This window comes from Engystomops pustulosus, chromosome 11, assembly GCF_040894005.1.
Source record: "Engystomops pustulosus chromosome 11, aEngPut4.maternal, whole genome shotgun sequence".
NCBI lineage: Eukaryota > Metazoa > Chordata > Amphibia > Anura > Leptodactylidae > Engystomops > Engystomops pustulosus.
In genome coordinates this window covers 7614414-7675361 of record NC_092421.1, presented here as the reverse complement: position 1 = coordinate 7675361, position 60948 = coordinate 7614414, and the positions used below count along the sequence as shown (strand labels likewise).

Genomic DNA, 60948 nt, shown 5'->3' with positions numbered 1-60948 from the left:
ACCCCTCACACCCCTAGACCAGCAGGGATACTGACAGTTTCCCCTTACAGCCCTAGACCAGCAGGGATACTGACAGTCACCCCTCACAGCCCTAGACCAGCAGGGATAATAACAGTCACCCCTCACAGCCCTAGACCAGCAGGGATACTGAGAATCACCCCTCTCAGATCTAGACCAGCAGGGATACTCACAGTCACCCCTCACAGCCCTAGACCAGCAGGGATACTGAGAATCACCCCTCACAGCTCTAGACCAGCAGGGATACTGAGAATCACCCCTCACAGCTCTAGACCAGCAGGGATACTCACAGTCACCCCTCACAGCCCTAGACCAGCAGGGATACTGACAGTCACCCCTAACAGCCCTAGACCAGCAGGGATACTATCAGTTACCCCTCACAGCCCTAGACCAGCAGGGATACTGAGAGTCACCCCTCACAGCCCTAGACCAGCAGGGATACTGACAGTTACCCCTCACAACCCTAGACCAGCAGGGATACTGACAGTCACCCCTCACAGCCCTAGACCAGCAGGGATACTGACAGTCACCCCTCACAGCTCTAGACCAGCAGGGATACTAACAGTCACCCCTCACAGCTCTAGACCAGCAGGGATAATAACAGTCACCCCTCACAGCTCTAGACCAGCAGGGATACTGAGAATCACCCCTCACAGCTCTAGACCAGCAGGGATACTCACAGTCACCCCTCACAGCCCTAGACCAGCAGGGATACTGACAGTCACCCCTCACAGCCCTAGACCAGCAGGGATATGGACAGTCACCCCTCACAGCCCTAGACCAGCAGGGATACTGACAGTCACCCCTCACAGCCCTAGGCCAGCAGGGATACTGACAGTCACTCCTCACAGCCCTAGGCCAGCAGGGATACTGACAGCCACCCCTCACAGCCCTAGACCAGCAGGGATACTGACAGCCACCCCTCACAGCCCTAGACCAGCAGGATACTGACAGTCACCCCTCACAACCCTAGACCAGCAGGGATACTGAGAGTCACCCCTCACAGCTCTAGACCAGCAGGGATACTGACAGTTACCCCTCACAGCCCTAGACCAGCAGGGATACTGACAGTCATCCCTCACAGCTCTAGACCAGCAGGGATATGGACAGTCACCCCTCACATCCCTAGATCAGCAGGGATACTGACAGTCACCCCTCACAGCCCTAGACCAGCAGGGATACTGACAGTCGCCCCTCACAGCCCTAGACCAGCAGGGATACTGATAGTCGCCCCTCACAGCCCTAGACCAGCAGGGATACTGACAGTCACCCCTCACAGCCCTAGACCAGCAGGGATACTGACAGTCACCCCTCACAGCCCTAGACCAGCAGGGATACTGATAGTCGCCCCTCACAGCCCTAGACCAGCAGGGATACTGACAGTCACCCCTCACAGCCCTAGACCAGCAGGGATACTGACAGTCACCCCTCACAGCCCTAGACCAGCAGGGATACTGACAGTCGCCCCTCACAGCCCTAGACCAGCAGGGATACTGACAGTCACCCGTCACAGCCCTAGACCAGCAGGGATACTGCCATTACCCGTCACAGCCCTAGACCAGCAGGGATACTGACAGTCACCCCTCACAGCCCTAGACCAGCAGGGATACTGACAGTCACCCCTCACAGCCCTAGACCAGCAGGAATACTGACAGTCACCCGTCACAGCCCTAGACCAGCAGGGATACTGACAGTCACCCCTCACAGCCCTAGACCAGCAGGGATACTAATAGTCACCAGTCACAGCCCTAGACCAGCAGGGATACTGACAGTCACCCGTCACAGCCCTAGACCAGCAGGGATACTGACAGTCACCCCTCACAGCTCTAGACCAGCAGGGATACTAACAGTCACCCCTCACATCCCTAGACCAGCAGGGATACTGAGAGTCACCCCTCACAGCCCTAGACCAGCAGGGATACTGACAGTCACCCCTCACAGCTCTAGACCAGCAGGGATACTAACAGTCACCCGTCACAGCCCTAGATCAGCAGGGATACTGACAGTTTCCCCTTACAGCCCTAGACCAGCAGGGATACTGACAGTCACCCCTCACAGCTCTAGGCCAGCAGGGATACTGACAGTTACCCCTCACAGCCCTAGACCAGCAGGAATACTGACAGTCACCCCTCACAGCCCTAGACCAGCAGGGATACTGACAGACACCCCTCACAGCCCTAGACCAGCAGGGATACTGACAGTCACCCCTCACACCCCTAGACCAGCAGGGATACTGACAGTCACCCCTCACACCCCTAGACCAGCAGGGATACTGACAGTCACCCCTCACACCCCTAGACCAGCAGGGATACTGACAGTCACCCCTCACACCCCTAGACCAGCAGGGATACTGACAGTCACCCGTCACAGCACTAGACCAGCAGGGATACTGACAGTCACCCCTCACAGCTCTAGACCAGCAGGGATACTAACAGTCACCCCTCACAGCCCTAGACCAGCAGGGATACTGACAGTCACCCCTCACAGCCCTAGACCAGCAGGGATACTGACAGTCACCCCTCACATCCCTAGACCAGCAGGGATACTGAGAGTCACCCCTCACAGCCCTAGACCAGCAGGGATACTGACAGTCACCCCTCACAGCCCTAGACCAGCAGGGATACTGACAGTAACCCCTCACAGCCCTAGACCAGCAGGGATACTAACAGTCATCCCTCACAGTCCTAGATCAGCAGGGATACTGACAGTTTCCCCTCACAGCCCTAGACCAGCAGGGATACTGACAGTCGCCCCTCACAGCCCTAGACCAGCAGGGATACTGACAGTCACCCCTCACAGCCCTAGACCAGCAGGGATACTGACAGTCGCCCCTCACAGCCCTAGACCAGCAGGGATACTGACAGTCACCCGTCACAGCCCTAGACCAGCAGGGATACTAATAGTCACCCCTCACAGCTCTAGACCAGCAGGGATACTGACAGTCACCCCTCACAGCCCTAGACCAGCAGGGATACTGACAGTCACCCCTCACAGCTCTAGACCAGCAGGGATACTAATAGTCACCAGTCACAGCCCTAGACCAGCAGGGATACTGACAGTCACCCGTCACAGCCCTAGACCAGCAGGGATACTGACAGTCACCCCTCACAGCTCTAGACCAGCAGGGATACTAACAGTCACCCCTCACAGCCCTAGACCAGCAGGGATACTGAGAGTCACCCCTCACAGCCCTAGACCAGCAGGGATACTGAGAGTCACCCCTCACAGCCCTAGACCAGCAGGGATACTGAGAGTCACCCCTCACAGCCCTAGACCAGCAGGGATACTGACAGTCACCCCTCACAGCCCTAGACCAGCAGGGATACTGACAGTCACCCCTCACAGCCCTAGACCAGCAGGGATACTGACAGTCACCCCTCACAGCTCTAGACCAGCAGGGATACTGACAGTCACCCCTCACAGCCCTATACCAGCAGGGATACTGACAGTCACACCTCACAGCCCTAGACCAGCAGGGATACTAACAGTCACCCGTCACAGCCCTAGACCAGCAGGGATACTGACAGTTTCCCCTTACAGCCCTAGACCAGCAGGGATACTGACAGTTACCCCTCACAGCCCTAGACCAGCAGGGATACTGACAGTCACCCCTCACAGCCCTAGACCAGCAGGGATACTGACAGTCACCCCTCACAGCTCTAGACCAGCAGGGATACTGACAGTCACCCCTCACAGCCCTATACCAGCAGGGATACTGACAGTCACACCTCACAGCCCTAGACCAGCAGGGATACTAACAGTCACCCGTCACAGCCCTAGACCAGCAGGGATACTGACAGTTTCCCCTTACAGCCCTAGACCAGCAGGGATACTGACAGTCACCCCTCACAGCTCTAGGCCAGCAGGGATACTGACAGTTACCCCTCACAGCCCTAGACCAGCAGGAATACTGACAGTCACCCCTCACAGCCCTAGACCAGCAGGGATACTGAGAGTCACCCCTCACAGCCCTAGACCAGCAGGGATACTGACAGTCACCCCTCAGAGCCCTAGACCAGCAGGGATACTGACAGTCACCCCTCACAGCCCTAGACCAGCAGGGATACTGACAGTTTCCCCTCACAGCCCTAGACCAGCAGGGATACTGACAGTCACCCCTCACAGCCCTAGACCAGCAGGGATACTGACAGTCATACCTCACAGCCCTAGACCAGCAGGGATACTGACAGTCCCCCCTCACAGCCCTAGACCAGCAGGGATACTGACAGTCCCCCCTCACAGCCCTAGACCAGCAGGGATACTGACAGTCACCGGTCACAGCCCTAGGCCAGCAGGGATACTGACAGTCACCCCTCACACCCCTAGACCAGCAGGGATACTGACAGTCACCCCTCACAGCCCTAGACCAGCAGGGATACTGACAGTCATCCCTCACAGCCCTAGACCAGCAGGGATACTGACAGTCCCCCCTCACAGCTCTAGACCAGCAGGGATACTGACAGTCACCCCTCACAGCCCTAGACCAGCAGGGATACTGACAGTCACCCCTCACAGCCCTAGACCAGCAGGGATACTGACAGCCACCCCTCACAGCCCTAGACCAGCAGGGATACTGACAGCCACCCCTCACAGCCCTAGACCAGCAGGGATACTGACAGTCACCCCTCACAGCTCTAGACCAGCAGGGATAATAACAGTCACCCCTCACAGCTCTAGACCAGCAGGGATACTGAGAATCACCCCTCACAGCTCTAGACCAGCAGGGATACTCACAGTCACCCCTCACAGCCCTAGACCAGCAGGGATACTGACAGTCATCCCTCACAGCCCTAGACCAGCAGGGATGCTGACAGCCACCCCTCACAGCTCTAGACCAGCAGGGATACTGACAGCCACCCCTCACAGCCCTAGACCAGCAGGGATACTCACAGTCACCCCTCACAGCCCTAGACCAGCAGGGATACTGACAGTTACCCCTCACAACCCTAGACCAGCAGGGATATAGACAGTCACCCCTCACAGCCCTAGACCCGCAGGGATACTGAGAGTCACCCCTCACAGCTCTAGACCAGCAGGGATATGGACAGTCACCCCTTAAGAGCCCTAGACCAGCAGGGATACTGACAGTCATCCCTCACAGCTCTAGACCAGCAGGAATACTGACAGTCACCCCTCACAGCCCTAGACCAGCAGGGATACTGACAGTCACCCCTCACAGCCCTAGACCAGCAGGGATATGGACAGTCACCCCTCACATCCCTAGATCAGCAGGGATACTGACAGTCACCCCTCACAGCCCTAGACCAGCAGGGATACTGACAGTCGCCCCTCACAGCCCTAGACCAGCAGGGATACTGACAGTCGCCCCTCACAGCCCTAGACCAGCAGGGATACTGACAGTCGCCCCTCACAGCCCTAGACCAGCAGGGATACTGACAGTCACCCCTCACAGCCCTAGACCAGCAGGGATACTGACAGTCACCCCTCACAGCCCTAGACCAGCAGGGATACTGACAGTCACCCCTCACAGCCCTAGACCAGCAGGGATACTGACAGTCACCCCTCACAGCTCTAGACCAGCAGGGATACTAATAGTCACCAGTCACAGCCCTAGACCAGCAGGGATACTGACAGTCACCCGTCACAGCCCTAGACCAGCAGGGATACTAACAGTCACCCCTCACATCCCTAGACCAGCAGGGATACTGAGAGTCACCCCTCACAGCCCTAGACCAGCAGGGATACTGACAGTCACCCCTCACAGCCCTAGACCAGCAGGGATACTAACAGTCACCCGTCACAGCCCTAGACCAGCAGGGATACTGACAGTTTCCCCTTACAGCCCTAGACCAGCAGGGATACTAACAGTCACCCCTCACAGCTCTAGGCCAGCAGGGATACTGACAGTTACCCCTCACAGCCCTAGACCAGCAGGGATACTAACAGTCATCCCTCACAGTCCTAGATCAGCAGGGATACTGACAGTTTCCCCTCACAGCCCTAGACCAGCAGGGATACTGACAGTCACCCCTCACAGCCCTAGACCAGCAGGGATACTGACAGTCATCCCTCACAGCCCTAGACCAGCAGGGATACTGACAGTCATCCCTCACAGCCCTAGACCAGCAGGGATACTGACAGTTACCCCTCACAGCCCTAGACCAGCAGGGATACTGACAGTCCCCCCTCACAGCCCTAGACCAGCAGGGATACTGACAGTCCCCCCTCACAGCTCTAGACCAGCAGGGATACTGACAGTCACCCCTCACAGCCCTAGACCAGCAGGGATACTGACAGTCACCCCTCACAGCCCTAGACCAGCAGGGATACTGACAGTCACCCCTCACAGCCCTAGACCAGCAGGGATACTGACAGTCACCCCTCACAGCTCTAGACCAGCAGGGATACTGACAGTCACCCCTCACAGCCCTAGACCAGCAGGGATACTGACAGTCACCCCTCACAGCCCTAGACCAGCAGGGATACTGACAGTCACCCCTCACAGCCCTAGACCAGCAGGGATACTGACAGTCACCCCTCACAGTCCTAGACCAGCAGGGATACTGACAGTCCCCCCTCACAGCTCTAGACCAGCAGGGATACTGACAGTCACCCCTCACAGCCCTAGACCAGCAGGGATACTGACAGTCACCCCTCACAGCCCTAGACCAGCAGGGATACTGACAGTCACCCCTCACAGCTCTAGACCAGCAGGGATACTGAGAATCACCCCTCACAGCTCTAGACCAGCAGGGATACTGACAGTCACCCCTCACAGCACTAGACCAGCAGGGATACTGAGAGTCACCCCTCACAGCCCTAGACCAGCAGGGATACTGACAGTTACCCCTCACAACCCTAGACCAGCAGGGATATTGACAGTCACCCCTCACATCCCTAGACCAGCAGGGATATAGACAGTCACCCCTCACAGCCCTAGACCCGCAGGGATACTGAGAGTCACCCCTCACAGCTCTAGACCAGCAGGGATACTGACAGTCACCCCTCACAGCCCTAGACCAGCAGGGATACTGACAGTCGCCCCTCACAGCCCTAGACCAGCAGGGTTACTGACAGTCGCCCCTCACAGCCCTAGACCAGCAGGGATACTGACAGTCACCCCTCACAGCCCTAGACCAGCAGGGATACTGACAGTCGCCCCTCACAGCCCTAGACCAGCAGGGATACTGACAGTCACCCTTCACAGCCCTAGACCAGCAGGGATACTGCCATCACCCGTCACAGCCCTAGACCAGCAGGGATACTGACAGTCACCCCTCACAGCCCTAGACCAGCAGGGATACTGACAGTCACCCCTCACAGCCCTAGACCAGCAGGGATACTGACAGTCACCCCTCACAGCTCTAGACCAGCAGGGATACTAATAGTCACCAGTCACAGCCCTAGACCAGCAGGGATACTGACAGTCACCCGTCACAGCCCTAGACCAGCAGGGATACTGACAGTCACCCGTCACAGCCCTAGACCAGCAGGGATACTAACAGTCACCCCTCACATCCCTAGACCAGCAGGGATACTGAGAGTCACCCCTCACAGCCCTAGACCAGCAGGGATACTGACAGTCACCCCTCACAGCCCTAGACCAGCAGGGATACTAACAGTCACCCCTCACAGCCCTAGACCAGCAGGGATACTGACAGTCACCCCTCACAGCTCTAGGCCAGCAGGGATACTGACAGTTACCCCTCACAGCCCTAGACCAGCAGGGATACTGACAGTTACCCCTCACAGCCCTAGACCAGCAGGGATACTGACAGTCACCCCTCACAGCCCTAGACCAGCAGGGATACTGACAGTCACCCCTCACACCCCTAGACCAGCAGGGATACTGACAGTCACCCCTCACACCCCTAGACCAGCAGGGATACTGACAGTCACCCCTCACAGCCCTAGACCAGCAGGGATACTGACAGTTTCCCCTCACAGCCCTAGACCAGCAGGGATACTGACAGTCACCCCTCACAGCCCTAGACCAGCAGGAATACTGACAGTCACCCCTCACAGCCCTAGACCAGCAGGGATACTGACAGTCATACCTCACAGCCCTAGACCAGCAGGGATACTGACAGTCCCCCCTCACAGCCCTAGACCAGCAGGGATACTGACAGTCCCCCCTCACAGCCCTAGACCAGCAGGGATACTGACAGTCACCGGTCACAGCCCTAGGCCAGCAGGGATACTGACAGTCACCCCTCACAGCCCTAGACCAGCAGGGATACTGACAGTCACCCCTCACAGCCCTAGGCCAGCAGGGATACTGACAGTCACCCCTCACAGCCCTAGACCAGCAGGGATACTGACAGTCACCCCTCACAGCCCTAGACCAGCAGGGATACTAACAGTAACCCCTCACAGCCCTAGACCAGCAGGGATACTGACAGTCACCCCTCACAGCCCTAGACCAGCAGGGATATGTCTTCACACTATCCGGTTATCCGGCCATGGTTGGTGGAATGGGCTGCGAGGGTCAAACCTCCTCGGGCCAATGACGTCAGTGCAGACAGGTCCTGATCCATCATCCTTCTCCTCATCACCCGATTTATCAGATTTAGTTAAAATAAAACCAGATACTATAATATTATTTTCTAATCTTTTTTATTATCAATATACAAAAATTTAAAAAAACTAAATACGGTGATAGAGTCCTAAGCGGAGTAGTAATAGTGGTGGAGAGGATATTGGGGGTTATCAGTGAAATATTAGACCTCACCCTGGTGACTGTCTCAATCAGGACCCTTGGGGACACAACCCTGGTGACTGTCTCAATCAGGACCCTCGGGCTCGGGGACACAATCCTGGTGACTGTCTCAATCAGGACCCTCAGGGACACAACCCTGGTGACTGTCTCAATCAGGACCCTCAGGGACACAACCCTGGTGACTGTCTCAATCAGGACCCTCGGGGACACAACCCTGGTGACTGTCTCAATCAGGACCCTCAGGGACACAACCCTGGTGACTGTCTCAATCAGGACCCTCGGGGACACAACCCTGGTGACTGTTCCTAATGAGGACCCACGGGGCGGCCATGGAGACAGAGAGGGATAAGGCACCTGGTTTTATACATTCAGTAGGTTCCCCTTGTAGTGACTTCTGGGGCTCAATATAGAAAATGGGTTCTAACGACCATTGACGTCTCACTGTGGTAATCACCTTATATTTCTTATCCATCGCCCCCTTTCTTCTCAAAGAATCTTTTAGAATTATGCTAATGAGTCTGAAGTCCTAAGTAGAAGTTGTTAGCAGAGCCCCGCCATGCTGTAGCTTCACAGGCTGTTACACTGTCTACCCCTCTGCTCCCTCAGCACTTTCCCCTTCCTCCTACCGGACGTAATCTTACTGCAGCACAGGAAGTTTCAGCACACAGTGGGAAAGGGGGAGGTGCTCCTGCACAGTGTTAAAGCCGGTGAAGCTACAGCACGGAGGGGTCCTGGAAACCTTTCATGCTCATTAGCATAATTATATAACGTTTATTATAGAAGGAGGAGGCCAGGGATAAGAAATATAAGAAGATTGTCACAGTGCCTGGAGCATGAGTGGTGTCCCTGGTTTATCAGGAGAGATTTCCTATAAGAACGGACTTTAAGGACAGTAAGAAAGTCATAACCGGAAGAATAAATGCCGTTCTGTCTCGTGTACTTGTCAGGCACCCCCTCACCCCTGGAGGCGCTCGCCATGATCATGTTAATGTTCACTATCAGAGTCTCCATTTAGTAGTCGTTTGCACAATTTTCTCTTTCTGTAAATGAATTTTGGTGACTTTTAGTACCTTTTACACAGGCTCCCAGTAACCAGAACCAGAAACTGGTACCGGATCCAAAACAGCAGACTTTGTCCTTCCTTCCCTTGTATCCGTCTCATCAGAGCAAGTCCTCATTCTCACTAAGTAACTTTTTGGAGAGCGCCATCTATGGGGTCATCAGAGTAGTTTAGGCTCTTCTCCTTCATACCACCCTCTAAGAGACGAGAACATCCCCACGTGTTTCACCATGTTCGGCTCCAGTGCCCACGCTCGCTCCTTCCTTTTCCCCAGCTCTTTATACAGAGCGATATCCTTGGCATAGCCCGGCTCACACTGTAATTCCTTAAAATATTCCAGGGTCCTCCGGGCAGAGGCTTGGGAGAAGAGCATGGCGGGGGTGCAGCATTCTGTGGCGGGCACCACATTGTAAAGAGTGGGCGACATCCGGCGCACCTCCAAGAGGTAATGTCTTCCTGCCAGCTCTGCCATCAGCATGGCGTATAAAGTCAGCGCCACGAATACCCACCAGCTGAACCGCGGCCGCTGACAGATCACGGTGTACAGCCACGTCAGAACCAACCCCACCGTCCCTCCTAGGCCTATCCATTCCAAAATCCGCATCGGCTCGGGGTTCACGTAGCCCTGCAATCGTTCTGGATGGTAAAATTTGGTGTACAAACCTCCCCCTAGAGGCTCCTCGGGGAAGCGCACCTGCACTAGCTGAAAAAAGGCGCTGAAAATGCCATGGAGTGGGACAGCGTCGTCCTCCACCAGCAGCACATACTCCGGAGAGTAAAGCTCCAGTGACTGAGACAGGCAGTAAGTATAGTCCTGCTTCTCCTGCTCAAAACGATTGGGGGCCTCGGCTACCTCCTCACTCAGGTGTCGTGCCACCGATGGCAAGAGCTGGGACAGGAGACAGGCGTCAGTGTGAGAATTGGGCTGAGGGTCCACGTTGCAAACTAGAAGCTTAAAATCGGAACAATCAGCGCCGCAGTCATCCAGCCGATTCAGGAATCCGAGAGCCACCTGCAGGAGGTAATGATACTCGGGCCGGCGTCTTGTCGTGATGATGGTGATGACCAAGGGGGTGGAGGTATCCGCAGCTGATGCCTCCATCCTGGGTCTGTGGTTACAGGGGACAGATATGTTATCAGATCCTCCGGATACAAGATCCCGGAAATGCTGCAGGGCGTCAGTCCCATCCTTCAAGTTCTGCTGCAAGAAATCCCGACTCTTCTGCTGGAGGTAGAGTCTGCGGGAGAACATGGGAGAATACAGGAGGCCGCGGAAGCAGAAGGAGGCCAGGACTAGAGAAATGAGGAGGAGGGCCGACAGGTGGAAGCAAGGAGACTTTACCAGTAGCCTCAACCGCATGATGGGGGTTGTAGGTCACTCACAGTCCCTGTGTGTCGTCACCTTCTCCAGGGGATCTGTTGCCCCCATACAATGATCATGTCTAGAAGCTTTATATCATCCCTGTAAAAGAAGAAGAGGGGAAGATCTCATTACAGGAGCCATCGCTCCTTCCTGCCCAGTATGGACCTTCTTATTACACAAGTCATTATATGCCATAGATTGCACTGGGAGATCCCATGACCTGGACCACATTGTTCTACACTCTCCGAGGGCCCTCATTATACAAGTGCATCCAAGATGCCCCCATGGCCACAATGTGTAGAGCAGGGATGTAACCATCAGAGGAAGGTCTGCGGCAGCTCACTATGGTGAGAGCATGGCATGAGTTTTATTGTTGGGCTGGACCCTTTGGTAGTGTTTACTTAGTTCTCATGAACATTTGTGTGTGTCTGTCTGGAATACTGTATAAATAGCGAGTCTCAGTACTAGAGATGAGCAGATGCACACAGAATAACGCGATACTCTAGCGGTCGGCTTACTGCTCTGTACTCAGAATACCTGTGCACACAGAATTATGAGATACTCTAGCGGTCGGCTTTCTCATCTGCACTCAGTAGCCCTGTGCACACAGAATTACGCGATACTCTAGCGGTCGGCTTTCTCATCTGCACTCAGTAGCCCTGTGCACACAGAATTACGCGATACTCTAGCGGTCGGCTTTCTCATCTGCACTCAGTAGCCCTGTGCACACAGAATTACGCGATACTCTAGCGGTCGGCTTTCTCATCTGCACTCAGTAGCCCTGTGCACACAGAATTACGCGATACTCTAGCGGTCGGCTTTCTCATCTGCACTCAGTAGCCCTGTGCACACAGAATTACGCGATACTCTAGCGGTCGGCTTTCTCATCTGCACTCAGTAGCCCTGTGCACACAGAATTACGCGATACTCTAGCGGTCCAGAGGGCTAAGGGCTTGTTGTGTTTGCATTTGTCACAGGGTTCATCAAGGACACGGGTTTAACTTCATTCACCTACAATGAGATCCCTGCCCAGGCCTGAAGGGCTCCTTCCCGGCAGCTCGGCCTGATGGAGAGTGCTGGGCATTCAGGGTACAGAGTTTGCGGGTGCATTTCTCCTCCCACCTGGCACTTGTGGCGCAGTTTATAAGGAGTGATGAGTATAAGGGAGTCCAGGGGGCGGTGCTGTTAGTAACTGATGGACAATCATACAGCATAGACCCCGCCCACTGGACTCTTAATACCGCACTACTAGAAAAAAATCAGTTGCTCATCTCCCCTTGTATCTAACAACATAAGAGTAGTTATACTCCACTACAAACAGTAATGAAAGGTTATAGAATCAGCTATAATGACCGAGCGTTACCTCTGATGTGCCAGGCTCCGGTGCCCGCCTTACCTGACTGCACTTCCTCTCCTGCACTCACTGATTACTTAAACACATCACTCCATAACAACCCGGCCGGCTGTCAGATACTTCCTGCCACCACCAAGATGGCCGCCGCCTATTACTGACAGGACGTTACGTCACTGCGAACCACAGTCCTCAACCAACATGTCCGACAGACGCTCTCGTCATACTGCGCGAGTGCCTTTACCAAGATGGCGGCTGTAGCCACGCCCCGGTGCCGTCTTCATGGCAGCTCAGTGCGTCACTTCCGGTTCCGGTGGCAGGATCTGGGTTGAGAAGTGTCTAAAGGTAAATAGAATAAAAGAGAAGTAAGCCCGGGCAGCGCCTGCACACCCGGCGAGGGGCGGGGCTGGCGGCACCGGGGATGTGGGGTGTCCGGGGAGGCGGGCGTGTGCCGTGCGGTATCAGCAGAGACCTCAGTGATGTCTGACATGTAACGTCTATACAGATATCTGCTGCCCGGCCGGAGGGTGGGCGCCCGACATCCCGAAATCTCTGCGACCTAGGCCTCAGTAACAGGGGAGGATCCCGGTAACGGGTGTAGGATCCCGGTAACACACCTTCCAAGTAACGGGGCAGGATCCCGGTAACGCACCATCCCGGTAATGGGGGCGGGATCCCGGTAACACACCATCCAAATAACTGGGCGGGATCCTGGTAACACACCATCCCGGTAACGGGGGCGGGATCCCGGTAACGCACCATCCCAGTAACGGGGGCAGGATCCCGGGAACCTGAGGGGGATACCGGTAACACACCATCCCAGTAACGGGGGCGGGATCCCGGTAACACACCATTCCGGTAACGGGGGCAGGATCCCGGTAACACACCATCCCAGTAACGGGGGCAGGATCCTGGTAACACACCATCCCGGTAACGGGGCAGGATCCCGGTAACGCACCATCCCAGTAACGGCTCAGGCAGTATAGGGGCGGGGGGGTCATGCTATGCTGTGGATGGTATGTTATAGAGCACCAGTCACACTGTACAGTACAGGCTCAGGCAGTATATGGGCAGTGGGTAACAGTATGCTGTGGATGGTATGTTATAGAGCACCAGTCACACTGTACAGTACAGGCTCAGGCAGTATATGGGCAGTGGGTCACACTATGCTGTGGATGGTATGTTATAGAGCACCAGTCACACTGTATAGTATAGGGGCAGTGGGTCACACTATGCTGTGGATGGTATGTTATAGAGCACCAGTCACACTGTATAGTACAGGCTCAGGCAGTATAGGGGCGGTGGGTCACACTATGCTGTGGATGGTATGTTATAGAGCACCAGTCATACTGCACAGTACAGGCTCAGGCAGTATAGGGGCAGTGGGTCACACTATGCTGTGGATGGTATGTTATAGAGCACCAGTCACACTGTACAGTACAGGCTCAGGCAGTATAGGGGCGGGGGGGGTCATGCTATGCTGTGGATGGTATGTTATAGAGCACCAGTCACACTGTACAGTACAGGCTCAGGCAGTATAGGGGCAGTAGGTCACACTATGCTGTGGATGGTATGTTATAGAGCACCAGTCACACTGTACAGTACAGGCTCAGGCAGTATAGGGGCAGTGGATCACACTATGCTGTGGATGGTATGTTATAGAGCACCAGTCACACTGTACAGTACAGGCTCAGGCAGTATAGGGGCAGTGGGTCACACTATGCTGTGGATGGTATGTTATAGAGCACCAGTCACACTGTACAGTACAGGCTCAGGCAGTATAGGGGCAGTGGGTCACACTATGCTGTGGATGGTATGTTATAGAGCATCAGTCACACTGTACAGTACAGGCTCAGGCAGTATAGGGGCAGTGGGTCACACTATGCTGTGGATGGTATGTTATAGAGCATCAGTCACACTGTACAGTACAGGCTCAGGCAGTATAGGGGCAGTGGGTTACACTATGCTGGGGATGGTATGTTATAGAGCACCAGTCACACTGTACAGTACAGGCTCAGGCAGTATAGGGGCAGTGGGTCATGCTATGCTGTGGATGGTATGTTATAGAGCATCAGTCACACTGTATAGTGCAGGCTCAGGCAGTATAGGGGCAGTGGGTCACACTATGCTGTGGATGGTATGTTATAGAGCACCAGTCACACTGTATAGTACAGGCTCAGGCAGTATAGGGGCAGTGGGTCATGCTATGCTGTGGATGGTATGTTATAGAGCACCAGTCACACTGTACAGTACAGGCTCAGGCAGTATAGGGGCAGTGGGTCACACTATGCTGTGGATGGTATGTTATAGAGCACCAGTCACACTGTACAGTACAGGCTCAGGCAGTATAGGGGCAGTGGGTCACGCTATGCTGTGGATGGTATGTTATAGAGCACCAGTCACACTGTACAGTACAGGCTCAGGCAGTATAGGGGCAGTGGATCACACTATGCTGTAGATGGTATGTTATAGAGCACCAGTCACACTGTACAGTACAGGCTCAGGCAGTATAGGGGCAGCGGATCACACTATGCTGTAGATGGTATGTTATAGAGCACCAGTCACACTGTACAGTACAGGCTCAGGTCAGGCAGTATAGGGGCAGTGGGTCACACTATGCTGTGGATGGTATGTTATAGAGCACCAGTCACACTGTACAGTACAGGCTCAGGCAGTATAGGGGCGGTGGGGCACACTATGCTGTGGATGGTATGTTATAGAGCGCCAGTCGCACTGTACAGTACAGGCTCAGGCAGTATAGGGGCAGTGGGTCACACTATGCTGTGGATGGTATGTTATAGAGCACCAGTCACACTGTACAGTACAGGCTCAGGCAGTGTAGGGGCGGTGGGTCACACTATGCTGTGGATGGTATGTTATAGAGCACCAGTCATACTGCACAGTACAGGCTCAGGCAGTATAGGGGCAGTGGATCACACTATGCTATGGATGGTATGTTATAGAGCACCAGTCACACTGTACAGTACAGGCTCGGGCAGTGGGTCACACTATGCTGTGGATGGTATGTTATAGAGCACCAGTCACACTGTACAGTACAGGCTCAGGCAGTGTAGGGGCGGTGGGTCACACTATGCTGTGGATGGTATGTTATAGAGCACCAGTCATACTGCACAGTACAGGCTCAGGCAGTATAGGGGCAGTGGATCACACTATGCTATGGATGGTATGTTATAGAGCACCAGTCACACTGTACAGTACAGGCTCGGGCAGTGGGTCACACTATGCTGTGGATGGTATGTTATAGAGCACCAGTCACACTGTATAGTACAGGCTCAGGCAGTATAGGGGCAGTGGGTAACACTATGCTGTGGATGGTATGTTATAGAGCACCAGTCACACTGTACAGTACAGGCTCAGGCAGTATAGGGGCAGTGGGTCATGCTATGCTGTGGATGTTATGTTATAGAGCACCAGTCACACTGTACAGTACAGGCTCGGGCAGTGGGTCACACTATGCTGTGGATGGTATGTTATAGAGCACCAGTCACACTGTATAGTACAGGCTCAGGCAGTATAGGGGCAGTGGGTAACACTATGCTGTGGATGGTATGTTATAGAGCACCAGTCACACTGTACAGTACAGGCTCAGGCAGTATAGGGGCAGTGGGTCATGCTATGCTGTGGATGTTATGTTATAGAGCACCAGTCACACTGTACAGTACAGGCTCAGGCAGTATAGGGGCGGTGGGGCACACTATGCTGTGGATGGTATGTTATAGAGCACCAGTCACACTGTATAGTACAGGCTCAGGCAGTATAGGGGCAGTGGGTCACACTATGCTGTGGATGGTATGTTATAGAGCACCAGTCACACTGTACAGTACAGGCTCAGGCAGTATAGGGGCAGTGGGTCACACTATGCTGTGGATGGTATGTTATAGAGCACCAGTCACACTGTACAGTACAGGCTCAGGCAGTATATGAGCGGTGGGTAACTCTATGCTGTGGATGGTATGTTATAGAGCACCAGTCACACAGTACAGTACAGGCTCAGGCAGTATAGGGGCAGTGGGTAACAGTATGCTGTGGATGGTATGTTATAGAGCACCAGTCACACTGTATAGTACAGGCTCAGGCAGTATATGGGCAGTGGATCACACTATGCTGTGGATGGTATGTTATAGAGCACCAGTCACACTGTACAGTACAGGCTCAGGCAGTACAGGGGCGGGGGGGTCATGCTATGCTGTGGATGGTATGTTATAGAGCACCAGTCACACTGTATAGTACAGGCTCAGGCAGTATAGGGGCAGAGGGTCACACTATGCTGTGGATGGTATGTTATAGAGCACCAGTCACACTGTATAGTACAGACTCAGGCAGTATAGGGGCGGTGGGGCACACTATGCTGTGGATGGTATGTTATAGAGCACCAGTCACACTGTATAGTACAGACTCAGGCAGTATAGGGGCGGTGGGGCACACTATGCTGTGGATGGTATGTTATAGAGCACCAGTCACACTGTATAGTACAGGCTCAGGCAGTATAGGGGCGGTGGGTAACACTATGCTGTGGATGGTATGTTATAGAGCACCAGTCACACTGTATAGTACAGGCTCAGGCAGTATAGGGGCAGAGGGTCACACTATGCTGTGGATGGTATGTTATAGAGCACCAGTCACACTGTATAGTACAGACTCAGGCAGTATAGGGGCGGTGGGGCACACTATGCTGTGGATGGTATGTTATAGAGCACCAGTCACACTGTATAGTACAGGCTCAGGCAGTATAGGGGCGGTGGGTAACACTATGCTGTGGATGGTATGTTATAGAGCACCAGTCACACTGTACAGTACAGGCTCAGGCAGTATATGGGCGGTGGGTAACTCTATGCTGTGGATGGTATGTTATAGAGCACCAGTCACACTGTATAGTACAGGCTCAGGCAGTATAGGGCAGTGGGTCACACTATGCTGTGGATGGTATGTTATAGAGCACCAGTCATACTGCACAGTACAGGCTCAGGCAGTATAGGGGCAGTGGGTCACACTATGCTGTGGATGGTATGTTATAGAGCACCAGTCACACTGTACAGTACAGGCTCAGGCAGTACAGGGGCGGTGGGGCACACTATGCTGTGGATGGTATGTTATAGAGCACCAGTCACACTGTATAGTACAGGCTCAGGCAGTATAGGGGCGGGGGGTCATGCTATGCTGTGGATGGTATGTTATAGAGCACCAGTCACACTGTACAGTACAGGCTCAGGCAGTATAGGGGCAGTGGGTAACACTATGCTGTGGATGGTATGTTATAGAGCACCAGTCACACTGTACAGTACAGGCTCAGGCAGTATAGGGGCAGTGGGTAACAGTATGCTGTGGATGGTATGTTATAGAGCACTAGTCACACTGTATAGTACAGACTCAGGCAGTATAGGGGCAGTGGGTCACACTATGCTGTGGATGGTATGTTATAGAGCACCAGTCACACTGTACAGTACAGGCTCAGGCAGTATAGGGGCAGTGGGTCACACTATGCTGTGGATGGTATGTTATAGAGCACCAGTCACACTGTACAGTACAGGCTCAGGCAGTATAGGGGCGGTGCATCACACTATGCTGTGGATGGTATGTTATAGAGCACCAGTCACACTGTATAGTACAGGCTCAGGCAGTATAGGGGCAGTGGGTCACACTATGCTGTGGATGGTATGTTATAGAGCACCAGTCACACTGTATAGTATAGGGGCAGTGGGTCACACGATGCTGTGGATGGTATGTTATAGAGCACCAGTCACACTGTACAGTACAGGCTCAGGCAGTATAGGGGCAGTGGGTAACAGTATGCTGTGGATGGTATGTTATAGAGCACTAGTCACACTGTATAGTACAGGCTCAGGCAGTATAGGGGCAGTGGATCACACTATGCTGTGGATGGTATGTTATAGAGCACCAGTCACACTGTATAGTACAGGCTCAGGCAGTATAGGGGAGGTGGGTCACACTATGCTGTGGATGGTATGTTATAGAGCACCAGTCACACTGTACAGTACAGGCTCAGGCAGTATAGGGGCGGTGGGTAACACTATGCTGTGGATGGTATGTTATAGAGCACCAGTCACACTGTACAGTACAGGCTCAGGCAGTATAGGGGCAGTGGGTCACACTATGCTGTGGATGGTATGTTATAGAGCACCAGTCACACTGTATAGTACAGGCTCAGGCAGTATAGGGGCGGTGGGTCACACTATGCTGTGGATGGTATGTTATAGAGCACCAGTCACACTGTATAGTACAGGCTCAGGCAGTATAGGGGCAGTGGATCACACTATGCTGTGGATGTTATGTTATAGAGCACCAGTCACACTGTACAGTACAGGCTTAGGCAGTATAGGGGCAGTGGGTCATGCTATGCTGTGGATGGTATGTTATAGAGCACCAGTCACACTGTACAGTACAGGCTCAGGCAGTATAGGGGCGGTGGGTCATGCTATGCTGTGGATGGTATGTTATAGAGCACCAGTCACACTGTACAGTACAGGCTCAGGCAGTATAGGGGCGGTGGGTCATGCTATGCTGTGGATGGTATGTTATAGAGCACCAGTATGGATGATTTGCCACTACATCTTTGCTTTTCCTCGCTCCAGGACCCGGTGCGGGTTCTTCTGGATCTTCCATGATGTCAGGTGCTGGTAGCAAGAGAATGGCGGGGGAAGCCGGCCCCTCCGGCCCCCCAGAGAAGAAGGCCGCAGTGGAGGATTCTGGGACCACAGTGGAGACTATAAAGCTTGGGGGCGTCTCCTCTACGGTAGGTCTTACCCTTCTCTGTGATATCTGGGGCTCCGCTCGTCGTTCTCCTACTGATTTATGGGGTCTTCCAGGAGGAGCAGGACCTGCGCACCCTACAGGTGAAGAACAAGAAGCTGGCGGGCATGCTGGACCAGCGGCAGGCCATCGAGGACGAGCTGCGGGACCACATCGAGACCCTGGAGAAGCGGCAGGCCACGGACGACGCATCGCTGCTCATCATCAACCGATACTGGATCCAGGTGTGTAAGGGGCGACCCCTGACCTCCACACGGCGTCAGCCAACTCTTAAAGGGCTGCTCTAGGATATAGTCAGTGTCACCGAATGTGCAGAGACAACAGCGCTGCACGTTGTATAGTGGCTGCACTTGGTATAAGACTCTTCTCACCTCATTTCACATGAGACGAGTCAAGTTTAGAGGCTGCAGGGGCAGTGTTATTTAGAAGCTCCTATCTATGGTTCTATAGCATTCTTCAGACTTATCGCTTTGTGAGCTACAGAGATCTAGACATAGTTGGAAATGTAAGTAGCAGATAAATCCAATACCTGGCTATATTTAACTGCTCACAGAACCGTAAATATATGAGATTCTTATCTTTAATATGACTCCAGCGATATGTCTGTAGGTGCTACAGAACCAGAGATAGAAGCTTCTGAAGTAACACTAACTCTGCCATTACTAAACTTGCCTCATCTCATGTGAAAATGAGGTGAGTAGAGTCATATTTGTCTTCTTTATTTTCACACCCTCCGCTCTCCCCCCCATTCCAGTTTGATGAAAATATCCGGATCCTCCTCGGCCGATACGACTTGGACCAGGATTTGGGGGAGTTTCTCAGTGAACGGAAAGCATTGGTCATTCCAGAACCAGAGCCGGACTCTGACAGTAATTCAGAGCGTAAGGACAGTGAAAGAGGTGAGAGAAGTCATCACTGTGATATGCACGTGTCATATAGTCTGGGGTACAGGCACAAAGCCCCCCCACCCCCCCGCTGTGGGTACCAAGCGCAAGTTCTGGGGGCGGAAATGACATATAGAGTCCATAGAGAGATGGTGTGTGCAACCATGGCACAGGACCTACAGCTCAGCATTATCCAGATGCAAGTCTGGTAATTGATCTGCATTATCACCATTTTTTACCCCACAAAACTCCCAGCCCCCCCTCAGGTAAGGGATGAAATGTCCTTTCTATGATTCCTTCTTTTATGTGAATTCTCACCGTTGCCTATTAAAAAAAAAAAAAAACACTCCCCTAAAATCATGTGACAATGAGCTAAGACGAGTCATATTTTACCTGAGATGAGTCAAGTTTATAGGCTGTAGTGGGAGGGTCATTTCAGACACCCCTATAGCACCTGAGCATGCTCTTTGTATCATATTCTAGTGAAGGACCTAGTCTTTCAGATCACAATCTCATCTTTTAGATCCCATCATACTTCTGGTTCTGTGAGCTGAGATATAGGCAGGAATTGGATCTTTATCTGCAACTTGCATTTTCAACTATGTCTTTAGCTGCTTTTATCTCTGGTTCCGTGGCTCACAAAGCCATAAGCCTTAGTTTGTGGTTGGTAAGATAAGATTCCTATCTTTAGTATGACACCAGTAGCATATTTCTTGGTGCTCATCTTCCAGAACATATCAGACAGAACGGGAGATACAGGAAGTGATGTAGCTGCAGATGAAGATCCTGTTTGGGCCGAACTGCATGTAGCTGTGGTTCTGATCATTAACCCCTGATGGGATCTGTAAGATGAGACTCTTGTCATTTATTATGACCTCAAGGATGTTTTTAGGTCTGTAGTGCTGAAGACAGGAGCATTTGAAGTGACAATCCCCCTGCAGCCTATAAACTTCACACATCTCAGGGAAATCTGACTCTTCTCTGCTCATCCTCACATGACTATGGAGGAGATTATTTTTTATAGGTGTGATCTCGCATAAGAGGGAATTCCATAACTCCCCGATGTGGTTACCGATTAAAGGACATCTACGACCAGGATGCAGTATTGGTAACCAGGCACAGTGACATGCGGGTGTGTGTTTCCTCTGTCAGGTGCCGCACCTTTTTTTTTTTTAGCTTATTAGGAATTAGTTTTTTCTGAAAAAAAGGTTTTAAAAATTATGCAAATGAACCTGAGGGGCTCCATAGATGTAAATGGACCCTGGAGCCCCTCAGGTTCATTTGCCTAATTTTTAAAACTTTTATTTCTTAAAAACAAAGGCATCAGAAGCTAGAAGATGATTGGTGTGTGCCCCCTTTGGTAGGAACCTGAGGGGGCACATAAAAGGAACCATAAAAGTTGTAAAAATTATGCAAATTACATATATGGAGCTTGGAGCCCCTCGGGTTCATTTACATAATTTTTTTAAACTTTTATTTCTTAAAAACAAGGGCAGAAGAAGATTGGTTCCTACCAGAGGGGACGCACACCTGTCAGTGAGCTTGGCCTACAATCCTTCATCCAGGTGTTAGATGGCCTTTTAAGATCAACAGCCTTTTTAGGGATCTAGTTTGGAAGAAGGGGGGGGGGGGGCTTGTATTAGACTGGAGACACTCCAGAGAGCTAAGGATGGGGGCCTGTCCTTACCGAACCCTTCCTGTCATTCCAGTTGCAGCATTTGGGGGGTAGGGGTTCTCCTCGGGAGGGTTGTGGAAGGTAAGAGAGCTACTAGCCATGGAGGGATATCTGCAATGTCACCATGAGCCCTTCCTGTTCCCCTCGGTCATGTGCTGTTCATTCGGACACAATAGCGGAGGACAGCGATTGGCTCAGTGGTTCTGTTCAGCCATTCTGATCCGCCAGGTTTGGAGATGGAGCCGGATTCAGGGAGGGGCATAACCCTCCCCTGTAATGTAGTAGACATGGGATGGTGTAATGGCTTTTTCTCTGACCATTGTCCCTGCAGGGGACGGGCCGTCGGAGTCGTCCTTCTCTTTCCTGGGGACGCTGGCCAGCAGTAGCAGTGAAGAGATCGAGTCTCAGCTCCAGGAACGTGTGGAGTCCTCTCGCCGCGCCGTGGCCCGCATAGTGTTGGTCTACGATCGGTTACATGTTCGCCTGGACCAGGTGTCAGCCAAACTCAGCAGCAACGGTAAGACGCGGGGACGTCCTACATAAGCTACGCCCGTGTGTGATCGGTGCTCGCTCATCGCCCTTTCTCTCGTAGACCCATCACAGATGGAGGAAGCCGTCAAAGAGCTGAACTCCATGTTGTCTAATGAGAACATCCGTCTCCAGGAAGTCTGCAAGCGGCTGCAGGAGAAGCAGCAGAACATGTCTCAGGAGGTTTGGAGGATTTTCCCCCTTTACCCTGCTAGTAACCCTCATAATAGATAGGTGGTCGGTAGAGATGATGGACTGGTTTGGGGTTCAACCACCGGACACAGATATATTTGCAGCCAGTCCGGAAAATTGACGCTTCTAGCAACTAGCCGTGACTATGGGTTGGCCAAGGGGTGTTCCACCAATCCGACAATACATCTGAGTCGGGTGGTCTGCTCGCCTGACACCTCTGGTCCTTCCTCACCTACCAGGAGCATGCGGCTCCCCATAGGCTCCGTGCACAATAGTCACAACGCTTCTCCCTCGTGCAGCGGTGTAGCTCTAGTTTCTACATTTATCCTTTCAGTTCAGCCAGTTGCAGACGCGCCTGGAGAATGCCGAATCTCGCGTCTCTGTGCTGGACAGTCTTATTGAAGATCTGCAGTGGGACATTGATAAGGTCCGGAAGAGGGAGCAGCGGCTGAACAGACACTTGTCCGAGGTCCTGGAGAGGGTAAGATATCTTCATGGCACCTGCAGACCCTTTTCTGAGATCCCTATGTTAATAACTGGTTGTCTCCGCAGGTAAACTCCAAGGGCTACAAAGTGTACGGTGCCGGAAGCAGCTTGTATGGAGGAACCATAACAATCAACTCTAAGAAGGTGATGTATGGATACCTTTAGTGGGACCTTATGTGTACGGCAGCTCCGTTATCACAGGACCAACGCTTTACTCCTAGAATGTCATCCAAATGGCTGCTTGTGCACCTGAAAGTTCAGGGTTCAGAACTCCTAATTCACAAAAAGAGGAGAAAATTTGTGAAAAATTTTAGTTCACTCACCTTCTATCCTAGTCAACAAGCAGCCGGTATTGTAAGAGTAGTATACGTCACTCAATATCGGTGGTGCAGGTGCACAAGTAGGCCACAACACCTCTCAATAGATCTTAAAAGAAACTTGGCACTCCAGTGATGTTCGATATGCATATTTTATTAAAGTGAATCAGCAATCAAAATTAAAATGAATTTGGATTGCTGATTCAGTTTAATAAAATATGCAAATCGAACATCACAGGAGTGCAAAGTTTCCTTTAAAACAATCAGCCGGTAAGCCAGGGTCAGTGTAGGATCCGAAAAAATAAAAATGTTGTCCAGCTTTCAGGCAAAATTACATCCAAAATGTGTACAGTTAAAACATGGTTTTCTTCAAATCCTTTAAAAGCATGGTGCCGCGTTTTTTTTTTTTTTTTTTTAATTTTTATTTTGCTTGTGCACCTGCAAGTTCAGTGCACAATTCCTGGGAAACCTGGGAGATGAGATGTATTTGGAAGATGCAGTCTGTCTCCCTGCCTCTCTTGTCTGTGCACTGCACCCTGGTTTTGGCCTTCCGATGTCCCTATCCTCCTGCTTCATGTTGTTCTCTTCTGTTATGCTGCAGTTTGAGGAGATGACATCAGAAGTGGATATGAATAAGGAACTTGCTGTCAACCGCCTGCAAGAGCTGGACAAACTGCGACAGGACCTGCAGGAAGTGACCTCAGAGAACCAGGAGCTTCAGGTAACTCTGTTCTGTATCGAATCTCTGAACCTTTATGAGGTTGGACAATAGACTAGACAATGGGTTTACTTTACTTGACATATAAAGGATTTTGTAGGATAAATCCTCAGTATGAGATCATCTGGGGGAGCAGGGCTTCTGGTGCACAGGCCAGGGACATAACAAGCATTCATTTCATGGCCCAGCGCCATTTATAGGGAACCTGTCACCAGCTTTAAAACTTACCACATTAAATTCCCAGCCCCCTCCATGTCCTTTCTAGAGTTCTTTCTTTTATGTAAAATCTCTCCTGTTTATCTGTAAAAAAAAAAAAAAATCTCCTCCAAAGTCAGTTGACAATGAGCAGAGAAGAGTCACTTATAGAAGCTGCATGGGGAGCATCACCTCAGATCTTCTGTTCCACAGCTTCTAAAAGTATCATGATTATGGCCGAATAAAAGTCATGAATATGAGCTGCAGATAAAGATCCTGTACTGACTGTCTTTAAATTAGAAAGTGACTCTTCTCTGCTCAGTTGAATATGGTTTTGAAGGTGGGCACAGTGTTTGGTAAAACATGAAGAGGCTGCCGGGGATAGGTGATGGATAAAGAATCTGTCAGCAGTTATGGCTGTGCCTCGGAGAGATGAGGAATCGCACATTTGTTTATGTAAGTGGCTGCAAAACTGAAAAATGGATGGAAGCTGTACAGGTGCATACCTCCACACTCTGTACTATGGCTTGTGGTTGGAGCAGTTCAGTGCACAGAGCACATCAGTGCTGGACTCCCCCAGTGTACTAGTAGACGTTTTACTGAGAGAAATCCATATTTCACAGTCCTGCTGCTACTAACAACACACACCAAGCTCTGATTACTCCTCTCTCCAGCGACAATACATAAGACTGCAATCTGTCTGGTCTCAGCTGCTGATAGATTCCCTTTAGATGTAACAATGTCCCTTATATATGTGTCTGCCCTTTCCCTTAGGATGAAGTTCTCGCTCCCTCGCCCTCCCTAAACTATGGGACACATGATGTCTATCATAAAACCTATGATTGCACGTTTCCTAGCGCAGGACTGGACGGGACCTCTGAGGACTTTTAACCCTTTTCACAGCTTTGTTCTTTTGTTTTTCTCATCAGTCTTTGCTGGCTAATGCTGTGGAGGAGAACGTGCGGCTGTCTCCGGAGTATCGCTGCATGCAGTCCCAGTTCTCCGTCTTGTACAATGAGTCCCTGCAGTTGAAGGCCCAGTTGGATGAGGCGCGGTCCCTTCTACATGGGACACGGGGCAATCACCAGCGTCAGCTTGAGCTCATTGAGGTGAGGGCAGTAACCTCGGCATGCAGCCGGCAGGGGGCGGGTGGCGTGGCAAGCCACGGCAGGGGGCGCAGCAAGCGGTGCGGGCATAGGGCGTCCAGAACTAGTAGTGGTTACCACTTTTGCCTTGCAGCGCTGGGGTCCTGGGTTCAGGTCCTATCCAGGTCAACATCTGCAAAGAGTTTGTATGTTCTCTCCGTGTTTGTGTAGGCATTCTTCTGGTCCTCTGGTTTCCTCCCACACTCCAAAAACATACTGTTAGGTTGTTTAGATTGTGAGCCCCATGGGGGACAGGGACTGATGTCACAAGCTCTGTGCAGCGCTGTGTAATCTGTGTGCGCTACATAAATAATGGGAAGTGATAATAATAATAATAATCTGATTTTACCTTTTCTTAACTCATATTTTTATAGCAATATAGACATTGATCAATTTTTGGGGGTTATTTGATTATTTTGGAAATGTCGTCATATTCATTGTTTGTTTGTTTTTTGGTAAAACCAATGTACAGCCCATAAAGCTGCAGGTCCGGCCATGATCTGCTGCTGTAACTGTATACACTGTAAATGGGAGCCAGATCCTTGTACTTACCTCTGCTCTTTTCTTCTGATTATCTTGCAGAGGGATGAGGTGGCCCTGCAGAAGAAGGTCCGGACAGAGGTGATTCAGCTGGAAGACACCCTCGCCCAAGTTAGGAAGGAGTACGAGATGCTCCGAATCGAGTTTGAACAGACTCTGGCTGCCAATGAACAGGCTGGTAAGTAATGTATGTACAGTACTGAAGAGCGCCACCCGCTGTTGGCTTCGAGAACCTGCAGTAATGTACTTGGACTTAGGATAGTACAGATGTTTAGAGTATTAACTCCTTAACTCTGTAGCAATTTTTTCGTTTTTGCATTTCCATTTATTGCTGCCCCTTAAAAATCCCTACATTTTTGATTTCCTGTACAGAACTGTATGAGGGTTTGTTTTTTTGCCTAACAATCGTACTTGTAATATTTAATATTCTGCGCCGTGTACAGAGAATAACAAACATCCCAGGGTTCTGCTTTTACGTTTTTCTCTGTGCGCTCCAGATGAGACCACCTCTGTAACTAGGGGTCGACTGCAAGTCGGGTGTCCTTAAGTAGGGGACCGTCCATATTGATGGGTCGGGACTAAGGAGGCAGCGAGGCCTCACATGTTTATAATGATATTTGTTTTTATATCGGTTCTATGGAAAGGGCAGATTCCGGGATTTAAACTTTTAGAGACTTTTGTTAATCTCCTTTTTTCCTTATTTGTAGACCCCAGGGGTTCTGATCACTCCCACCATATACTGGAATAATACTGCATTGCAGCATATGGTGGCTTTTATGGAGATGGATTTTTGCCAAAATTGTGGCTTCCATTTTTTTTTTCATTAGGACTTTAAAAAAAAAAAAAAAAAAAAGCTTCCAGTTTTTAACCCTTTAACCCTGAGGATCTGATTGTCCGGGTCCATTTTTTGCAGTTCTGCTCTATGAAGTTTTTGGAAAAGCTTTATAAATCACAAAAATTTTTTACTTTGTTTCATTAGTTACTTGCTTTTTCTTTAAAGAATTGGCAGACAATGAACTTTAAATTTGATTTAAAAAATAAATCTTTTGGGGGCGTGGCCTGATGCCGGACTGAGAAGGACGTGCGCCGCGGAGCTCCCGGGACCCGACACCCCATCTCCCTCCTAAGGCAGCCATCCCTCACTTGTGCCCGTTCCCCTCCGCCCCGGGGTGCCCCACACACCTGCCACTGTCCTCCGGTGCCGTTTTGGAGGCGGCTACGGACACCGCGCCGCTCCTCCGTGCTCCCCCGCGGCCGACCACGTGACCCGCGCGGCGGCCCGCTCCTAGCCGCCCGGTGCAGCGGTAAACCGATCGCCGGGGACATTTTCCTGCACCTTGCCGCCTGGACATCGCTCCCACCGCCGAGGGCACTGTGACAGCGCTCCAGCCAGCCCTTTATCCTGCTGGAGGCGCCATCCTGTGGACTCCCCTGCGCTGCCTGAGGCCTAGGCGCGCAGGGTTAACCCTGTCACTGCTGGACTGATCCAGGACCAGGTAGGGAAGTAATTCCCCTGCTGCTGCCCACCTCTGCCCTGGGGACCCCAAGCTATACAGCCCAGCACTGAGTCCTCCATATTCCCAGAGATCCCCTGTTCCTGGGTTCTGTTTTATATTAACCCTTGCAGTCCTGCTGCAATACTCCACGTGGGTTTGGACTGTATCTCTGCTAACTACTGGACGCTAGGCTTCCTGATTGTTTATCACTGGCCCCCCCCTGCCCAGACGCCATGGGTAATCGGAGGAAGACGGCTAAAATGCTCAAAGCAGCGTCCGGGGTGTCTGCACCTCCTTCGGATGATGAATCCGTCCATGAAGATCCTCCATTCCAGTCCCTGGAACCCCTGGATGCGCAGGAATGCTCCACATCACAAGCCGTTCTGGAGCAGATACAGTCAAACGCTGCCAAAAAGTTAGGGAGATTCTCCCGCACACAGCCTTGCTCTCCTCAGGGGTCCCCAAACTCCTCTCCCTCCCTCTTTGAAGGCTCCCAGAGCCCGCCACAGCTTGTAAGCTATGAAGAGGGTGCTGATCCGTCTGACGCGGCCACGGAGTTGGATCGGAAATTTGCAGAGGTGCTGGCGGCCATTAACGGATGCCAATCCAAACTGGTCACCAAGGTGGATGAGCTGCGACAGGACTTTGTTCTATTACGACATGATGTCCACAAAGCCAAAGAGCGAATCACCGAAACTGAACGCAGAATATCTGAGGTGGAGGATGTCCAGAGGCCTATGCCGACACAGATCAGAGAGCTTCAGCGCCAAATGTCTGCATCCATCGACAGAGCTGATGACCTCGAAAACCGCCTGCGACGGAACAACGTCAGAGTGGTTGGTCTCCCCGAAAAAGTGGAAGGGTCTGACCCTGTATCCTTTTTTGAAAATTGGCTCAAAAATATGCTTCCTGCAGATACCTTCTCCCCGTTCTTCACAGTGGAAAGGGCCCATCGCGTGCCATCCCGCCCTGGCCCCCCAGGGGGCAATCCGAGACCCTTCCTGGCCCGGCTGCTGCACTTTAGGGACAGGGACTCTATCCTCAGGGCTGTCCGTACCAAGGGAGAAATTCTCTATGCCAACAGCAGAGTGTCCTTCTACCCTGATTTCTCTGCATCCGTCAGGAAACAGCGAGCACAATTCACCGAGGTCCGTGCCCGTCTCCGTGACAAGGGGTATAAATACTCCATGATGTACCCTTCCAAGCTCCGAATTGTGGACGGCCAGAAGACTCGTTTCTTCACCTGCCCAACCGAAGCACTTCACTGGGCTGACGCAGCCCCTCGGGCTCCTGCTGGAAGGCCCGCACCTCCTGAGTGACTGGACTCACATATCCTTTTATCTGATGTGCTATGACAATGCTGGACTTAGTCCTGAATAGTTATCTAGGGGTCCCAAATCACTGTTACAGTTTTCTAATATTTGTTTACACATTACGTGCCTCACAAATGTACCCTGTGATTGATTTGTGTTCTCTGTTTGGTCATATCGACCAGTGCGCCACATATGGCACTTCATTCTTTCCCTATTCCCCCCCCTCCTCCTCTCCCCTCCCCCTTCCCCCTCCCCTCCCCCTTCCCCCATCCCCTATCTCCTCTTTGGTTTTCTCTAAATATGGCTGCCTAATAACCTCCTGATCATCTATTCATTAAGGGTTGAAGGTCCCGGGACAAATGGTGTAGGTTTGTCTTGAGTTAGGGACCACTGTTCTACTATTTGACTGTTAGTGGGTATAGGTCTACACTACTGCTGTTAGGGTGTTAGACAGGGGGTTTGTATTCTTGGGATTGTTAGTTCAGTTCTGTTATATTTGTTATGCTCACTGTTGTCTGTCTGTCTATGTCTTTGTGGTATGAAAGGATGAATGCTTGGTTGCTCACGTCTCCTTCCCCACACCCCTTTCCCTTCCGCTAAGATGTCTTCACTTAAGGTAATGAGCTGGAATGTGAGGGGACTTAATTCTAAATTCAAGAGGGCTCTGATGTTAGATGTCATTAAGCGTCAAGCCCCTCACATTGTATGTATCCAAGAGACACACCTTACGGGTCAGAAGGTCCTCTCCCTGAAGCGGGCCTGGGTGGCTAGAGGTTACCATTCCTCCTACTCTGTTTACGCCAGGGGAGTATCCATACTCATATCCAAAGCGCTTCCCATAGAGGTCATACAGGTAGCGCCGGATCACTTTGGCCGTTATGTGATCGTACATTGCGCCTTGTGGGGCTTTACCTTTACTATAGCGTCTATTTATGTCCCTCCTCCCTTTGATCCAGCAGTATTGCATCTAATATCCAGTAAGCTGGCTGCTATGCCTCCCAGTCCGATACTCTGCATTGGTGACTTCAATGCAGTCCCTAATCCCTCCTTAGATCGTACAAGTGGTCTGGACACAGGCTCGGTCCGTCTGAACGAGTGGCTCACTTCTCTAGACCTCGCCGATGTTTGGCGTAGTAAACACCCTCAAGAGAGAGAATATTCATTCTATTCCTCTGTGCACAGGAGCTTCTCTCGGATTGATCTGGCCTTTGTCTCCCCTGATATGTTGCCGCACGTTGACCAGGTATCCTATTGCCCACGCAGTGCATCAGACCACTCCGCCTTGCTCATTAGTCTCCTTATAGGCCCCCCCAGCGACTCCCGCGTATGGCGCCTGCACCCGGCCTGGCTCCAATCCCCAGCGGTCCTGAGTACTGTCAGGGCTGCGCACAGCGAGTTCTGGGATGTACACTCAACCCATCCTGATCCTCTCCTAGTCTGGGACTCGTACAAGTCCTCGGTGCGGGGAGCATTCATGTCAGGTGTAGCTGGCCATAGAAAGTCTCTAAACGCGCAGGAGGAGAGGCTGACCGCTGCACTGGTAAATGCAGAAAAGGAGTATCTAGAGAAACCTACTCCGGGGAATAAAAAGACTTGGGCTCAGGCGCAGAGGAACCATCTAGCTGTAGTGAAGGAGCGCACCAGTAAGCGCCTGCTAGCCAGGGAAGCGTCCATCTTTGAATTCGGAGATAAAAATGGGAAGCTGCTTGCGTATTTATCGCGGGCTGAACGTCCTTGTGCTTCCGTTCCCTCTATCCTTAACAGTAGTGGAACCCTGATCACAGAACCCCGGGCCATAAACATGGTATTTCATGAATTCTATTCCTCTCTTTACAGCTCCAGATTGTCCGCCTCTTCCGTCGAGATTTCCAGATTCCTTGACAGTCTTCCACTTTGGAGACTCACATCGGCACAGTCATCGGAGCTTGATGCTCCGCTCTCGGCGGAGGAGGTGGAACTGGCCATCCAATCGTTGCCCCTCGGTAAGACACCTGGACTTGATGGGCTGGGAGGTGAGTGGTATAGGGATAACTGTGAGACCCTGGTCCCTCATCTACTTAGCCTGTACTCCGATGCGCTCGACAGTGGTTCCCTCCCTGACTCCATGCGAGAGGCCCTTATTGTAGTTCTTCCTAAGCCTGGCAAGGATCCCCTGCTTCCCGACTCGTACCGCCCAATTTCCCTCCTAAACTCAGATGTTAAAATCCTAGCAAAAATTCTGGCAACAAGGCTTAATAAAGTGATATTATCCTTGGTTCACCCGGACCAGACAGGCTTTATGCCTGGGAGGGGAACTGACATAAATATACAAAGACTACACCTGAATATAGCAGAGGCAGAGCAGTCTCCAGACCCTGGGTTTATCTTATCCTTAGACAATTGTAAGGCGTTTGACTCTGTGGAATGGGCATATCTGTGGACCCTTTTGCCTAGAATGGGTCTTGGCCTTCGATTTACAGCATTAGTTAAACTACTGTATAATGATCCCAAGGCTAGGGTGCGGACCAACCTTAACATCTCACCTACTCTCCCTATGGCCAGGGGCACTAGGCAGGGCTGCCCGCTATCTCCCCTCCTCTTCGCACTTGCCATTGAGCCCCTTGCTGTGGCGATCCGTCACTCTGATAGCATTAAGGGCATTGCTAGAGGTTCTATCATTGAAAAGGTATCTCTCTACGCTGATGATACACTTGTATACCTTGGAGACGTGGGCCCCTCTCTGGAATCCCTTCTGTCCCTGATAGAACGCTACGGGGGGTTCTCAGGTCTCCGGGTTAACTGGGACAAATCGGTCCTTTTCCCCTTATCTGATGTAGGGGTACACTCCCTCCCCGTCCCAGTCCAGGTGGTGTCCACCTTTAAATATCTGGGAGTTCAGGTGTCACGCAGGGTCCAGGCATATACGGAGTTAAACATTACACCCTTGATAACTGCAACGGAATCACGCCTAAAAGCCTGGTCCACTCTCCCCCTGTCTTTGTACGGGCGTATTAACATATTTAAAATGATTTTTCTCCCAAAATTTCTATACCTTTTCCATGCCTGTCCTATACTCCTTCCTAAGAGTTTGTTTAAACGCTTGGACGGCATTCTCAGGTCCTTTTACTGGCAGTGTAGTGCCCCGCGGTTCAGTTTAGCGCTGCTTCAGGCTCCCAAGTCTAGGGGTGGACTGGCTGCCCCGGATCTGTATCTTTATTACCTGGCTTCCCAGCTTGTATATGCCCAGTGGTGGATAGATATAGACATGGGTAATGCAGCTACTGCACTGGCTGGTGCCCTGGTAGGTTCCTACGAGGCCCTTACAAACCTGCTGTACAGGTATAAGTCCCCATCTGATACCCCACTTCCCCTACGTACGGTAGCGGTGTGCTGGCGTAGGGCACAATCCCTGGTAGAACCGAGCAGCTCTCCCCCTCTCTCGCCTAGGACTCCATTGTGGCTCAATCCATGGCTCTCTCACTTCCTCTCCCTCCCGGGCTGGACAATGTGGGGGGCAGCGGGGGTGAAATTTGTAGGCCAGCTCTTATCCCCGGTAGCAGAGTTACTCAGCTTTAACGAGATAAGGGAGAGACATACTGTACCCAATACGGCTAGCTTCCATTACACGCAACTGCGGCACGCATTCAAAGCCCAATTCGGCTCCTTCAGCCTGACAGTGAAATTCTCCAAACTAGAGACTCTGATGAGTACCCCGGACCTCCCTAAGCCACTCACTCAGTGCTATGCTCTCCTACAAGAGCAAAAGTCCAGACCGTTTGATAGAGCCTGTGAACGCTGGAGACAGGATATCCCTGACCTGTCAGATGATGACTGGAGGGAGGTCGAACTGTCCTACTTCACATCTGTAGTGAGTGCGAGGGACTTCCTGATCCAATCTAAATTCCTCCATCGAGTATACTTCACCCCTGCTAGACTATTCCGCATGGGAGCAATGCCCAATGATCTTTGCTTTCGCTGTCAGGCTGAAGTCGGATCCTTCCTGCATTGTGTCTGGTCCTGCCCTAGGGTCCATGTCTTCTGGTCCGAAGTGCTGGAATTCCTAAATATACACTTTGATTTCCCACGCTTGATGTCTCCCTCTGTGTGTCTCCTCGGCATCATAAATGAAGTTGTCAATGGCCACTATGACAAAATTTTCTTTAGGTTTGTCTTATACTACGCCCGAAAAGTGGTGGTGATGACCTGGAAGGACCAGGAGCCCCCTCCATTAAAAAGATGGATACTACTTATTAACAGCGTCATTCCCCACTACCGGTCCCTGTATACCAACAGGAAGTGTCCCCAGAAGTTTGATCGCATCTGGTCCAGATGGTGCGCGACTCCCCATACAGCCTTATAATCACATGTGACATATACTCCTCTCCATGATGAAGGAGACTGAGCGTGCTGGTATGTGTGTGTGTGTGTGTGTGTGACTGATTGTCTACGTGTCAATAGTTGTTTGTGTTGTATCAAGATGTCTGGCTGCAGTATCCTGCTGTTATCTATTGTGTAATATCCCTCAGGTAGTTTTGTAACACAGCAAGAACCTGATTGTTACCATGGCTGTTGTATAATAATCCTGTAATGGGGGGAAGGAAATATGTGGCAGACAATCTTGTTTTCTGGTTTTGTTTATTGTAATTGTATAAAATTTCAAAAATTGCAAAAATAAATACTTTTAAAAAAAAAAAAAAATCTTTTTTTTTTTTTTTTCAATTTTTCCCATGAACTTTTTTAATAAGCAGTAAAATTGGATAAACCTTTACTCAAATATGTCATAAATCAATCCGTCATCCTTCTCCAGGTACAGATTGATGGGGCATGTACCTCTCAGCTCTATCTCTCCTGCAGTTCCTTTCTCATTCGTCTTTCCGCTAAAGGGGGGGGGGGGGCTGGGGTTGTTATTTTTTCCACCTAGAAAGACAGTTCTGGTGTCATCTCCACTTTATATTGCATCAGGATTGTGTCTCTCGGTGCCACAAAAAGCAGATATCTATTGTTAAAGTTACAGTTGGGAGTAGGAGCTGTATTATGAGTAATGTTTATGACTACAACTGTAACAGTGGAAAGCTGTGATGTTTTGGCACCTAAAAACACAATTCTGGGAGGATCTTTCCTTTTAAATGACAAAAGAACTACTTTTCTAGGTGCCAGAGTTCTAAGACAACCGTTTGAAATGTGCAACCTCTATAGTTGTGCTGTCTGAACATGGTCTGTGCAACCAGGACCTGTATAGCCACATGGCAGACGGGAGCTTAAGGGGTTAACTATAACAGAATAATTGACGTGATGTTTTATCGCAGGTCCTATTAATCGGGAGATGAGGCATTTAATAAGCAGCCTCCAGAACCACAACCATCAGCTCAAGGGTGAGGTCCTGCGGTACAAAAGGCGTCTCCGAGAAATTCAAGGAGACATCAACAAGGTAAGTGGGTGAGTGTGAGCAGGTAGATCCCCGGGCAGAGCTCGGGCAGCATGACAACACTCCCTCTGTCTTTTAGATGCGCTCTCGCAGTAGTAGTGGTCTCTTCCTGCTACCCTCACAGTCCAGCGTGGAGGAGCCCAAGGAGGAACCGGTGGAAATCAAGACGGAGCCTGAAGAAATTGCCCCCCCAACGCCAGCATCGTCCCAGCCCGAGCCCATTGTGAAACGCGAAGAGGAGGAAGTCCAAGCACCGTCGCAGCAGAGGGACAGGCGGGACAGGGAGAAGGAGCGGGAGCGCGGGAGGGAAAAAGACAGAGGAGACACTTCTAAGGAGAAGTCAAAACACGAACCAGACACCAAACGCAAAGAAGCAGAAAGCGTCAAGCAGATGAAGGCCGACCTCAAGTGAGTATCCGCTGTAAGGGCCCCTGGATTGTCCCGGATCCGGTTATTGATCCTGTTGATCTTCTGTAACAGGCGAGTCCAGGAGTCCTTACGAGACATGAAGCTTCTCTTGGACATGTATCGTTCAGCCCCCAAAGAGCAGAGAGACAAGGTCCAACTGATGGCCGCCGAGAGGAAGAGCAAGGCAGAGGTAAAGGGGCAAACATCGACTTCCGTGGCTTCACCAGGTCCTGTATCTATGGAGAGATCATCGTATATCTTGTGTTTCTTTCTCCTTCAGCTGGAAGAGCTCCGACAGCGGCATCGGGAGCTAGAGGAGAGAGAGCGCAGAGACAGCAAGAAAATGGCAGACGAAGACGCGCTACGTCGCATGAGGGCAGCAGAGGAACAGACAGAGGCTCTGCAGAAGAGACTGTCCATGGCCAAGCAAGTGAGTGCACCTTCTAATGAGTGATGTCTGCCTTAGACACGTGTGCTGTACGTATTAAGAATCTCTTGTGTCCACATTGCAGGAGGAGGAGGCTCTGCTGTCAGAAATGGATGTCACAGGCCAGGCGTTTGAGGATATGCAGGAGCAGAATATCCGTCTGATGCAGCAGCTGAGGGAGAAGGATGATGCAAACTTCAAGCTGATGTCTGAGCGGATCAAATCCAACCAGATCCATAAACTGCTGAAGGAGGAGAAGGAGGAGCTGGCGGATCAGCTGCTCACCCTGCGGACGCAGGTACTTGTGTGCAGATGATGTGGGGCTTCCATCTTTCTCTAATGTTGCAGCCTATTGTCATGGAACTTGTGATTTCAGGTGGACGCTCAGTTACAGGTTCTCCGTAAACTGGAGGAGAAGGAGCATCTGTTACAGAGCAGCATCGCCACAGGCGAGAAGGAGCTGACACTGCGCACACAAGCCCTGGATCTCAGTAAGCGCAAGGTTAGTATACAGCTTAGCGGCCGCTGGTCTGCCTTGTTATGGTGGCCACTAGGAGACCTTCCTGCACATCAGGTGGTGGCTGTCTAGACAGTGACAGTGATCTCACATCACGGCATCTTCCCCCTGTAGATCTCACAGTCAGTAGTGACCACAGCACTGGTGAATGTTTGCCAATTCATTCGTCATCCCTGATGATTCCTCTATTGCTGTGCGCAGACTCTCTGCTCTACATAAACATGTAATCAATAGGTAAAATAGGAGGGACCTGCAGCAGTAGATGACTCATTCTGCTCCCTCCCCTCTCCCTGTGTCTGTCAGTGAGTGGGACTGAGAGATAAGAACACACTGGACGGACTGAAGCATGTATGTGTGTGTATGTAGAGGGCTGTATGGGGAGAACAGGGAAAGGCTGAAGCTCTCACAGGAGGCAAAGACACAGATACAAATACATGCAAAGACATGTCTAATGGAAGAGATGTACAGGCAGTCACCAACTTGCGACGATCCGAGTTACGAACGGGGTCCTCACCCGTGCATGTGCGGTCGAGGACCCCGTTTGTATATACAGTTGACCCGTTCCTCGGATTGCAATAGCACTTATCCTGATCTTGTGTGTGCTGATCTTGTGATGCAAGCGGAAAGGGGGGGTAACTAAGGACGCTGTCGCTCGTTACCAGCGGCTTCTAAAGTGCTTCCGTGCGCATAAAGAAGAAGCCACTGGTATTGTGTGACTGTGTCCTTATTTAACTCCCCCTCCGCTTAAATCGGAGATTAAATCGTAAGATTGCGGTCGCGTTATACTAGCGGCTTGTTCTTTATGCGCACGGAAGCGCTTTACAATCCACTGATCTAATGGTACTACGATCTTAGATCTGACTTGCATACAAATTCGACTAAAGTACAAACCTACGTAACCCGCGGACTGCCTGTATTGAAGTGGCCAACCCCTTTTAAGGGTTACCATGGCATGCAGGAGTGATGGTGTCATGGCAGCATCGTATGATATGACAGTCTTTCTACAATATTCATTCTAGGCGGTGGAGTCCTCACAGCAAGCAGAGGAGCTGCGAGTACAGCTGGAGCTGTCACAGAAAAAGCTGCAGGACCTTCGGGTGGAGATCATAGAGAACAGCGCCAGCCGGGAAAAGGATGCCTTTAATTACAAGAGGGCTCAGGTAATCTGCCGAAACATCATCATGATCCGTCCCAGGATGGAGAGTTGTCGGATCTCTCTAATCACTATGGGGGCTACAGCCTGAAGGGACCCCGTGTACTGAGATTGTGTGGCATCAGCCAATGCCCTCTGTATTGACCTCCATCTTTGCAGGAGGACCTCTCCCGCCTTCGGAAGAAGCTGGAATCTACAAAGAAGCCTGATCTGGTACCGACCTGCGATAAGATCCTGATGGAAGAAATCAAAGAGTTCAAGGTGTGTGCCAGAGAGGCGCGGGCAGGGTGCATTGTAGTCTCATGGTGATATGTACAACATGTCTTGGGTCAGACCCTTTAAAGAGAACCAGTCATCAGGTTTTACCCCACTAAACTCCCAACCCCCTCCGGTCAGGGATGAAATGTTCTTTCTAGAATTCCCTCTTTTATATGAAATCTCATCCATTGACCTATAACAAATATCCCCCAAAATCTGGAAAATATGACTCTTCTTGCCTCTTTATCACATGAGGAGAGTCAAGATAAGAGGTTGCAGTGAGAGGGTCACTTCAGCAGCCCATACATTATGTTCTATAGCACCTAGAAAAATGCTGTTGGTGTCATATTAAAGATAGGAATCTCATTGTTCAGATCACGTTTCTGATAATGTGAGCTACAGAACCAGAGATACAGGCAGCTACATGCATAGCTGGAAATGTGAACTGTAGATAAAGATGATTCTTATCTTTTAATATGACACCAGCAGCATGTTTGTAGGTGCTGTGGAACAGAAGATGGGGACTTCTGAAGTGACACTACTCCTGCAGCCTCTAAACTTGTGAAAATGGAATGAGTCCTATTTGGTCATATTTGCTGTCTTATAGGTAACACATAAGAGGGAATTTAGAAAGGACATTTCATCCCCGAGCTGAGTGACTGGTAGTTTAGATATAACCTGGTGACGGGTTCTCTTTCAGGACCGGTAGCAGTCCCAGTTGACCCATTTCTCCATTGTCGTATTGGATCTCCTAACGATACATCTTCTTGTCCCCCGCAGTCTCGGCTCACATGCCCTTGCTGTAACTCCCGCAAGATGGACGCCGTCTTAACCAAGTGCTTCCACGTCTTCTGCTTCGAGTGCGTGAAGACGCGATACGACACGCGGCAGCGCAAGTGCCCGAAGTGCAACGCCGCATTTGGAGCGAACGACTTCCATCGCATTTACATCGGCTGATGGGGGCGATATCTTGCGGGGGCTTATGTTTTGTAGGCCGTGGACTGATGGACCACCGCTGCACACACGCACACTGACTCCTGTCCACACGTGTAGTAGTGTCTCCCCTCCCCCCAAGGCTTATCCTACCCTAGAAGCAGGACCCCCTCAGGGAACATGGACTGGAGCTTGTGAAAGTGGCCGGCTGTATAGGGATGATGGGGGTACTGATCCTTCCCGCGAAGCTGTGATACCGGTTGTGCCCTTCAATGCAGTCACCACAAAGCTCTGTCACCACTAGTCCAGGGGTCTCCAGGGGATATTTTTGGACCAATGTTTAAAGACCATAGAGAGGGTGTCCCTTTTGAGTGGCTTGATCCCCCCCCCCCCCTCCACCTGACTGCTGGGACCCCTACCTATAATGAGGATGATGCCCTGTCTCCCCCGTTCTCAGTGTTTGGCCCCTGGCTATGGAGGGCACAGGACGCTAGGCCCCCTCCTGCAGTCCCAGGCTGCCCAGTATGTGCCGTGCTCAGCACTACTATAGAGCAAAGCATCATGGGCTTCCTGGGACTGCAGGAGGAAGCTATGGATTATCACTGCAGCTTCTGCTTTGGGGCCTGTCATCGGGAGGACCCTGGTGAGGAGCGACAATTAAAATCCCAATTTCTCCTTTCGAACATATTAACATCCTCCGGACGCCAATACGAAAGTTGGGGGCGGAGCAATAAGTTACTGCCGTGTTGACTGTAATTTGGGCTCTCGGCGAGGTTCACCATCACTGTTATGGGGGGGCAGGACGCCGTTCATTAGGGAGCACTGGGGTCCATTCTCGGGGGTCCCCGCAGTTTCGTGCCATCGTGTCGTGCCTCAGACATGAGTGCCGTGACCTTATGACCTGGGGACCCCTGCAGATGGGATGTTTGGGGTCTATGTATACTGTAGGGTGTCTGAGGTCCCTTTGGGGATAGATGAGCCCCCGTCAGACCCCCCCCATGTGACGCGCAGTAGATTTCCAGAGATATATTGCCTTGTGGTCTGGTTGTTTATTGGGGGTCTCCAGGGCCAGGACACGCACTTTTGTGAGTTTAGTTGTGATGTCTGTGAGTGAGAGTAGAGGTCATGATTTCGGGGGCCAGGATGACGCCCCCTCGGTGTAACAAGCTGCCTGTGTTTTGGAAGGTGATTAAATGAATTTTTTTTTTCTGTATCTGTGTTTGATTATTCAGGGCTGGGGCCGCAGTCTTCATAGAGCCAGAGCCTTCAGGCAGAGGATCTTGTGTTTGCGGTATAATCTTCTCCGCGCCGGCGCCGGGTCGTAGACTCTGATGATACTGAACATGTAGCGTTGCTCCCCACGAGGTAGACCCTAAAATACAGCAGAGGGATATAAAGGGTTACTTGGGGACACGAGGCAGGGGCAGTATAATGTCCAGGAACACGGCCCACACTACTCCCCTTTCTACCAGCATTGGACCCACCAACAGGATCTCTGGTATCATAAGAAAAAAGTTCAGTTGTTGCCACGTCAGGTTGGTGGCCATCTTTCCCATAGATCCCACAAAGGAATTCTCCCATCAGAATCCACCCTGATAAACCAGGGACATTGCTCATAGCTCCAGGACTGTGATATCTTCTTATATGTGTTATCCATGGCCTCTCTCCTTCTAAAATCAACTTTTAAAATCATTCTAATGAGCCAGAGGGGCTCTGGGGGCGTTACCAGAGCCCCTCTGCCCTCTGACTTCATGGGCTGTTACACTGTCTCCCCTGCTCCTTCAGCCTGCTGTAATTTCATACAGTGAAAGTGAGAAATGCTCCTGCAAAGTGTAACGCTTTGTAAAGCTACAGCACAGGGAGGCTTTGGTAACACCCCCAGTGTCATTCTGGCTCATTGACATAATTATTAAAGTTGATTTTAGAACGGAGGAGGCCATGGATAACGCATATGAGAAGATCCCACAGTCCTGGTGCCTTGAGCTATGAGCAATGGCCCTGGTATATCATGATGGATTCTGAGGGGAGATTTCCTTTTAAAGGGCGATTACCACTAGGATGAAAGATTGTATGCAAATGAGCCTGAGGGGCTCCAGTCTCCATTCACCCCTATGAGCCTGGAGCCCCTCTGGCTCATTTGCATACAATCTTTCATCCTGATGCCCTTTAAGCAGACAAGTTTGAAAAAATGTTTGCTTGCAGATTTAAAGGGATCCTGTTACCTCTGTAAAGCCCCATGAGCCTTAGGGAAACTCTACCACCAGGATAAAGGATTGTAAGCCGAGCACATGTACATGCTGCTGTCACCCCCTGTGGTAGGATCCACTCTTCTTATGTCCTTGGTTTTAGGTATAAACAAGAAGATCATAAGCTAAAAGAATATCGGAGGGGCTGCACAGCAGTATGTCACTGCTTTGTTTACAATCCTTCATCCTGGTGATAGCTATGTCAGTGTACTTTTTTTTTACAATCCTTCATCCTGGTGATAGCTATGTCACTGCTTTGTTTACAATCCTTCATCCTGGTGGTAGCTGTATGTCAGTGCTTGGTTTACAATCCTTCATCCTGGTGGTAGATGTCCTTTTAAACAGAAGCATTTGTATTGATGTGCGTGTGTCCAGGTGCTGGTGGTATGAATTCTCTTTGTCTACTTTGCTGGAAAACCGTGCTTTTATCTGGTAGAGCAGATACGCGATCAGAGCTTAGTCATTCGGTAACGCTGACCACCGCACCTATATCACAAAATCCTCAGTGACGCAGCCCGCGCACGCTGGTGGACGGATGGAGTGGATTTCAAAAGAGAAAAAGGTGAGAGAGGGTAGAGGTCGGATTGGGCTGACGGGGCAGTTGTCAGACAGGAGGATGCCTCCTCCTCCACCAGGATTATTGCAGGGCCGGGGTAAAGCGGAGGCCACCATATCAGAGTGCAGCAGGGGAGGCAGTGTCTGAAGGATTGAGACAAGTTTTTCAGGCCCAGGAAAGACAGTTTCCGAGAAATAAAGAAGTCCTGAACATCAGTGACTGTGTTGCCTATGAAACGTGCGTTCCATAATGCTCCGGAGAGTCAGGGCGAAGGAGGTGGTGGAGAGCGGGTCAGGTGGGTAGGTTGTAGATTAGAGAGGTCTGTGGCGGAAGGCTGGAGGAACGATATGTTTAAAAGGTCCTGGATTGGGGGGAAATGTCACCAGCAGCGAGGAGTATCGGAGGAGGATAGAGAATGCAGTGATTGCTCCTGTTTGCAAAGCTGGAGTGTAGCACTCAGGTAAGTATCAGCAGAAAGCGTTAGATGAGAGGGCGGAGGAGGGGCCTTACAGGTGACAGGATCCCTTTAAGTGTTATGTCTGCCTCTACGTGCAGGGAACCACTTACCCACAGCAGGGGATGATGCCTCTCAGCCTTAGGGATTCTGATATCTTCCATCTTGTCACTTATTCTTCGTATTTCTCAATCCTGAAACAAAGGATGACAAATGTGTAACACTTAAAGGGGTCTTCTCCTCTCGTCTGGGCAGTCACATTCAGTCTCATTAATCTGCCATATATAAACATTTCTTCAATTGGATGTTATTAAAAAAAATGTTCCAGTGTGAAGATAATTTCTCATAAATGTAGTGATATGGTCCCTTAGAAGCAAGACTGTGTCCTTGGATACGACCACCTCTGCTGGAGGGATTGCACAAAGAAACAAATAGTTTTTGTATATGAAAAGTCCGGGAGTTACTGCAGGTCCCGCAGCCGTCCTGTGGTAATGATGAATCCTGAATCCAGGAGGGCAGACAGGACTCTATAGCGCATGTCTGGCCACTGCTGTCAAAATGTGAGGTGGTCGTATCCAAGGAAGCTAACTAGTTCCTAAAGGACAACATTGCTACATGTATGAGAAATTATCTTCACACAGGAACATTTTTGTTCAGTGACATGTATGTGGGGGGGGGGGGTACAGTGCTGGTTATATAGACAGTGACATGTATGTGGGGGGGGGTACAGTGCTGGGTATATAGACAGTGACATGTATGTGGGGGGGGGTACAGTGCTGGTTATATAGACAGTGACATGTATGTGGGGGGGGGGTACAGTGCTGGTTATATAGACAGTGACATGTATGTGGGGGGGGGGTACAGTGCTGGGTATATAGACAGTGACATGTATGTGGGGGGGGGTACAGTGCTGGGTATATAGACAGTGACATGTATGTGGGGGGGGGTACAGTGCTGGGTATATAGACAGTGACATGTATGTGGGGGGGGGTACAGTGCTGGTTATATAGACAGTGACATGTATGTGGGGGGGGGGGGTACAGTGCTGGTTATATAGACAGTGACATGTATGTGGGGGGGGGTACAGTGCTGGTTATATAGACAGTGACATGTATGTGGGGGGGGGGTACAGTGCTGGTTATATAGACAGTGACATGTATGTGGGGGGGGGGGTACAGTGCTGGTTATATAGACAGTGACATGTATGTGGGGGGGGGGTACAGTGCTGGTTATATAGACAGTGACATGTATGTGGGGGGGGGGGTACAGTGCTGGTTATATAGACAGTGACATGTATGTGGGGGGGGGGTACAGTGCTGGTTATATAGACAGTGACATGTATGTGGGGGGGGTACAGCGCTGGTTATATAGACAGTGACATGTATGTGGGGGGGTACAGTGCTGGGTATATAGACAGTGACATGTATGTGGGGGGGGGTACAGTGCTGGTTATATAGACAGTGACATGTATGTGGGGGGGTACAGTGCTGGGTATATAGACAGTGACATGTATGTGGGGGGGGGTACAGTGCTGGTTATATAGACAGTGACATGTATGTGGGGGGGTACAGTGCTGGGTATATAGACAGTGACATGTATGTGGGGGGGGGGTACAGTGCTGGGTATATAGACAGTGACATGTATGTGGGGGGGGGGGTACAGTGCTGGTTATATAGACAGTGACATGTATGTGGGGGGGTACAGTGCTGGGTATATAGACAGTGACATGTATGTGGGGGGGGGGTACAGTGCTGGGTATATAGACAGTGACATGTATGTGGGGGGGGGGTACAGTGCTGGTTATATAGACAGTGACATGTATGTGGGGGGCGTACAGTGCTGGGTATATAGACAGTGACATGTATGTGGGGGGGTACAGTGCTGGTTATATAGACAGTGACATGTATGTGGGGGTACAGTGCTGGGTATATAGACAGTGACATGTATGTGGGGGGGGGTACAGTGCTGGTTATATAGACAGTGACATGTATGTGGGGGGGGGTACAGTGCTGGTTATATAGACAGTGACATGTATGTGGGGGGGGGTACAGTGCTGGTTATATAGACAGTGACATGTATGTGGGGGGGGGTACAGTGCTGGTTATATAGACAGTGACATGCATGTGGGGGGGGGTACAGTGCTGGTTATATAGACAGTGACATGTATGTGGGGGGGTACAGTGCTGGGTATATAGACAGTGACATGTATGTGGGGGGGGGGGTACAGTGCTGGTTATATAGACAGTGACATGTATGTGGGGGGGGTACAGCGCTGGTTATATAGACAGTGACATGTATGTGGGGGGGTACAGTGCTGGGTATATAGACAGTGACATGTATGTGGGGGGGTACAGTGCTGGGTATATAGACAGTGACATGTATGTGGGGGGGGGGGGTACAGTGCTGGTTATATAGACAGTGACATGTATGTGGGGGGGGGGTACAGTGCTGGTTATATAGACAGTGACATGTATGTGGGGGGGGGGTACAGTGCTGGTTATATAGACAGTGACATGTATGTGGGGGGGGGGGGGTACAGTGCTGGGTATATAGACAGTGACATGTATGTGGGGGGTACAGTGCTGGGTATATAGACAGTGACATGTATGTGGGGGGGGTACAGTGCTGGTTATATAGACAGTGACATGTATGTGGGGGGGGGGTACAGTGCTGGGTATATAGACAGTGACATGTATGTGGGGGGGGGTACAGTGCTGGTTATATAGACAGTGACATGTATGTGGGGGGGGTACAGTGCTGGGTATATAGACAGTGACATGTATGTGGGGGGGGGGGTACAGTGCTGGTTATATAGACAGTGACATGTATGTGGGGGGGGGGGTACAGTGCTGGTTATATAGACAGTGACATGTATGTGGGGGGGTACAGTGCTGGTTATATAGACAGTGACATGTATGTGGGGGGGGGTACAGTGCTGGTTATATAGACAGTGACATGTATGTGGGGGGGGGTACAGTGCTGGTTATATAGACAGTGACATGTATGTGGGGGGGGGTACAGTGCTGGTTATATAGACAGTGACATGTATGTGGGGGGGTACAGTGCTGGGTATATAGACAGTGACATGTATGTGGGGGGGGGGGGAGTACAGTGCTGGTTATATAGACAGTGACATGTATGGGGGGGGGGTACAGTGCTGGTTATATAGACAGTGACATGTATGGGGGGGGTACAGTGCTGGGTATATAGACAGTGACATGTATGTGGGGGGGGGTACAGTGCTGGTTATATAGACAGTGACATGTATGTGGGGGGGGGGTACAGTGCTGGTTATATAGACAGTGACATGTATGGGGGGGGTACAGTGCTGGTTATATAGACAGTGACATGTATGTGGGGGGGGGTACAGTGCTGGTTATATAGACAGTGACATGTATGTGGGGGGGGGGTACAGTGCTGGGTATATAGACAGTGACATGTATGTGGGGGGGGGTACAGTGCTGGTTATATAGACAGTGACATGTATGTGGGGGGGGGGTACAGTGCTGGTTATATAGACAGTGACATGTATGTGGGGGGGGCACAGTGCTGGTTATATAGACAGTGACATGTATGTGGGGGGGGTACAGTGCTGGTTATATAGACAGTGACATGTATGTGGGGGGTACAGTGCTGGTTATATAGACAGTGACATGTATGTGGGGGGGTACAGTGCTGGGTATATAGACAGTGACATGTATGTGGGGGGGGGTACAGTGCTGGTTATATAGACAGTGACATGTATGTGGGGGGGGGTACAGTGCTGGGTATATAGACAGTGACATGTATGTGGGGGGGGTACAGTGCTGGGTATATAGACAGTGACATGTATGTGGGGGGGCGTACAGTGCTGGGTATATAGACAGTGACATGTATGTGGGGGGGTACAGTGCTGGTTATATAGACAGTGACATGTATGTGGGGGGGGTACAGTGCTGGGTATATAGACAGTGACATGTATGGGGGGGGTACAGTGCTGGGTATATAGACAGTGACATGTATGTGGGGGGGGGGTACAGTGCTGGTTATATAGACAGTGACATGTATGTGGGGGGGGTACAGTGCTGGGTATATAGACAGTGACATGTATGTGGGGGGGGGTACAGTGCTGGGTATATAGACAGTGACATGTATGTGGGGGGGGGGTACAGTGCTGGTTATATAGACAGTGACATGTATGTGGGGGGGGCACAGTGCTGGTTATATAGACAGTGACATGTATGTGGGGGGTACAGTGCTGGTTATATAGACAGTGACATGTATGTGGGGGGGTACAGTGCTGGTTATATAGACAGTGACATGTATGTGGGGGGTACAGTGCTGGTTATATAGACAGTGACATGTATGTGGGGGGGTACAGTGCTGGTTATATAGACAGTGACATGTATGTGGGGGGGGTACAGTGCTGGTTATATAGACAGTGACATGTATGTGGGGGGGTACAGTGCTGGGTATATAGACAGTGACATGTATGTGGGGGGGTACAGTGCTGGGTATATAGACAGTGACATGTATGTGGGGGGGGGGTACAGTGCTGGGTATATAGACAGTGACATGTATGTGGGGGGGGGTACAGTGCTGGGTATATAGACAGTGACATGTATGTGGGGGGGGGGTACAGTGCTGGGTATATAGACAGTGACATGTATGTGGGGGGGTACAGTGCTGGGTATATAGACAGTGACATGTATGTAGGGGGGTACAGCGCTGGTTATATAGACAGTGACATGTATGTGGGGGGGGGGGGTACAGTGCTGGGTATATAGACAGTGACATGTATGTGGGGGGGGGTACAGTGCTGGGTATATAGACAGTGACATGTATGTGGGGGGGGGTACAGTGCTGGGTATATAGACAGTGACATGTATGTGGGGGGGGGGGGGGTACAGCGCTGGTTATATAGACAGTGACATGTATGTGGGGGGGGGTACAGTGCTGGGTATATAGACAGTGACATGTATGTGGGGGGGGTACAGTGCTGGGTATATAGACAGTGACATGTATGTGGGGGGGGGCACAGTGCTGGTTATATAGACAGTGACATGTATGTGGGGGGTACAGTGCTGGTTATATAGACAGTGACATGTATGTGGGGGGGTACAGTGCTGGGTATATAGACAGTGACATGTATGTGGGGGGGGGGTACAGTGCTGGTTATATAGACAGTGACATGTATGTGGGGGGGGGTACAGTGCTGGGTATATAGACAGTGACATGTATGTGGGGGGGGTACAGTGCTGGTTATATAGACAGTGACATGTATGTGGGGGGGGTACAGTGCTGGTTATATAGACAGTGACATGTATGTGGGGGGGCGTACAGTGCTGGGTATATAGACAGTGACATGTATGTGGGGGGGGGGGGTACAGTGCTGGGTATATAGACAGTGACATGTATGTGGGGGGGGGGGTACAGTGCTGGGTATATAGACAGTGACATGTATGTGGGGGGGGGTACAGTGCTGGTTATATAGACAGTGACATGTATGTGGGGGGGCGTACAGTGCTGGGTATATAGACAGTGACATGTATGTGGGGGGGTACAGTGCTGGTTATATAGACAGTGACATGTATGTGGGGGGGGGTACAGTGCTGGGTATATAGACAGTGACATGTATGTGGGGGGGTACAGTGCTGGGTATATAGACAGTGACATGTATGTGGGGGGGGGTACAGTGCTGGGTATATAGACAGTGACATGTATGTGGGGGTACAGTGCTGGGTATATAGACAGTGACATGTATGTGGGGGGGGGGTACAGTGCTGGGTATATAGACAGTGACATGTATGTGGGGGGGGGGTACAGTGCTGGGTATATAGACAGTGACATGTATGTGGGGGGGGGTACAGTGCTGGGTATATAGACAGTGACATGTATGTGGGGGGGGGTACAGTGCTGGTTATATAGACAGTGACATGTATGTGGGGGGGGGTACAGTGCTGGGTATATAGACAGTGACATGTATGTGGGGGTACAGTGCTGGGTATATAGACAGTGACATGTATGTGGGGGGGGGGTACAGTGCTGGGTATATAGACAGTGACATGTATGTGGGGGGGGGGTACAGTGCTGGGTATATAGACAGTGACATGTATGTGGGGGGGGGTACAGTGCTGGGTATATAGACAGTGACATGTATGTGGGGGGGGGTACAGTGCTGGGTATATAGACAGTGACATGTATGTGGGGGGGGGGTACAGTGCTGGGTATATAGACAGTGACATGTATGTGGGGGGGTACAGTGCTGGGTATATAGACAGTGACATGTATGTGGGGGGGGGTACAGTGCTGGTTATATAGACAGTGACATGTATGTGGGGGGGGGTACAGTGCTGGGTATATAGACAGTGACATGTATGTGGGGGGGGGTACAGTGCTGGGTATATAGACAGTGACATGTATGTGGGGGGGGGTACAGTGCTGGGTATATAGACAGTGACATGTATGTGGGGGGGTACAGTGCTGGGTATATAGACAGTGACATGTATGTGGGGGGGGTACAGTGCTGGGTATATAGACAGTGACATGTATGTGGGGGGGGTACAGTGCTGGGTATATAGACAGTGACATGTATGTGGGGGGGGGGTACAGTGCTGGTTATATAGACAGTGACATGTATGTGGGGGGGGGGGTACAGTGCTGGTTATATAGACAGTGACATGTATGTGGGGGGGGGTACAGTGCTGGTTATATAGACAGTGACATGTATGTGGGGGGTACAGTGCTGGGTATATAGACAGTGACATGTATGTGGGGGGGTACAGTGCTGGGTATATAGACAGTGACATGTATGTGTGGGGGGGGGGTACAGTGCTGGTTATATAGACAGTGACATGTATGTGGGGGGGGGGTACAGTGCTGGTTATATAGACAGTGACATGTATGTGGGGGGGGGTACAGTGCTGGTTATATAGACAGTGACATGTATGTGGGGGGTACAGTGCTGGGTATATAGACAGTGACATGTATGTGGGGGGGGTACAGTGCTGGGTATATAGACAGTGACATGTATGTGGGGGGGGGGGGGGGTACAGTGCTGGGTATATAGACAGTGACATGTATGTGGGGGGGGGGTACAGTGCTGGGTATATAGACAGTGACATGTATGTGGGGGGGGGGTACAGTGCTGGGTATATAGACAGTGACATGTATGTGGGGGGGGGGGTACAGTGCTGGGTATATAGACAGTGACATGTATGTGGGGGGGTACAGTGCTGGGTATATAGACAGTGACATGTATGTGGGGGGGTACAGTGCTGGGTATATAGACAGTGACATGTATGTGGGGGGGGGGGTACAGTGCTGGGTATATAGACAGTGACATGTATGTGGGGGGGGTACAGTGCTGGGTATATAGACAGTGACATGTATGTGGGGGGTACAGTGCTGGGTATATAGACAGTGACATGTATGTGGGGGGGGTACAGTGCTGGTTATATAGACAGTGACATGTATGTGGGGGGGGGGGTACAGTGCTGGTTATATAGACAGTGACATGTATGTGGGGGGGGGTACAGTGCTGGTTATATAGACAGTGACATGTATGTGGGGGGGGTACAGTGCTGGTTATATAGACAGTGACATGTATGTGGGGGGGGGTACAGTGCTGGGTATATAGACAGTGACATGTATGTGGGGGGGGGTACAGTGCTGGTTATATAGACAGTGACATGTATGTGGGGGGGGGGTACAGTGCTGGTTATATAGACAGTGACATGTATGTGGGGGGGGTACAGTGCTGGGTATATAATGTGTGTGTGTATATATATGTGTATTAGATCTGTACATGTGACACTATATACATGGAATGTTCACAGCTTTTATAATAATAGTTGCTATGACAATCCTTTGGGTGTGGAACATTATTATAAGACATTAGCCTCCCTGTAGCCATATAATGTATCCCCCACATCCCGGGGTCATACAGGATCGGCCAGTAGGTAGTGTGTGTACTTACCTTTGGCCGGGTGCTCTTGTTGTGTTGATGGATCAGTAGTCGCTGGTGATTGTCTCCAGTGGGAGTGGTAGTACTGCAGAGTTTGGTTACTATTACACCCTTACACTGCCGCTCCCTTGCTTTATGGTAACGCCTGAGCATTGGATAATAAGCAGGACATGCGCTGCCTGGGACCCCCATAATGAGCCATAGAGCCCCCGACTTGGCAGCTTATGGTATTAAGGAACATTACTAAATAACCTCCTGACTCTTCTCTGTGTTTCTGATGAAGGGACTGAGACCCAGACAGCTCTGTAGCACCCTGCAAAGGGCAATATCACTCATGGCGCTCTGTACCGCCCTGCAAAGGGCAATATCACTAATAACAGCTCTGTAGCACCCTGCAAAGGGCAATATCACTCATGGCGCTCTGTACCGCCCTGCAAAGGGCAATATCACTAATAACAGCTCTGTAGCACCCTGCAAAGGGCAATATCACTCATGGCAGCTCTGTACCACCCTGCAAAGGGCGATATCACTAATAACAGCTCTGTACCACCCTGCAAAGGGCAACATCACTAATGATGGCTCTGTGCCACCGTGCAAAGGGCAACATCACTAATGACGGCTCTGTACCGCCCTGCAAAGGGCAACATCACTAATGACGGCTCTGTACCGCCCTGCAAAGGGCAACATCACTAATGACGGCTCTGTACCGCCCTGCAAAGGGCAACATCACTAATGACGGCTCTGTACCGCCCTGCAAAGGGCAACATCACTAATGACGGCTCTGTACCGCCCTGCAAAGGGCAACATCACTAATGACGGCTCTGTACCGCCCTGCAAAGGGCAACATCACTAATGACGGCTCTGTACCGCCCTGCAAAGGGCAACATCACTAATGACGGCTCTGTACCGCCCTGCAAAGGGCAACATCACTAATGACGGCTCTGTACCGCCCTGCAAAGGGCAACATCACTAATGACGGCTCTGTACCGCCCTGCAAAGGGCAACATCACTAATGACGGCTCTGTACCGCCCTGCAAAGGGCAACATCACTAATGACGGCTCTGTACCGCCCTGCAAAGGGCAACATCACTAATGACGGCTCTGTACCGCCCTGCAAAGGGCAACATCACTAATGACGGCTCTGTAGAGCTATAGTTTGGTGTATTGGTCTTATGGTAGCTGTAATTAGTAACAATATGGCGGTGTCATTGTTTGATAATAGTATGGGGGGGTAGGTGTCGGGCACTGTGGCTGCTGTGGGGGTGCTCTGGCTATTGGTTGGTGTGGGGTCACCTACAATGTCTGAGGCCGCATTCACAGGTGACTATTGCATTGTGGACTCTTCCTGTGATCACCTATTAAAATAAGATTGTGTTTGCATCACATTTAGTACAAGCAGGGGGAGTGCAACACAATCCCCAGGTGTGAACGCAGCCGCAGGTAATACGTTCAGCTTCGTGGTTGCTCTCATAGAGCTGATTCTAATGGTAATTCTGTATAAAATACAATCATAGGCTGCATTCACACACATGTGTGGGGGACGTATATACGGCCGATATACGTCCCCCATACACTCCTATGGGCTCACGGCCCTGTACGGGAGCGGTACAGTGCAGCACACGTGCGGCTCCGTAGCCCGGGAGAAGATAGGACATGTCCTATCTTTCCCCGTATTACGGCGCCTTGGCTTGTATGTTCCTATGGAGAGGGGCGGGGGTGAGCAGCGCCCTCCTCCTCCTCCTCCCCCCGCGCTCTGCCATGTGCCCGTGGTGCTACGGTGCGGCGGGCCACGACAATGTAGCCTTACAGTAATGTATAACATACAATCATACAGTAATAAAATGATATTTGGCAACCCGAAGGCTGAAGTGTCCTCAGGTGAAAACGCGTGTGACAGCCTTGGATCTAAGTCGTCCTATATGAAGTTCCCTTTAATGACTTACATATTTCTTTGAATTGACGCCCTCGTCTGTCCATTTCTGGAAATGCAGCTGTTAGTGGTTATCTGCCTGGAAGGGAAGGTTAACGAGATTAACCAATTATAACGAGTGTTTCTTGACCCACCCAGGGTTAAAGTTAGCTTATACTCCCTCTGGCTGGAAGTTCTAGAAGATTCTGCAATCTTTCTTTGCGTTCCTCCAGAGAGGACATAAGACCTGCAGAGGGCAGCCTGTGCTGTCTCCTACCGGAGGGCAATCTCCCCTAATCAGGCCTGCAACTCTGCCCAAATATTGTCCTAATATTACTGCCCCAGCATCTGCTATCGTCCCCAGCTCCTAGTTTTATGAATCAGGGCTGTGGGCTTCTCTATGGTTGTCTGCACGCATGAACCCTTGCTACCGCTAACATCACGGGCCTCCCCTTTACCATCTACCCAGGAATCCCTACATCATGCATACACATGTGTATATCAATATATGGCAGTGGTGGCGAACCTATGGCATGGGTGCTGGAGGTGGCACTCAGAGCCCTTTCTGTGGCCACCCGGGCCATCGCCCCATGACAGAGTTCACCAATTAGGACCAAATCTTTCTGCAGTCCCAGGGAACTTAAGAGATGCTGCTCTCAGCACTATTTAAAGCGACAATTCATTGGCTGTTTGGAACTTTGGGGAAAGTGAGAAGGTGTGCACTGGGCTGCATTATCTTTTGAGGTCCTTATTCTGGAGCCACCGTTCAACCTCTACAGAGAGACCCTGGAGAGATGTTACAATGATGGTCTGAATTTGCCCTTTCAACTGTATTGATGGCCTCAGGGGCCGATACGATTGAAAGATGAGGAAGATCAGGGAGCAATAAGTTACTGATTGAAATGCCAGGGAGAGGAGGAGGGGGAGAGCGCTGCTCACCCCCGCCCCTCTCCATAGGTATAAATGGTGCACTGCGCCGTATCACGGGAAAAGATAGGACATGTCCTATCTTTTTCCCGGGTACGGAGCGGTACGGTGCCGCACGTGTGCCGCACCGTACCGCTCCTGTAGGGCGCAGTGAGCCCATAGAAGTGTATGGGACGTATATCGGCCATATATAAGTCCCCCATACATGTGTGTGAAAGCATAGGCTGACTAGCCTAAGGGTGATGCTACAAATGGCGTTTTGAACCAGGTTTTGGTCCCTTTTTAAATGCATCCGTTTTGACCGTTTCAATTAAGATAATATGTAAAACCTGTCAAAAACGGATGCGTTTTTCAACGTTTTTTAAAAAAAGCATGAGTTTTTTTTAACGCATGCGTTGTTGACATTAAAGAACGCATCCGGTTTTGACAGGTTTTACCAATTATCTTAAAACTGGTCAAAAACAGATGCGTTTTCAAAAACCGCATGCGGTTTTTGACGGACTGCTTAAAAACGGACCAAAATCGGGTTCAAAACGCTGAGGCCGGTGGCACACATGACGTTTTGAACCCAATTTTGGGCCATCTGTTTTTGACCCATTTTTATTAAGATAATTAGTAAAACCGGTCAAAACCGGATGTGTTTTTTAACAGAAAGATAAAGATTTTCATCATCTGGATGTGAGGAGAAGCTACAAATATCCGGAGATCAGATCATCTGCTCATCAGGGGATAAACCAAGGAGCTTCAGCAGGCGAAGCCGCGATCGCGAGACGGATGAAAACTACTATTGCGGACGGCGACCAACTCAAGGGTTTGTCTCCACCTAAAAACCTACAAGCTCCTCCTACTAGAGCGGACGCCACCTCTGCCTCTGCTGCAGGAGAACACATCTGCAAAGCCACCACCCGGAATAATGAGGTCGCACATGGTATTTTTAGGCCGTTTTTAGGTAGTGCGTTTTCAGATCGTAAAAAACGCATCCGTTTTTTAAAAACACATGCGTTTTTTTTTTTAAACGCGTGCGTTTTTGTCCGGTTTTTCCGACTCTGCGCGTTTAAAAATGGACAAAAATGGGGAGCTTTTTCAAAAAACGCATGTGGTTTTTACGGTCACAACTTTTTTTTCTGGGTGGAGAAAAATAAAATCATGAATCCTTGTTTTTCAGATTATTTTTTGTTTTGCCCAATTTTTCTTAATAAAAACTAATTTGGAGAGAATAGTGTTTGCCTCACAATGTTTTCTTTAGGTGTAACTTTAGCCAGTGGCGTAACTAGGAATGAGGAACATAGCAAGCATACAAGCACCAGCTGCTGCAGAACTTCCCAATACAAGCACCAGCTGCTGCAGAACTTCCCAATACAAGCACCAGCTGCTGTAGAACCTCCCATTACAAGCACCAGCTGCTGCAGAACCTCCCATTACAAGCACCAGCTGCTGCAGAACCTCCCATTACAAGCACCAGCTGCTGCAGAACCTCCCAATACAAGCACCAGCTGCTGCAGAACCTCCCAATACAAGCACCAGCTGCTGTAGAACCTCCCATTACAAGCACCAGCTGCTGCAGAACCTCCCATTACAAGCACCAGCTGCTGCAGAACCTCCCAATACAAGCACCAGCTGCTGCAGAACCTCCCAATACAAGCACCAGCTGCTGTAGAACCTCCCATTACAAGCACCAGCTGCTGCAGAACCTCCCATTACAAGCACCAGCTGCTGCAGAACCTCCCAATACAAGCACCAGCTTCTCCAGAATCTTCCAATACAAGCACCAGCTGCTGCAGAACCTCCAAATACAAGCGCAAGCTGCTGCAGAACCTCCCATTACAAGCACCAGCTGCTGCAGAACCTCCCAATACAAGCACCAGCTTCTCCAGAACCTTCCACTACAAGCACCAGCTGCTGCAGAACCTCCCAATACAAGCACCAGCTTCTCCAGAACCTTCCACTACAAGCACCAGCTGCTGCAGAACCTCCCAATACAAGCAGCAGCTGCTGCAGAACCTCCCAATACAAGCACCAGCTGCTGCAGAACCTCCCATTACAAGCGCCAGCTGCTGTAGAACCTCCCATTACAATCACCAGCTTCTCCAGAACCTTCCACTACAAGCACCAGCTGCTGCAGAACCTCCCAATACAAGCACCAGCTGCTGCAGAACCTCCCAATACAAGCACCAGCTGCTGCAGAACCTCCCATTACAAGCGCCAGCTGCTGTAGAACCTCCCAATACAAGCGCCAGCTGCTGCAGAACCTCCCAATACAAGCACCAGCTGCTGCAGAACCTCCCATTACAAGCACCAGCTGCTGCAGAACCTCCCAATACATGCACCAGCTTCTCCAGAATCTTCCAATACAAGCACCAGCTGCTGCAGAACCTCCCAATACAAGCGCCAGCTGCTCCAGAACCTTCCACTACAAGCACCAGCTGCTGCAGAACCTCCCAATACAAGCGCCAGCTGCTGCAGAACCTCCCAATACAAGCGCCAGCTGCTGCAGAACCTCCAATACAAGCACCAGCTGCTGCAGAACCTCCAATACAAGCACCAGCTGCTGCAGAACCTTCCAATACAAGCACCAGCTGCTGCAGAACCTCCAATACAAGCACCAGCTGCTGCAGAACCTCCCAATACAAGCACCAGCTGCGGCAGAACCTCCCAATACACGAGCCAACTACCCCAGGAGCCCCAAAATACAGGCCAGCTGCGGCAGAACCTCACAATACAAGCACCAGCTGCTGCAGAACCTCACAATACAAGCACCAGCTGCTGCAGAACCTCCCAATATACAAGCCAGCTGCTGCAGAACCTCCCTATTTACACTTAAGCTGTTGCAGAACATTTATAATACACAACTCAGAGACCACATTAATAAAGTGTCTGCGCCAGTTTTGTGTCGTGACTGCTCTGTGTCCGACAAGACAGAAAAAATGTCACCTAAAGGGACTGAACGTGCATCACATTTATTACTGACTGCTCCACATTTATTACTGACTGCATCACATTTATTACTGACTGCTCCACATTTATTACTGACTGCTCCACATTTATTACTGACTGCTTCACATTTATTACTGACTGCATCACATTTATTACTGACTGCATCACATTTATCACTGACTACTTCACATTTATTACTGACTGTATCACATTTATTACTGACTGCTCCACATTTATTACTGACTGCACCACATTTATTACTGACTGCTCCACATTTATTACTGACTGCTCCACATTTATTACTGACTGCTACACATTTATTACTGACTGCACCACATTTATTACTGACTGCTCCACATTTATTACTGACTGCTCCACATTTATTACTGACTGCTCCACATTTATTACTGACTGCATCACATTTATTACTGACTGCATCACATTTATTACTGACTGCACCACATTTATTACTGACTGCACCACATTTATTACTGACTGCACCACATTTATTACTGACTGCACCACATTTATTACTGACTGCACCACATTTATTACTGACTGCATCACATTTATTACTGACTGCATCACATTTATTACTGACTTCTCCACATTTATTACTGACTGCTCCACATTTATTACTGACTGCATCACATTTATTACTGACTGCATCACATTTATTACTGACTGCACCACATTTATTACTGACTGCATCACATTTATTACTGACTACACCACATTTATTACTGACTGCTCCACATTTATTACTGACTGCATCACATTTATTACTGACTGCATCACATTTATTACTGACTGCACCACATTTATTACTGACTGCTCCACATTTATTACTGACTGCATCACATTTATTACTGACTGCTCCACATTTATTACTGACTGCATCACATTTATTACTGACTGCATCACATTTATTACTGACTGCATCACATTTATTACTGACTTCTCCACATTTATTACTGACTGCTCCACATTTATTACTGACTGCATCACATTTATTACTGACTGCATCACATTTATTACTGACTGCACCACATTTATTACTGACTGCATCACATTTATTACTGACTACACCACATTTATTACTGACTGCTCCACATTTATTACTGACTGCATCACATTTATTACTGACTGCATCACATTTATTACTGACTGCACCACATTTATTACTGACTGCACCACATTTATTACTGACTGCACCACATTTATTACTGACTGCATCACATTTATTACTGACTGCACCACATTTATTACTGACTACATCACATTTATTACTGACTGCTCCACATTTATCACTGACTGCATCACATTTATTACTGACTGCACCACATTTATTACTGACTACATCACATTTATTACTGACTGCACCACATTTATTACTGACTGCATCACATTTATTACTGACTGCACCACATTTATTACTGACTACATCACATTTATTACTGACTGCTCCACATTTATCACTGACTGCTCCACATTTATTACTGACTACATCACATTTATTACTGACTGCTCCACATTTATCACTGACTGCTCCACATTTATCACTGACTGCTCCACATTTATCACTGACTGCATAACATTTATTACTGACTACATCACATTTATTACTGACTGCACCACATTTATTACTGACTGCTCCGCATTTATTACTGACTGCACCACATTTATCACTGACTGCACCACATTTATTACTGACTGCATCACATTTATCACTGACTGCTCCACATTTATTACTGACTGCATCACATTTATTACTGACTGCTCCACATTTATTACTGACTGCTCCACATTTATCAATGACTGCACCACATTTATCAATGACTGCACCACATTTATTACTGACTGCTCCACAATTATTACTGACTGCATCACATTTATTACTGACTGCATCACATTTATTACTGACTGCTCCACATTTATCACTGACTGCATCACATTTATTACTGACTGCTCCACATTTATTACTGACTGCTCCACATTTATCACTGACTGCATCACATTTATTACTGACTGCACCACATTTATTACTGACTGCTCCACATTTATTACTGACTGCTCCACATTTATCAATGACTGCATCACATTTATTACTGACTGCTCCACATTTATCACTGACTGCTCCACATTTATTACTGACTGCATCACATTTATTACTGACCGCACCACATTTATTACTGACTGTATCACATTTATTACTGACTGCTCCCCATTTATCACTGACTGCTCCACATTTATTACTGACTGCATCACATTTATCACTGACTGCTCCACATTTATTACTGACTGCTCCACATTTATTACTGACTGTATCACATTTATTACTGACTGCATCACATTTATCACTGACTGCATCACATTTATTACTGACTGCTCCACATTTATTACTGACTGCATCACATTTATTACTGACTGCTCCACATTTATCACTGACTGCTCCACATTTATTACTGACTGCATCACATTTATTACTGACTGCTCCACATTTATTACTGACTGCATCACATTTATTACTGACTGCTCCACATTTATCACTGACTGCTCCACATTTATTACTGACTGCATCACATTTATTACTGACTGCACCACATTTATTACTGACTACATCACATTTATTACTGACTGCATCACATTTATTACTGACTGCTCCGCATTTATTACTGACTGCATCACATTTATTACTGACTGCACCACATTTATCACTGACTGCTCCACATTTATTACTGACTGCACCACATTTATTACTGACTGCATCACATTTATCACTGACTGCATCACATTTATTACTGACTGCACCACATTTATTACTGACTGCATCACATTTATTACTGACTGCATCACATTTATTACTGACTGCTCCACATTTATTACTGACTGCATCACATTTATTACTGACTGCTCCACATTTATTACTGACTGCTCCACATTTATTACTGACTACATCACATTTATTACTGACTGCATCACATTTATTACTGACTGCTCCACATTTATTACTGACTGCATCACATGTATTACTGACTGCATCACATTTATTACTGACTGCACCACATTTATTACTGACTGCATCACATTTATTACTGACTGCTCCACATTTATTACTGACTGCATCACATTTATTACTGACTGCTCCACATTTATTACTGACTGCTCCACATTTATTACTGACTACATCACATTTATTACTGACTGCATCACATGTATTACTGACTGCATCACATTTATTACTGACTGCTCCACATTTATTACTGACTGCATCACATTTATTACTGACCGCACCACATTTATTACTGACCGCTCCACATTTATTACTGACTGCACCACATTTATTACTGACTGCACCACATTTATTACTGACTACATCACATTTATTACTGACTGCATCACATTTATTACTGACTGCACCACATTTATTACTGACTGCTCCGCATTTATTACTGACTGCACCACATTTATCACTGACTGCACCACATTTATTACTGACTGCACCACATTTATTACTGACTGCTCCACATTTATTACTGACTGCTCCACATTTATTACTGACTGCATCACATTTATTACTGACTGCACATTTATTACTGACTGCTCCACATTTATTACTGACTGCATCACATTTATTACTGACTGCACCACATTTATTACTGACTGCACCACATTTATTACTGACTGCTCCACATTTATTACTGACTGCACCACATTTATTACTGACTACATCACATTTATTACTGACTACATCACATTTATTACTGATTACATCACATTTATTACTGACTGCATCACATTTATTACTGACTACATCACATTTATTACTGACTGCATCACATTTATTACTGACTGCACCACATTTATTACTGACTGCTCCACATTTATTACTGACTGCATCACATTTATTACTGACTGCACCACATTTATTACTGACTGCTCCACATTTATTACTGACTGCTCCACATTTATTACTGACTGCATCACATTTATTACTGACTGCATCACATTTATTACTGACTGCTCCACATTTATTACTGACTGCATCACATTTATTACTGACTGCTCCACATTTATTACTGACTGCATCACATTTATTACTGACTGCTCCACATTTATTACTGACTGCATCACATTTATTACTGACTGCACCACATTTATTACTGACTGCTCCACATTTATTACTGACTACATCACATTTATTACTGACTGTATCACATTTATTACTGACTGCATCACATTTATTACTGACTGCATCACATTTATTACTGACTGCTCCACATTTATTACTGACTGCTCCACATTTATTACTGACTGTATCACATTTATTACTGACTGCACCACATTTATTACTGACTGCATCACATTTATTACTGACTGTATCACATTTATTACTGACTGCACCACATTTATTACTGACTGCTCCACATTTATTACTGACTGCGTCACATTTATTACTGACTGCATCACATTTATTACTGACTACATCACATTTATTACTGACTGCATCACATTTATTACTGACTGCATCACATTTATTACTGACTGTATCACATTTATTACTGACTGCTCCACATTTATTACTGACTGCATCACATTTATTACTGACTACCAGTAGTATTGAGATATGAGAGCGGCAGACCTCTGCACCCCAGGATGCCCAGCCACAGGAGAGCAATGTCCTCAAGTCAGTTTCCTCTTCCGCAGGGGCCGGTGGAACATAAGTTCCACAGGAGCGGCCACATCTAGTCGTTTCGGAGGAACAATTTGACAAGGAGCTGATTCTTCCCCAATGACATCAGAGGCACGAGAGAGAGCATTGGCCTTAACATTCTTCTCTGCTGGACGGAAGTGTATCATAAAATTTAAACGGCAGAAGAAGAGGGAAGAACGAGTCTGTCGAGGATTGAGACTTTGAGCAGTCTGGAGGTATAGGAAGTTCTTGTGATCTGTGAAGATACAGACCGGATGTAGAGCCCCTTCCAGCAGATAACGCCACGCTTCCAAGGCATGTTTTATGGCCACAAGCGCCCAATCACATATGGAGTAGTTCCTTTCCGCAGCAGAAAAAGTCTTTGAGAAGTAAGCACAGGGGAGCGTTTGGCCATTGGGCCCTTTCTGGGTGAGAAAGGCACCAGCTCCTACAGAGGAAGCACCAACCTCAAGCTGGAATGGTCTCTCCGTATCAGGCCAAGTGAGAACAGGAGCAGAGGCAAAGGCAGACTTCAGTTTAGAAAATACTTCTTCAGCCACCGGAGGCCAGAGCTTAGGGTCTGCATTTTTCTTTGATAACGCCACAATAGGTGACACGAGGGAGGAGAAGTGTGGTATGAACTGGTACCGGTAGTAGTTAGCGAACCCTAGGAATCTCTGTATAGCTCGTAGTCCAACTAGGCGAGGTTATTGGAGAACCGCAGACAACTTGGAGGGATCCATCTGTAGACCCTTGTCAGAAATTATATACCGGAGGAACGGAAGACTCTTCTGGTGGAACTGGCACTTCTTGAATTTTGCACATAGGCGATTGGCCCTAAGACGCCTGAGAACTTGTCTATGTGGGTCTGATGGGATTTCAGGTCTGTAGAGAACACCAGGGTATCGTCCGAATACACCACGACACGACAGGTATATAACAAGTCTCTAAAAATGTTGTTGACAAATTCTTGAAAGATGGCAGGCGCATTGCAGAGTCCAAAGGGCATTACCAGATACTCAAAGTGCCCATCTCGAATGTGGAAGGTAGTCTTCCATTCATCCCCTTCACAGATGCGGATGAGATTATATGCCCCTGAAGGTCCAACTTCATGAAGACCTTAGCTCCATGGAGGCGGTCAAAGAGTTCTGTGATCAAGGGTAGTGGGAAGCGATTCTTCACGGTAACTACACAAAGACCAAGGTGAAAGTGTTTGGTAACTGGCACCGGTAGAGCTTTGTATCTGGTGTTTGCTGGATAGGAGTTGGGAGATAGGACATAGAATGGATTAGAGAGTTGACATTTCATGCAGTCAGCGAGTGTGATAGATCTGTCTAAAGAGATGGGTTTTAAGTGCACGTTTGAAACTTTGGAGGGTGGGTATTAGTCTGATAGTCCAGTGTAGGGCATTCCAGAGAATTGGTGCAGCTCAGG

At 49.7% G+C, this 60948-nt stretch overlaps 2 protein-coding genes and 1 long non-coding RNA gene across 6 annotated transcripts; 1 reads left to right on the top strand and 2 right to left on the bottom strand.

Moving 5' to 3' along the window:
* Window positions 1–8403: 8403 nt before the first annotated feature.
* On the bottom strand, window positions 8404–12813 carry PGAP4 (post-GPI attachment to proteins GalNAc transferase 4). 3 transcript variants are annotated; one of them, XM_072130671.1, is made up of 2 exons: window positions 12717–12813; window positions 8404–11220 (listed from the first exon to the last, which is right to left on the bottom strand). In XM_072130671.1, the coding sequence occupies exon 2, from the start codon at window positions 11116–11118 to the stop codon at window positions 9919–9921; it is 1200 nt and encodes a 399-aa protein (XP_071986772.1). In that variant the 5' UTR covers window positions 11119–11220; window positions 12717–12813; the 3' UTR covers window positions 8404–9918. The 3 variants fall into 3 exon arrangements, with proteins under 3 accessions (XP_071986772.1, XP_071986770.1, XP_071986771.1); XM_072130669.1 differs by lacking the exon at window positions 12717–12813 and adding an exon at window positions 12485–12704; XM_072130670.1 differs by lacking the exon at window positions 12717–12813 and adding an exon at window positions 12518–12704.
* RNF20 (ring finger protein 20) lies at window positions 12704–39063 on the top strand. Of its 2 annotated transcripts, none has more exons than XM_072130666.1 (20): window positions 12704–12817; window positions 19084–19244; window positions 19318–19485; window positions 20016–20160; window positions 22152–22337; window positions 22413–22531; window positions 22875–23021; window positions 23093–23170; window positions 23945–24064; window positions 25186–25365; window positions 25984–26119; window positions 34036–34157; window positions 34234–34562; window positions 34635–34752; window positions 34843–34992; window positions 35075–35287; window positions 35366–35491; window positions 36526–36666; window positions 36819–36920; window positions 37698–39063. In XM_072130666.1, the coding sequence occupies exons 2-20, from the start codon at window positions 19113–19115 to the stop codon at window positions 37872–37874; spliced, it is 2889 nt and encodes a 962-aa protein (XP_071986767.1). In that variant the 5' UTR covers window positions 12704–12817; window positions 19084–19112; the 3' UTR covers window positions 37875–39063. The 2 variants fall into 2 exon arrangements, with proteins under 2 accessions (XP_071986767.1, XP_071986768.1); XM_072130667.1 differs by lacking the exon at window positions 12704–12817 and adding an exon at window positions 12927–13131.
* LOC140106295 (uncharacterized) lies at window positions 39009–49200 on the bottom strand. Its single transcript, XR_011850760.1, has 3 exons — window positions 49064–49200; window positions 41220–41300; window positions 39009–39222 (listed from the first exon to the last, which is right to left on the bottom strand). It is a non-coding gene; the product is annotated as an uncharacterized lncRNA (long non-coding RNA).
* Window positions 49201–60948: the final 11748 nt, after the last annotated feature.

Excerpts from the sequence above, each read along its gene's own strand:
- RNF20 (XM_072130666.1), top strand. The coding sequence starts at position 19,113 with ATGATGTCAGGTGCTGGTAGCAAGAGAATGGCGGGGGAAGCCGGCCCC. Across the intron at positions 19,486-20,015 it reads TCAACCGATACTGGATCCAG|TTTGATGAAAATATCCGGAT; the intron begins GTGTGTAAGGGG and ends CCCCCATTCCAG. Across the intron at positions 34,563-34,634 it reads CAGATGAAGGCCGACCTCAA|GCGAGTCCAGGAGTCCTTAC; the intron begins GTGAGTATCCGC and ends CTTCTGTAACAG.
- PGAP4 (XM_072130671.1), bottom strand. The coding sequence starts at position 11,118 with ATGCGGTTGAGGCTACTGGTAAAGTCTCCTTGCTTCCACCTGTCGGCC.